Source organism: Echiichthys vipera (genome assembly GCF_963691815.1).
Source record: "Echiichthys vipera genome assembly, chromosome: 2".
Taxonomy (NCBI): Eukaryota; Metazoa; Chordata; class Actinopteri; order Perciformes; family Trachinidae; genus Echiichthys; species Echiichthys vipera.
The window spans coordinates 28,515,596-28,574,350 of record NC_139827.1 but is presented as its reverse complement, the minus strand read 5'-3'; the positions used below and the strand labels follow the sequence as shown (position 1 = coordinate 28,574,350).

At 41.6% G+C, this 58,755-nt stretch overlaps 3 protein-coding genes across 3 annotated transcripts; all 3 read left to right on the top strand.

The window, feature by feature from the left end:
* Window positions 1-7,468: 7,468 nt before the first annotated feature.
* rtn4rl2a (reticulon 4 receptor-like 2 a) lies at window positions 7,469-9,794 on the top strand (the record flags this gene model as incomplete). Its single annotated transcript, XM_083928582.1, is given in 5 exon segments — window positions 7,469-7,556; window positions 7,559-7,666; window positions 8,178-8,404; window positions 8,559-8,792; window positions 8,940-9,794. Coding segments are annotated over 5 exon segments (1,512 nt in total).
* A 25,843-nt stretch (window positions 9,795-35,637) lies between these two features.
* On the top strand, window positions 35,638-38,506 carry LOC310956579 (N-acetylaspartate synthetase-like; the record flags this gene model as incomplete). Its single annotated transcript, XM_083926857.1, has 3 exons — window positions 35,638-35,845; window positions 36,161-36,325; window positions 38,112-38,506. The coding sequence occupies 3 exons, from the start codon at window positions 35,638-35,640 to the stop codon at window positions 38,504-38,506; spliced, it is 768 nt and encodes a 255-aa protein (XP_083782983.1).
* Window positions 38,507-44,955: 6,449 nt separating this feature from the next.
* On the top strand, window positions 44,956-51,316 carry LOC310964587 (uncharacterized protein). Its single transcript, XM_083937773.1, has 7 exons — window positions 44,956-45,103; window positions 45,760-45,865; window positions 47,183-47,281; window positions 47,392-48,186; window positions 48,955-49,097; window positions 49,219-49,328; window positions 49,420-51,316. Exons 2-7 carry the CDS (start codon window positions 45,760-45,762, stop codon window positions 49,556-49,558), a joined length of 1,392 nt encoding a protein of 463 aa, XP_083793899.1. The 5' UTR covers window positions 44,956-45,103; the 3' UTR covers window positions 49,559-51,316.
* Window positions 51,317-58,755: the final 7,439 nt, after the last annotated feature.

The window sequence follows — 58,755 nt, the reverse complement described above, 5'->3', positions numbered from 1 at the left end:
TAACTCTGCCACAGAAATACACCAACAACAAACAAGAAGAGACACTTTTGTCATTGTGTGTGCAACCATGCATGCTTTCAATTTTGTGTCAACAACAACCGCCGAACTCTACTTCTGATTGGCTTACCGTGAAATTTTACTCTACCTCAGCCAATCATCATCATGTATGCAGTTGCCTCGTCCCCCTCACCAAAGAAAAACATTCTTTGGAGCTTGGCTTAGAGATCTAGTTGGTCTGAGGAAAACAGGAGCTAATAATTATAGTAACAGGTCACATTTTTGGCAGTAACAGTAACGGCGTTATAACGATGGGAAGAGTAATCAATTAGATTACTTGTTTCTGAAAAAAGGCCGTTATTCCCATCACGGGAGATGAGTCACTGGTGTGGCAAAATTTTGCCTTCCCCATGAGTTATGTAAACAAACAACAAACGGTAAAGCGTGTGGGCACTGTTATGGTGGTGCATTCAGGTGCTCCTTGCAAACTCTCCTTCACTCCTATTATGGCATAGCCGTCGGTGCTGAAATAAAAGTTTCAATCAAAAATTGAAAAATCAAAAAGTCGAATCGAATTGCAGATTTAGAGAACCGTGACACCGCTAATTACAATATGTTAAAGTTGTTGAGAATTACAGTTTTTCTCTCTTGCGTGAACACATTTCCCCTCTCTGAAGTAAAATTTTAAAAACAGTTCACACACAGAACTAAACTTAAAGTCTCCGAACAAAATGACACATTTTCTTTAGAAAATGCTCTAACACTCACAAGACATTTAACACATGCAACAAAAGCAAATATTTCCATCTAATGACTCAACTCATGGTCAAATTAATATATCCTTTCAATCAATAATCACAGAATAGACAACCAAATACAAAATACAGCTGTCACTATGAACTGGTCCAGCCATAATTTGAGCACTATGCCTGTGTTTGTTATTACTTTACATGATCATAATATACACCAATAAAGGCAAGCAGATCACAACATGAAATGTATTATTTTCTCAAAAGGTGATGTAAGAGATAACAAATCTTGCTAGACTCTGCACCTGCACCCTTACATTTTTTTGTCATGTGCTTGAACACTTTTAAACTTTCTTTGAGATGCCCTGTTGAAATACTGAAAAAAACCCAGACATTTTCTGAGAGTTGTCTTCTTATGTGCAGGCTTTTGTACTGCATCCTTTCCAATAAAGAACTTTACCAGAGATACTGAGTTTGGGTAAAATCAGCATCAGCCAAATCAAGACATTTCTCTCATTTAAAGAAGAAGTATATTGTGTACATGTGTGCATTCCTCTTTATGTCTGTTTCTTTTGGGGATTTTAGCTACCTGCTCTGGACTTTACAGCTCTTTGGTCAATGTGGGTTGTTTTTAAATGTGCTTTAGAAGTAAATTTGTCTAGACTTGACTAAAAATATCCGCCAAAACAAAATCAAAAGTTGAAATCCTCAGAACTTCACATTTAGTCCATTTTTCCCTGACTGATTGCTGCGTGAATAATTGTGCAAAGACTTTCACACAGGTGGATTGGAGATTCATAGTCAGTTGTGAATAGATGTTTTCCTTTTGTTTAGCACAGATAATCCAGTGGAGTTTTGGCTCGTTCTATGAGATCTGTGTTAACTGTTTAGAAAAATGGTGTGAAAATACGTGTATGTGTGAAACCAAAGAAAGAGTGTTCACACATTTGTAAGTGAAGACTTCTGTTGTGCTGAAGAAGTGATAATGGAGATCAAGTGGATCCCACTTTCATTCAAGCATGTCTTAGCAATCGAGAAAAAATGTAACGTGAATTAATCAGCATTTAAATATATATTACAGTATTTTTTTAAATATTGGCATTTTATCAATTTTTATATCTCTTGAAAAGTCATACGAATGCTGTCCATTTCAAATAATTTCAAGTCTAAAGATGGATAAAATCCTGACGGATGTTATCATAAATCAAGCATGACAGGGCTAGAATAAACGGAAATCCATACAAAAATGCTCAACTGTAACCTGCCATTTAAGTACAACTTAAAAATTGTGAAAATAATAACACAAAAGTGATGCACCCTCCCTATATGGCTGTCTAGCTTTTTAGGAACTCAATGACTTGTTGCCTTATAAGAAGAAAAAAACTCATTACATTTCACTGGGGACACTATTGTGCTGCAGACTGTGTGCCTGTGTGTGGAAAGAAAGCAGCAGTATATGGATAAACGGAAGTGGTGACGCCAAGGGACAGAACAAATGAAAGACACTGGTTAAAAAAAAGGAGGGAGCACTGGAAGACAAAGAGAAATGTGATGTAGGAGAGGGGAGGCAAGCAAGATGCTGAAGAACAGCACGAGCATCTTTGTCAGTGACAACGGGACGGACTCTGAAACATGCTGCTGCCTCTGTGAAGGGGTGTGTGCGAGATAGACGGGCTGTGCCAATGAGAAATGTGTTTTATACAACAATGTGACATGTTGAGTCACCTTCCAGAAGTACATGTCCTGGTTTTCTTTGTCTCAGTGTTTATGTGCATGACACTATTCTGTCTTGTGCTGTTTGTCTGTCAAGTATCAGTTCTGAATCACTCTATTACTGCATGCACATCCTACTGTCTGTTGGAAGCCTGTGTGCTCATCCTCTTTCTGTCTTTTGTGTTCACTAATGACATGAACCATGTAAAAGCGACCCTCGCTCACTGAGCGTCTTTATTTAACCAATAGAAGTGCAGGATGCTAATAGAGTAAAGCAAATGTTTTAAAGCCCATGTGAACTGTGCAAAAGGGGGCTGCAGCTCAATACCAGTATAATATTACCTTTATTTAATTGCTTCATCACAGGATAGAGAACAGAGGGATGTGTGTTGTTACCTTGGCAACAGACACACCTCTCCAGTATCCCATCACCCTCACTAACATCCTCTCTCACCTGCTATCAGTGTTGACTGTGTTGACAGTGTTAGTGGTGTTGATGTCACACAGCACCTGTAGCAAAGAATCCACAAGGCTCAAAAAGATCAGCTGACTGAAAGTGCAATCTGTTTATTTCGGGCTATCTCACGCCACACAGAGAAAGATAGCGGCAGCGTGCTGGTCGGTGCAGTGACGCACTCCTCAGTTGGTAACAAGGGATCAAAGCCGGGCAGGGAGTGAACAAAGCGGGGTACAGCAGGATGCAGACAGAGGGACAGATAAAGACGGGCATGCAGATGGAAAGAGAGACGGGCTGGTGGTTGTGCAGGAGAGGGCGTGGGCTGGGGAAGCCTTGGAATGTTTCTGTGTTACACAACCACGACGTAGTGATCATCACACTCATTAAGAAGACAGTGCCTACACTGTACCGCAAACCTGCTGTGTGGGTGAGTGGCACAACGCGCATTGACTGACACTCCTCGATGGCATTTAGACAAATTTGTGCCTTAACACAGCACACAATGACACACACAAACATACTTGCACAACTGGCACTGTGGGTGTGTGTGATGGGGAGTCCTGTGAGGTGCTGGTCCCGGATGGCCAGTGGGCACTAAAGCTCGTCCATAAGTCCAGATAAGGACAGAGCAGGAGGTGTGAGGGAACAGCAACACACACCGAGTAATGGATCCCCTCAATTACTCATTTGTTTATGATGCATGTGGCTCAGTTGGCTCAGCGCAGAATGAAGACACATTGCGTGCGTGTACTGTTGCTTAGTGTGTGTGCATGTGTACACACTTACAGTACATGTGACTATTTCTTCCCTCGTATACTCATCTGTTGATCCGTCTTGTGTGTTAGGCTTCTATGAATGGGATCGCTTCTGTTGTCTGCCTCCTCATGAGTCTCAGCAGTAATCTCCATTTATTTTCAGTGTAAAACATATAAAAAAGGAAATAAGTCTCCAAGGTCGACTGACCTGTTCTCTGGAAGAGTTACTGTGAAAATGTTCCTATATTTCATATAAAGAGCTGCTCGTCTAATGTTTCACGAGCAAAATGTCAGGGCTGTCAAGACGAACTTAGTCGAGTCCAAGTCATGTTCAAGACCAGGCCTGCTCGAGCCTAGTCAAGACACAATAGGCCTTTGCTAATATAGTGATTAAGGAGTTAAGATATATCTAAAAACAAGACAAATCTATATTCTAACTTCAAACTCATCAATGCTTTGAATTTAGGTAACTGATCCTGAATCAGCAGCCAGGAACAACTTCAACCGCTCTCAACAAGGCAGGAGACCAAGACAAGGTCAAGACTTCACAAAAATGGTCTTGAGACCAGATTCAAGAATAGACTCAAATACTACAGCTCTGAAAAAATGCTCTTAAGAAACTATGCTTTAGAAGTTACTGTATTCGTGTAGCACCTTGTAGTATTTCTTAATGGACCTTACAGAGATAGAGCCTACAGGACCAAACTAATTAATGATCATAAGTGTTTCAAACATTAAGCAGAAGGAAAGGGTTAACAAACATGTGCAACATTGGCGAGACCTTGAAAGCTGATGTCTTCCTGAAAGCCTGCGCAAGTAGTGTGTCTCAGAGCGTATTCTAAAGTTTTACACCATACTCAATATATTTTATCTGCCATTCATCATAGTAGTAGTGTTGATCCTTTCCATTGCTAGGCTTTAATCTCTGGGTGCAGCTTCATGTGGTGACTCAAAATTATTGAAAAACACATGCTAAAGTGCCATCCTGGGAGCCAAAACCTGTGCTAAAGTGCCCTTTAGGTGCCAAACGTGTGCTAAAGTGCCCCCTAGGAGCCAAAATGCATGATATAGTGCCCTCTAGGAGCCAAAACATGTGCTAAAGTGCCCCCTAGGAGCCAAAATGCATGATATAGTGCCCTCTAGGAGCCAAACGTGTGCTAAAGTGCCCCCTAGGAGCCAAAATGCATGATATAGTGCCCTCTAGGAGCCAAAACGTGTGCTAAAGTGCCCTTTGGGAGCCAAAATGCATGATATAGTGCCCTGTAGGAGCCAAAACATGTGCTAAAGTGCCCTTTAGGAGCCAAAATGTGTGCTCAAGTGGCCTTTAGGTGCCAAAATGTGTGCTAAAGTGCTCTTTAGGAGCCAAACGTATGCTAAAGTGCCCTTTAGGAGCCAAAACGCGTGCTAAAGTGCCCTCTAGGAGCCAAAATGTGTGCTAAAGTGCTCTTTAGGAGCCAAATGCGTGCTAAAGTGCCCTCTAGGAGCCAAATGTATGCTAAAGTGCCCTTTAGGAGCCAAAACGCTAGCTAAAGTGCCCTTTAGGAGCCAAAACGCGTGCTAAAGTGCCCTCTAGGAGCCAAAATGTGTGCTAAAGTGCCCTTTAGGAGCCAAAACGCGTGCTAAAGTGCCCTCTAGGAGCCAAAATGTGTGCTAAAGTGCTCTTTAGGAGCCAAATGCGTGCTAAAGTGCCCTCTAGGAGCCAAATGTATGCTAAAGTGCCCTTTAGGAGCCAAAACGCTAGCTAAAGTGCCCTTTAGGAGCCAAAACGCGTGCTAAAGTGCCCTCTAGGAGCCAAAATGTGTGCTAAAGTGCCCTTTGGGAGCCAAAGCGTGTGCTAAAGTGCCCTCTTCAGGACACGCTATGTGTGCCCTTTTTTTCGCTTTTTGCCACTGCCCTTCAAAAAGTCTGTGCACGCCACTGTAGAGCAGCGCTAACTTCTGGTCACTGGTTGCAGTAAATACTCTGTAAGAAGTAGAAGACTTGCATTAAAAATGTTAAAAACATGAAAGGCGTTCCTCCCTGTTAAAAGGAAGGTTTTCGCTGACGCTGTGCACAAGATTGCTGGCTATATATATAGATAATGCAACTTGCAGTTGCTCATGGAGGAATTGTTGGGTCACTGTACATTATAAATAAGTCATAGAGAGAGAGAGATAAAGATACTCTATATGTAAAAAGTCCGGAGATAACTTTTGTTAGGATTTCTCATTATAAATAAAATTTAATTGAACTGAAGGACAATGTACTTGAAGTATAAATGCAGAAATGTAATCAATTGAATCTATCAAAATTATTAAAAAACTTAGTAGAAAAGCAGCAAATCTCATATTTGAGAAGCTAGAACCGTGCATGAAAACTGACTTAAACAATTACCCAAATAGTTTGAAACTTATTTTCTGTCAATCGATCAATTGACTAAAAAAACGTTACTGTACTTATTGAAATATTGATGAAATATTAATATGTAAAGTAATCAAATAGATGTAGTGGGGTGTGTCCCTCTGAAGTGCAGCGGAGTAGAGTGCTGTGGGATTGAAATAGTCATCTAAACTACAGGTACCTCTTATTTGTACTTGAGTAAATGTATTTAGTTACATTCCACCACTGACTGGATGATAGACCAATCCATAGATATGTACAGTGATCAGAAAGATGGAAACACCTAAAATGCACTGCAATGCATTTCAATAGCACGGCAAATAATACAATCATATTGTGAGTCATATTTTTGTCATAAAGGTTGTTAAAATTGCAGCGCTGTTGTTTTGCTTTACATTACACTGCACAGGGGCTTCACTCACTACACCTTTAAATTACATTTGATCAACGAAAAGGCAAGTTTTTTTTTCATCACACTATATCATTGCCACAGTTGATAGTATCTTGCTGTCTGGTTGTTTACAATGAGCAGTGACAGCTTGAGGCACAGGCACAGCAAAACACACTCGAAGTGTTGTTCATATTAAGGCATCTGTTGGCTGTCTGGCTACATTACTAGCCCCTCACCTCCATTTATAATCCTAATTAACAATATTTGAACCTGTGCAATAAAAACAAAGAAATAAGCCATAAGAAGTGAGAGGAAATTGGAGTGCCATTCATTTCTACAGAATTTCTTGTTGAAGAGTAAAAAAACACACTTGTATCTGACCACTCTTGCCTTATTTAGTCACTTAAATCTCCATCATCAAGAAAATTATCTCAGGAGCTATAATTGTACAAACAGCATGACTGGAGCATGTCGTATCTAACCTCCACAACATACTAAGCCTACTCAATCATGGTTGTTTTCAGTGAGTCTCTTCTGGCACCGACTTCTCCCTAGTGTTTGAATCATAATTCGGGGGCATCCTCCTTTTCGATGGCAGAACCATCCCAGCCCTTCTCTGTGTCATCTTTCAGTCTGGCTGCAGCGCGCCGGAAGCAGACCATAACGGTCTCTCAGAAAGGCAGCCAGGAAACGAGCCGTGCGCTCTTCTCCTACCCGTTCTCTGCTCCTCCACAGAACCCAGTCATCATCACCGGGCACCGTGCCTTTCCCCCTCCCTTCACTGTTCCTACTTTCACTCTCCCTCCCCCCCTCCCTCCGTCTTGTTCTATGTGCGTCGAGAAAGTCTCCTCCTCTCAGAGCCTGAGCGCACATCTCCAACCAGTCTTTACGCGCGTACAAACTCTCCAAGAGAATCCCCTACGGTCTGCCCCTCCCCTTTCCGTTTCTTGCCGCCCTCACTCATTCATGACCCCGTATCAGTGACGTAGGAGAATCCTCGGCGCCCACTGCCGTAGGCAATAACGGGATGCTTGAGTATATATGGGACACTGGTAGCCATCAACAGGCACACTCTCAGTCGCTCCGACTCGGGAACCAGGGCATCAGCGGAGATAGCAGGCTTTACTTCGCCCTCTTAGGCTAACTCGCTTTGGGCTTTGGTTCAGGATGGACACCTCTTCTATTTCTCGGAGCCGACGATGCTCCATCATGCGCAACTGCAAAAGTAAGTTTGTCTCTGTCTTCTATGGTTTTGGATACACGGACACTACACTGCTTTTTGGTACTTTTTTCTAAGTTTTTAATCTCAGAAAACTCGCAAGCTCGAATATGCATACATGATTTGATGGATGATACATATTCAATAGAAAGCTATGAGGTTTTCTCAGAAAATTACGTTTTTTGGATTCATAACAGTAGTTTATAATAGATTGCATGACAATGTGAAGTGAAATGCATGAAGAACTTTGTATTAACGTTTAGAAGGAGCTGATGTGGTTTGATAGTTTTGCGATAACGCTGTGCTTAATGGTCAGTGCAAGTGTAGTGCTTTGGCGTAAACCTATTGTAGAAACATTGCAAAGTGTGAAAAGTCGAGATGCAATTAGAACTCAAATACTACTGCCATAACCGCAATACACACCCGAACACAGTTTCGCCTCATGTGATGAATGTGATCGGATATCAGCACCACGGACAGCTCCGGCTCACCTCCCTCTCTCCCTTCTCTCCTCCAGGCGGTCTCTCCCTCTGGCTGGTGGTGTGGCTGGTCCTCGGCAAGCCAAGTCCGGCATCGGCGTGCCCGCACCTGTGCGTGTGCTACCCGACGCCCATGACTGTGAGCTGCCAGGCGCAGAACTTTACCGCCGTCCCGGTCGGAGTGCCCTATGAGTCGCAGCGTGTATTCCTCCAGAACAACCGGATCACGGAGCTTAGAGTTGGCTCTTTTGGCTTCGGGACTCAGGTAAGAAGGAGTGTGTTAAACTGCTTTTGCAGCAAGGGAAGGAGAAGTGCGAAGCTGTTTCTTATTATTTAATCTTAGACAATTTCTGTTTTACACATTTAATAACCACCGAGAAAGATAATCACCGTTCAATTCACTTGTTTTCTGGCATCAGGTCCTGTGGCTGTTCGCCAACAACATCACGTGGATTGAGGCAGGGGCCTTCAGTGAGTTGAGGGACTTGGAGGAGTTGGACCTGGGGGACAACCACAACCTCCACAGGCTGGAGGGGGGTGCCTTCCGCGGTCTAGAGAAGCTCCAGAGCCTCCACATGCACCGCTGTCGGCTCTCTGCCCTTCCCCATGACATCTTCCACAAGCTATACAGTCTGCAGTTTCTCTACCTGCAGGTAGGGGCGCTGGAGACACATACAAAAACATGAAGATAACTGACACACACGCAGCTCCCAACACATGGACGGTTACAAATATTAGAATGCCAGTGTGTCTGATCTTTTCATACTAATCCCCTCCACCTTCTTTTATTTTTTCCTCAGGAGAATAATCTTCACTTCCTGCAGGATGACATATTTTCTGACCTCATCAACCTGAGCCAACTTTTCCTGCATGGCAATCGTATCCGCACCCTCTCAGAGAACGTGTTCCGTGGCCTGGTCAATCTGGACCGCCTTCTTCTCCATGACAACCGCATCCGGCAGGTGAACCGCCGCGCCTTCCGCGACCTCGGCCGCCTGACCATGCTGTTCCTCTTCAACAACTCCCTGGCTGAGCTGCCCAGCCAGACCCTGAGAGACACCCAGGGCATCGAGTTCCTCCGCCTCAACGCCAACCCCTGGTCCTGTGGCTGCGAGGCCCGTGCCCTGTGGGAGTGGTTTCGCGAGGCCCGTGTTTCTTCATCCGAGGTGATCTGTGCCTCCCCTTCCACCCGCCGCAACCAGGACCTCCGCTTCCTTCGTGAGATGGACTTCGCCCTCTGCCCCCTGCCCGACCCTGGCTCCATCGCTGGCTCCACCACCACCACCTTCAGCACCAAAACCCGCTGGTGGTTCCACAAGAACAAGCCCCAGTCATCCACAAAAGGTCACTTTGAGAAAGCCTCAGAGACTGTAAAAGCTGGTTTGTATGGAAAAGGCCCCTCCACGACCACTTCAGTAGTAAAGTACGAGTTGGGGGAGGAAGAGCTGGCGCTGCCCAAACTCGACGCAGATGAGTACTGGACAAACTACGGCAACGAGGACTCAGGTGTCACACTGCGGTGCTTCGAGCTTGAATGTCCACCTGAGTTCGACCTGCCTCCATCTTCTTCCTCTCCCTCCTCGCCGTCTTTCCTCACACTACTAGCCCTTTCTGTTTTCAGCCTCTGCCTCAACCTTCACCTGCTTTTCGGCTGAATCAGACTCTTAGCACCCCTTCCCCTTCCAGCCTGTTTTAAAGGCTGTGAGAATACCTGTTAGACTCTACACCCCCTTTGCCCGCTTTGCTGTAAGCCAATCCTCAAGGCACAGCGAGGGAGATAGGGGGACGGTTAGATTCTGAATCTACCACCTACAGGGCTTAACACTTTTCAGGGCTGATAAGAGTTCTCCAGCTGAGGCCACAAATATCTACGATATTCTACAGGTATGGCTTTCTGTGTCTCACCTGTAAGGTGTCACCTTATGATTCCCTGCAATCAGGGCTACGAGGGCTGAGTCCATCACTAATATCAGTGCAATTTGATAGCAGTTGTGAATGATGTTGTCAATTTTGTCACTTCAACTTAGTTAGAACTACTATTGCTATTAGTGCATCCAATTAACTGGCTGCTACGAATACTGCGATTACTGTTAGAATCAGTGCACAGTAATGACAATACTGTAACCACTTAAAGTGTCATGTAAATAGGTATGTATTTTTTGTGACATCAGTGGACCAGTACGATCACTTTCATCTTCATCCAGGAGAGAGGGATAGTGCTTCTACAGGACAGAGCACAGCAAGGCTAAGAGTTTACAAGAGATGACAGAGACGATAAACTGTGAAGCTGGGAGGGAGGGAGGGAGGGGAAACGAAAGAGATGATAAGGAAGGCTGCTAAGGGAAACAACAGGGAGAGGAAGGGAGGTTTCTTTTCCAACAATACAGGACTAGAAAGAGGAAGAGAGGAAAGGAGAGAGGAGGGGCAGAGTGTTCATGCAGCAATAAGAAAAGAGGCAGTGAGAATACAGAGCGACACTGTGAAGGACAGTGCTGGCATTAGAAGCAGCGACCTGCAGGAGGAAAGTAATAAATCCACTCATCCGTATTTGTTCCGTCCATCACTTCATCACACAATTTGCTGTAAACGTGGTGTCGTTTGAGACAACCACAGAGAACGAATGCTTCCTGTCAGGAAGCCAGAACTTTTGGTTTGTGGATGTCTTTCTGTGACATATTGATATACTGTGTAAAGATTGTTGACTTGGATGCAGAAGATCTTGATAAAAAAATACACTGAATATTTCCTGAATCCTGCTTTTCTTTGGGGCAATATTTGCAGAACTTAATTTATTAACTCTCTATTTAAGGAAGGGCTGTAGTCAAAACCAATTTAATTGTTGAGTCAGAGTCAAGACAAAGTCCAGAACAAATCGGGTCCTGATCAAGACCATAATTACCAATAGTGTATTTCCCATGCCAATATAATGATTAAGGAAACAAACTAATAAATGCATATAATTTACTGTAGGCAACATTCTGTACAAGAGCAAGGCATAAGACCAAGACAAGTACAAGACTTAAAAATAAGAGATCTTGATGTACAGACTTGACACTGAACTCAAGTACTACAGCCCTGACTTGAATTTTGTCTACGTGGCTATGTTGTGTTGAAAACAAAAACAAACATGGGATAAAACCCCAATTCAAACCAGAAAAACACCTAGAAGTAGCAGATTGGAGCTGTGTGACTAAACTGAGGTACTCAGGATGGTCCAGGCAGTGAGGGTCATCTGTCTGTGTGTGTGTCTGCTACACGAGGATGAATGAATGGATTCACAAGCTGGCATCTCTGAAAAAGGCAAATACGTCAGAAGCTTTGTCGACTTTCTCGACTGACTCATCGGTGGGCGACACCAGATGGACAGACGAGGTGCAATTGGTTGATTTGTAAATTCACTAAGAGAGCAGTGAGAGCCTGGTGAGAGCAGGGGACACATTAGGACCGACAAACTGATGAAGAAAGGATGTGAAGCAATAGAGGAGAAGCCTCAAAAATCAAACCGACAGGGTTTTTGCTTATGCTGAGAATGCAGAAATAAGGAAAAGGAATGTTCGGAGCAAGCAGCGGAAGAAAGAGACCAGTAGGAGGAAGTTACCAAATATAGACATCCACTCTCTCTGTCAGTAGTCTTTATTAATCCCTCAATCTTTAAAGCCTGTAACCTTGCAGGAAGCCAGATAGTGTAGGCGTGCTGATGTATAGCAACTCCCTTTCTTTTTTCCTTTTCTTTGTACACTGTTTTCCTAAAGCATCCTTAATGGAAGGAGAAGGTCCCAATCTCCAATAGAGGTGATGAGGGCAAGGCTGAGATGCAGTAGGTGTGAAAGAGTAGGAGGTAATGTTAGAGACGTACACACACACACACACACACACACACACACACACACACACACACACACACACACACACACACACACACACACACACACACACACACACACACACACACACACACACACACACACACACACACACACACACACACACACACACACACACACACACACACACACACACACACACACACACACCTTCAGCAGTAACCTCACAGTCTTTCTTTTTCTTATTTTTCTCAGTGAAATATTTGGTGTCATTTCGCTGTTAAGTCTCTTATTGAGTCTTGTGGATGAGGTCAAACTGAGCCGGGGTGCTCTTCAGTGGCCATGACAGGGAGGTCACTGTCAGACGACCAAAGTGCCAGTTATACCATTTGTTTCCTTGTTCATTTTGTCTGTGTGCATGTTCTATGTTTTGTACTTGATAAAGAAGTAATAATTCTATATGACAGATCGGCTTGTTATTTATTTTTACTGTCAAAGAAAATACTATTTATTGAAAGATGCAGCATAAAGAAAGAATAAATTCATACTTGTTTTAACAAAATGTGTTTGCGTGGGCGCTTCATTTTATATCTTGGCAATTGTCCAGTTAAACAACCAAAACACACACAAACACACACACACACACTGACACACAGACAAGGACACACAGACACACTTGCCATTGTGTAAGTCCTCCCGGCAGTTGTCCAGCTTTCTCAACTGTGCTGAGAAAAACAGAGAAATGGAAGCGCGGAGATGAAGCAGTGTATATTTCATTACTCATCACCAACATTTCAAGCACAGTGACCCTGTAAGGTACATTGATCTAACGACATACAGGGAATAACACCTGCGCATAGAATGTTCTGATAGCATGCAATCAATAAAGGACCAACTAATTAAACAATAAATAATAGACATATGAAAAAATAAATAAAAAGATGCAATATATACTGTAATTTGCAAGTGAATGAGAAAGAGAATTGAAGAGCAGGATTCTCCAGGCAGTATATTACAGAAAATAATTATGGCAAGGTAAATATACACTTTTTTTCTATGAATCTATCAATAAAAAACACTTAAAACTGATAATTTACACTGAATTATGCACATGAACCACCATTAAAGGATAGGTTAACATTGTACTTGTATGTATATGTACAGTATATCACAAAGGATGGTCATTCCTCCTGCCCCCACTGGAAGTCAAGAGATCACTTGTTACATTAAAATTAAAATGTATGTCATAAGGGACAGAATTAACTAGACTCATTCTATGCAAAAATGTAGGGCTGCCCCCAACTAAGGATTTTCTTAGTCGACCAGTGGTCGTCACTTCATTTTGAAAAGACATGGCTCCAAATGTTTTTTTTTTTTCCTGCAACCAGTCGACCAATGGAATTTTGGTTGGCTAATTATTTTTTGGTCGACCAGTGCTTGGTCGACTATTTGGGGGCAGCCCTACAAAAATGCATTCAAAAGTTTATCTGAAGCTAAATGGGAGTTAGTCAAGTCAAGAAATTTTTGAGAAATTTAAATCAGGCTTACAACCTCACCATAGTACTGTTGTGGAAATAGATTCTTCAATAAAGATCAACAAACAGATCAGCTTTTTCTCCGTGGTTTATTTTGCCAAAGCATTTTCCTCTGCAGACAAAAATACGTTCATCCCCACATCCTCACAAGTTAGAGTCTAGTAGGGAATGACGATTTGCCAAATCTCGCACAGTCTTTTAGGGAGAGGGACAGGACGCGCTAAGCCTTGGTTGGCTGACGTCTTTAGACCAAACAAAAACATGCCTTAGACATTACAATTCTGAACATTCTGAACCTCTCTCCTCACAAGGTCTCTAACACAGGGTACAGATGCACAAATATGCCAATATATCATCATGAGTTAGTTATTTGCATTATCCATTAAGAATGAGAGACAGAGGAGACACTGAACTGTGTCTGACCTGACAAAACTATGATTATGAATTACAAATATCCAAAATTCCCACAACAGTACAGAAACAGCTCTTATTAGAGTGTTAAATGACATAAGGTTGAACGCTGACTCAGGCAAGGTGTCGGTTCTGGTCCTGTTGTTGTGCTGCCTTTGACTCTGTGGATCACAGTAAACTGCTGAAAAGGTTGGAAACCTGGGCAGGACTCAGCGGGACAGTCCTAAAATGGTTCAGGTCCTACTTGGAGGAGCGGAGTTATTTTGTGACCATTGGTATCAATCCGATCGAGTGGCTATGACATGTGGAGTTCCTCAGGGGTCAGTCCTTGGACCCCTTCTGTGCAACTTATTTATGGGTTAAATGCTGCAGAATTCTAACTATCATATTAATGCAGATGACACACAGATATATCGTGCGCTGTCTCCAGATGACTGCAGTTCAATAGAGTCATTATGTCGATGTTCTACAATAGACTCGACTACTGTAGCGGTCTTCTGACAGGACTCACCCAAAAAGTATCAAACAGCTGCAGCTCGAGTTTGAACCAGAACAAAGAGATCAGATCACATCACCCCAGTTCTTAAGACCTCCCAGTCAGCTACAGAATAGATTTTAAAATTCTGCTACTGGTTTACAAATCACTGAATGGTTTTGGTCCAGAATACATGAATGACATGTTAGTAGAGTATAAACCCAGTCGAGCTCTGAGATCTACTGACTCAGTTCAGATAGTGGTGTGGAATTCAAACTAGACATGGTGAAGCAGCATTAAGCTGTGATGCTGCAAACTACTGGAACAAACTACCAGCAGATCTGAAATCAGCCCCAACTGTGAGCACATTTAAAATCCAGGTTCAAAACATTTCTTTTCATGTGCTTATAGCCGAGTTCATTTCTCCCACATTTTGGCTCACATTCTTGCTGGAACATGTATGTTTGTTTGGTTTTAAAAGCCTTTCTTAATGATTTTTCACAGTAGAAACTGCGACTATACTTTACATTTTAAAGTCAGTCCCCAGCTGCATTGACTGGGGGATCAGGGATGGTAGCGCTGCAACGCTACAACAGAGTTTTTCAGACAGAGGGTGAATACAGGTGCAGCAGCCATGTATGAGAAAAGTAAAACAAGAATGAACCTGAAAATGAGCATCATCTGTGACCTTTAAAGCCCTGAAAAATGACATTTAAACAAGAGTCTACAACAATGCTAGCAGTTTAATGAGATTCAGGTACAGTAACGCCTTTAGCTAAACGTTAACATCAACATGCTCACAATGACGATACTAACATGCTGATATTTGGCAGGTGTAATGTTTAGGCTACCATGTACAGCACCATAGGGGTTATAATTCAACTTGTGCTTGAATGTGGGCACAAAGTTACAAAACAGTCCATCCAATGAGTTGTTGAGATGTTTCAGTCTGGATAGACCGACTTTGTCATCTAATAGAGCCATGCTGCTAGCATGGCTAAAAACTCAAGTTGTATTTCCAAAAAACAATTTCCAGGTCAATTTGATTAATCCCTAAACCTCACTGTGGACTGTTTTTATAGGAACTACTTACAGTATTAAGTAGAAAGAAATTCCAATGAAAACTGTTCATATTATCCAAGTAACCAAGATACAAGATGCTAATGTATGTTTGAAATGTAACTTTTTACCTCCATTCCAAATGCGTATCTCCAAATCCCACCACATAAAACCCAAACTATCAATGTGGCTCAGTACACTAAGATTGGAGAGAAAACAGTTGTTTTTGGTCTTTCACTAGAGAGCATCCTCTGATGTATGTAAGCAACCCTAATGAACGCAACTATTACTTTAGCTAAATAGTTGGTTTCGTCAATTTGTAGCAGTGAGCAGAATTTGAGTCTGTTGTTGTCATGGGAACTTTTCATCATACATAGAGTAATTAGGCCTGCTTAGTTGGCTTAGGAAAATACATATTTTGCACATTCACAGTTTAGAAGGAGAGGCAGAAATCTTCAATAAACATTTTTTATTCAATTATGGGACCAGCTTCTTACTCATGTGCACTTTGTTCAACAGTCTGTCTCTACCAGACTTCACTCTGAGAAACAGACTACAAAGAAAAGTGAAAGCTGTTGATACAAAAGTCACAGACTCACACTGCAAACACACACACAGATCACACCGTGTGGCACGGAGCTCACTCGGAGAAACCACAGCTTGTCATGTCTATATATGGATAGAACAAACACATCACACAGCTCGATCTTCTCATTCCAATTGGTCTCCAAGCTTTTGTGTTGAGGAAAAATTCCATGACGCACCTTCTTCACCGAGTACATTCAAAGCGTGTGGATTCCATTGGATGGCGTTCATGTCACTCGACCCGCCAGGCACAGTCGGGGGCGGGGATGCGAACATATCTGTGAGAGCTACAGTATGTTGAATGGATGAATATTAATGATTCCCAGTTTATTTATGAGAAGGGAGCGCAGCAGAGATGGGGAGGAGGCTGGTTTCTGCGAGAGTGTTCAAGTACGTGCGTCACTACTTTGTCACAACTTCATTCCACCTCCTGGGCCCTCGTCTCTCTCTCTTTCTTTCTTTCCTTCTATCACACACAAACACATACATTTATTCACAAGCATGCAAACAATTTCTCACTCTTTCATGCATATACACAATTTTCATGTTATTCACCCCTTTTATGTGTTTTTCAGGAGTTGAATTAATGCATACTCCTATATAACAAATCTGACATTTTTTCTCTCACCAGGTCGTTGTATTCTCGCTTTCACACATACGCTCTTTCGCTAAGGTGACGTTGACGTCATATCCTCTGCTCTTCTCCTTACATCTCTACACTTTCTTTCGAATATGTAACTTGCAACATGAGCTGACAGGCGCCTCTAATTCATGGATTTTCTCTCACTCATTCACAGAGTTAATTAGAAATGTGTCACTTCCATTCTCCGATTTGTCTGCGTGTGTATTTGGCCGACCACTGTTAACTGTGTCTAGGACTTTATTTTTTACTTGTGTTTTCTTTTCTCGCCATTAGTGCATGCATACTTTTCATTTTTTATCTATTTCTTGATTTTCACAGCTGGTAGGAATCTAAATCTTTGCCATATCAAAGTGATGAGAACAAAGGTTGGGTGCTTTGTCAAGCCACACGAGAGAAAGACTTTTGATCTGGTGTGCAGCTATGAAACACTGTGATCGTTAGTGGTGGAATGCATGCTACATCTAAATTATGCAGATTAATGAATACGGATGCTAAGCTCTGATTCAATAAATAGCAGAGAGAGCAGAAGGGGAGGAGAATGCCGGATGAATGTGCGTGAGAGACGAGCTGGGTGTCAGGTTTTATCCCAACACTGTATAGCCGGCAAGCCATGATTACCTTAAAAGCAACAACTGTACAATAAAACTCAAAGCAGGCATTGGCAAGAATTGCTTTAAACACAGACTATCAAATACATTTTTGAGGACATTGCAAGGTTAACTGCATGCCTAACTGTACACAATCTCAACAGTCTCATCACTATTATTAGTAAATCATATAATTCTCGCACAAAGTCAGCATTGGGGCATGTAGCCAAGAACTACACATTACACCTTTAATGAAGCTCATAATTTTTTTACACGTTATCTCTGTGGTAATGATGCTGTGTATGATAGTTTTTATGCAACCAGCTACAGATGCACGTGCATGATCATGTCAAACAATATAGAAGGTACCTCCTGTAGAGAGCACAGGCAGTTACTCAGTAGTGTGGGTGCAACAAACAGACCCACACTACTGAGCAAGTGCTAAAAAAAGTGAAACGCCACTGACGCCAATATGGGCTGGAAAACGGAGCTCTGTTGACAGAATGAGCTGAAAATGAGAATTTGTGTGAATTAGAGGGAGACAGAAAGACATCAACAGAAGAGGTGTGACGGTTGAGTCATGTACTTGGATCTGCTCGCAGCCGAGAACATTTGGAAGGCTTAAGTTTGCACACACACACACACACACACACACACACACACACACACACACACACACACACACACACACACACACACACACACACACACACACACACACACACACACACACACACACACACACACACACACACACACACACACACACACACGTGCAAACACACCCTCGTTGGCAGCATTTGGCGTTGCTGGTATGCCTTGAGAGAGGCCCACTGGGAGACAGACGCTCTTCATCGCATCACACAAGTGGGATCCGTGCACATCCATGCCTACACACACACACACACACAAAAGATGCTCTCTTACGCGCATAAGTCTCACAACATTTCCCCCAACCAGGTGGCCCCAAAATATCTGCATGTTTTCCAAGACATTTGCATTTCACTGTATATCTATTTTTCAGGGGAGATGAGCAAGTCATAAACCCTGCTTTCATCCAGTTCCCTCTGCAATTATATTTTTTACAAAATTCTACCCTTTCACAGGTCACAAGTATTGATCTACTCACAGAGGTCTGTGAATACCAAATACGCATATACAGACATGTCCCCGCACAAACACACAGCAAACAGATGGACACATTTGCATACTGACGTCTCAGATGAATTCTGACATCATCTGCCTGGTAGTCATTTAAAGTGAAATGATAAAAAGAATAGGAGGAGGATAGCAAATGGCTAAAGTAAAAAAAAAATAAAAGCAGAGAAAATGCAGAAGAGAGAAAGACTGAAGGGAAGTGAGCAGTATATCATTCAGTGCGTTTACATGCAGTTTAAAAATCTAATTATATGCGGGTTAAGGGCATACTAGGGTTTCTCAAACACCATGTAAACACCATACCCATGTTCTCATACCCCGGTTAACATACCTAGATAACTCCTTTAGTATCCGGAGTTCTTATGCATGTAAATGGTTCACCCAGGTTTATTATCGCATTTCTTGTCTGCGTATGTGCCAGGGTTAGATCTCTCCCCTACCAACACTGCAGCTTTTGACCTGGAAATAGAATAAACCAGGAAGTAGTGGCGCTGAAACAAAGTGAAAAAAACAACAATAGACTGTTACCTTTAAACTAAGGGAGGACTTTGCCATGGCAAGAAACATCACTACCAAGAAGACACGTTTCTGTCGTAATTCTGTCCAAAAGTCGGCCATTTCCCCCGTTTGTGATTTTGACAAAGGGGAACCCGAAAAAAATCTGTATTTGGCCAGCTGTATGTTGGCGGAGCGCCACCTACTGTACCGGAGGTCGAGTTAATCCCATAATTTTCCCATTCAACTCCCTCTCATGTATACGTGGGGAACTTCAATAATCCGATTATTCCCTTAACCGGGATAAGGCCATTTTCAGGTTACTGATGTAAACACACTGAGTGAGGGTCAAGACACGGCAGTGATCATAAGTAGTAGTTTGCACATTTTACTATTCAAGTAATCAACATGAAAGGCATTTAGTCTGACCTTTGCTCCTTCTCTTGAGTTTTTCACTGCATGCTCTCTTCACACACTCAATTATCCCTCTTTCATTATCATGTCATGCTGAACTCATACAGTGAGTGTGATATAGTAAGTCAGCTTGTCAGCCCGGTCTCATAAAAATTATGTTCCCATATAAAAAAAGGGTTCCAGGGGAAATTTTTTTCCCAGATTATGTGTGTCTTTGACATATCATAAATCTTATCAAAGTCTGCATATAGAGGAGGTCAGTGTTGGAGGATGCGTCCCACAAACAAAAGACTTTCACCCAGGAGACCTCTGTGTTTTAAAGCTGGATGGAATTTTTTTGTGCATTACATCAAAGAATAGATCAAAATTAAGAACCAGAACTAATTTTATAATCATGAGAGAAATATAACAGTTCTATCAGTTTCAACAGAAATCTCTTTTGAGATAATCACATCTAAAAATCTCTTCTTTAGGCCTCTGAAACAGGCGGATGTGCCTACAATGGAGAAAATTGTGGTATCCCTTCCTCTTTTATTTGGGAAGTGACCCTTGTCTTGTGTACTTCTCTGAGTCCCTCTGTTCAGGGTAACCAATGTTTAAGCCTTAATATAATTTAAACAGATAAGTTATATAAAAACCCTTGTCATGAATGGAGAAATTTGCTTTAAAGGCCGATTTTGTACCAGGCTGTAAACATGTATATTTTTGCTGTCAAGTTGGGCATTTTAACGTGGGGGCCTATGGGGATTGACTCACTTTTGGAGCCACTCGCAAGAAGAAGCTGTAGTTTTGATACTTTCAAATTCAACTTCAAATGTATTTATGTCCCCATAGAGCAATTTGTTATACAGCAATTACAAAAACACATTAATACGTAGGCTTCATTCTTCTGCCCTAGAGGTTGAAGCTTAAGGCAAAAGTACTGTAAAACCCCCTGAAGCATTTCTAGAACATGAAAAATGCCTTGCTTGTTTAAAGTATTTGATTTACCATATTAATATAAGACGTGCTTATTTAAAAAAAAAAAAAGTCTGAAAGAGTAGGGTCGTCTTATTTTCAGGGTCTAGATTCAAAGACCAAGTAAGTGCTTCTATAGACACACTAAGTCAGAGTGTGAGCGTTACATATCAATATACAGTCACAATGACGCAAAATGCAAAAAATGCAAAAATCTGCAAAATGAGTGTTCCTTGTTAAGACGAACCATCAATCACAGCACAGTTTACAGCAGCATTGTTTACAGAGCAAACTAACGTTAGCTTACAATGACAACTAGTGACAGGGGCCTGAAACATGGAGACCCAGTGATCGTCCTGAAAAAAGTGTCTCGAAAGTTAGCCAACAACTGAGGAGTTATGACGCCAATTTTAAGATAATGGTGATTAATGCAGCAGAGTCATCAAACAACTATCAAGCAGCAAAGAAATACGGTGTCATAGGGCGCACTCACACTGTCCATAGACCTCAGAGTTTTTGTGCGTCTTGTCCAACTCAACCTCCTCATCACACCAACGTGAACCTTTCGCCGCCATTGTTTTAAATGTCTGCACATGGTCCGTCCTTCTTTTTTCCAATGTCTAAACAGGCGCACATACAATTACGTCAGAAACGCCATAGGCGTCGTGCTCGTGTTCGTACATGTGCGCACGCTCATGCTCGTACATGTGCAAACGTGCTTTACAAAAGCCCACCTCTCCCAAACAGGCTGTGACCGGCAAGCATACTGCGCCTAGGCGACAGTGTGAGTGTGCCCATAGAATGCAATGTTCGAAGATCCAAAAATCCAAAAAAGATTAAAAATGAAAAATGTAATGATTCAGAGAAAATCCTACCTGGCCCTCAAATCGCCTGCTACCAAGCGAGTGACAGGAGAGTGTGTACGTAAATGAAAAGAGAAATAAGGGAATGCCCATTACAAGAGCCATTATTAAGCTGAAGGCTTTGAAAATCGCCAGAGTTAAAAACACTGACCACCAACTTCAAAGCTAGCCTTGGCTGATGTAGAATGATGCACCATAATGGACTGTCATTGCGACGCAGGACAAGTCTTGCCCAGTGCTTGCCCTAGAATTCTGAGAGAAGTTGGATCAGATGGGCAATGCTGATCAAACATGAGACCATACCAAAAGAGGCAATGCCAGCTGGCATTATCGTATGTGCCCAGGAAAATGGCTGGATCGAGGCAGAGCTTGTAGTGGACTGGCTTAAGGTAGTGCGGGGCAGATGGTGTTGGGGACTCAGAAAGATAAAGAACATGTTGGTTTTGGATGCATTCCACGGATATTTGATTGAGCCAGTCAAAGCTGAAGTACGGGAGGTCCATGACAACCTAGTGATTATACCAGGGGGAATTACAAGCCAGCTACAAGTGTTGGACGTACTCGTCAAAAAGCCGTTCAAGGATAATCTGCGCAAGAGAAAGACAGAGTGGTTCCTGTTTGGTCAACACTCACTCACACCGTCAGAAGCTGCAGTACGTCTGCTCTGTGTATGGAACGTGCCAGTATGGGATGCCGTTTCCTCAGAGAGCATCATCAACGGATTTACGGATGAAATGATACATATCAAATGCCCTGGATGGCAGCGAGGATGACGTTCTGTGGGAGGAGCTGGTTGAACCAGAGCATGAGAGTGAGGACAGCAAGATAATATAAAAATATGTATTTATTAAAACAAGATTTGGTCTTTTTCTAAAAGTCTTTTTCCAAAAATGATTTGATTTCATTTACAATGGTCTGACAATCAATCTGATAGAAATTGTTCTGTCATTCTAATCTGATCATTCTATTGGCTTGATCTGAGTTGATTCAGGAAGCAGTTACGTGAAGTTGAAAGTTAGGTTACAGATACAGGCAGAGGGAGAGAGATTGTGGAACAATTAAGCATGGCTCACGACAGGCCGTGGTACATTGGGATTATAACACAGCTAAGGGGCTTTCGGCCTGATGTGAAGCTATTGCTTTTATAAAACAGTTACCACGTACGGTACTGTTAAATTGATGGATAGATTCCTATTTAAACAGTATCAATTATAAAAAAAATGTTTTACCCATAAAGCCTTATTCTAACAAAGGAATAGGCCCTCCTGGCTGGCGGTTGGTATGAAACGTAGCCTACTACCAGGACTTAATTTAATCAAATACATTGGACACTAAACTGCTTTGCTAGCTCAACCTGGTTGTAACTAAGATATTTACTGGAAAAACATAAATTACTTTTCCATGGACAGATTTAAACAGAGACAATTTTTAATTCAATTCAATTCAATTTTATTTATAGTGCCAAATCATAACAAAAGACACTTTACAGAGTAGGTAAAGACCACACTCCCCGTTGAGTCAGCCAGTCAACTTAGACAGGGAGTAATTATATATGTGTTTATATGTGTTTGTTAGCCTACTCAGGTTAACGTTTGCTTGTAAAGATTGTGGAAATTTTCAAACTGAATAAACACCACACATATAAACACTAAACTGATTTGCTAGCTCAATGTTATTATAACTAAGATACAGTATCTGCTTAAAAAATATCCACGGCAAGATTTAGCTTCTACGTCCGTGAGCATGTAAAAGATAGCACTGTCACCACCTTGTCACACATGTTAAAGTTCCTCTTCACATCTGAATAAAAGCATGTGACATCACCTTCACCGAAGCCCTGTCCCACTTCAAACCAGTTTGAAGAGGGCAGATGAAAACACTAATACATAACAAAAAGGGCTAAAATGAGCCACGGTTCTTGTTTTGTAGTAACAAGCTGATTGAAGAAATTATTTTCAAGGCATTTAATATAATATAGCTCCCAGCTGGCCTTGGATTGAGAAGGACAAACTGCAGATTTCTGCAAAAGGGCAACGATGAGATAGGAAATGAATTGACAAGTTATTGTGAAGGACAAATAATTGACCACTTCCTCCCAAAGTAGTGGTTTGGAACTGATATAACACACACATGAGGATTTAATGATTTTGAGGCTGCGATTATTTGTCCCAGAGAAAATCCGGTTGGCTAATGTTAATAACTGCCAGAGGCTAAAAAGCTCATAGAAAATATTTCTGGAAATTAAGGGGGCGGGCATGCCTGATCTCTCTATCTCACATAATCATAATACAGCCCCAAAAAAATTAGTCCTCCTACCCGCAGTTCCCACAGTGTCCTCATTTCCCTTTGTGCCTCACTGATTAAAACTGTCACAGACACCGCATCACAAGCTTTAACCAAAACAACTCCATGAAGATCACTGTCCACTTTTTTCTCTCTGTCATCAAGTCCACGTTTTTCAAGCTCACATGGAGCCTCTCCGCCTGTTTTCTCCTAATCACTCTCTTGTATCCTGCAGAACAGAATAAAACTGTGAACATCTTCCTACCTCTTGGTCCCTTTCTCTATCTATAACTCCTTCATTTCTTACTCACTCTTTTCTTCCTCCTCTGTCATCCTCGGGTACGTTGTGCTCTGTTCTGTTCGACCATTGATGACTGGTCGTGTCACTGACGTGTCACCTCAGTCAGAAGTCATTTCTATTCATCTTTCTACTATGCTGTTGTTTCTTTATTTTTCTAAGGCCTCAGTATTTCATAGAAATTACATTGGATAGAAAAGGCATTGCCAATCAAATCATTGCAGCAGAATGGTCAAGGTAAAGGTCATTTTATGTGTACAGTAAAAACGTCCATATAAACAGACTTGCGGCATGCCGTGGAGGTGAGGTTATGTGAGTAGCAACAGTCAAAGCATTGTATACGTTAAGAGAGCCAGCCGCTAAATTACTCACATTTAACAATTTAATGCTTCATCCACACACTCCTGACACTGCATAGAAAAGCACATTACTATCGCCAGATGAGGGACACGTTTGTTTGGCTTGTTTTCTGTGACCAATTCACAGACAACACTTTTTTTTTACTAGGTGGGGAATTGTTACACTGGGAAGATAAAATATAGCTGTATGTATGGTCGGGACAAGTAGCCAAGTATATGCTCTTTGCTTAGGGTATCGGTAAAAGGCAATATATTAAAAAAAAACTAGGGCTTTGACTCTGCTCATTTTTGGATTAGATATGAGTTAGGCACTGCCAAGCTGGTGATGACCTGAGGTTCCTAGGGGGGGACATCACAGAGACTACATCAACATTTTATACAGTCTACGGTGAACACCTTAAAACATCAATTTTTATCAAGGAAACACTCTCTCCTTTTTGATATTGGGTGACTTCTTATCGAATCCACTGGTAAAAAATATGACTAATGTTCACCAGGAAGCAGGAGAAGCAACAGCAAACACAACTTTACCAGAGGCATGGCGGGGGAACAGGGAAGTGATGGTTTAGGACAGAGGCCTCCACACTGTAGCCCACTCAGCACAAATCTGAACAGCCTGGGCCACCCTGGGATACGACTCAGTGCAGCACTTGCTAACAAACATAACAAGGACAGTTGTTTCCCTGCAGTGTAGGTGAGAAAACTGTCTCTACCATGTAAAGGCAATGATCCTGGCATTCATCAAGTTCTCTCTTCTGCTTTCCAGTCAGAGCAGAGAAATTAACATAAAGGACTGAAGACTTGAACAGCTGCGGAGTTCACTACCTTCTGAATCGCTTTGGGATACAGCTTTGTTTGTTTTGTTTTGAAATTTGATCACACGGACACTTGAACAAGGGTCAGGGTCTATATTTCTACATTGCTTCAGCAGTATTGAAAACCTAAATGGCCAAACACAGGCCCTCTGAACAGTCTGGATCAGGAGGACACTGCACCCAATTTTGAGATTTGCCAAACTGTTCTGGAACAATTTTTTTAATATCTAAAGTTGTGGTTCGCACAGTCAGTATTTTTTCATTATGATCCTCTGTAAGAAGGGTTTATGGATGGCAGTGCACAGCTTGCATGGTTCACACTTTAGTGCATAAAGAAAATGTTCTGTTGTATAATGGCTTTACTAAGTTTACTCACCAGCTATATGAGGTTAAAAAACAGCTATCACCCATGCCACTGAAACACTAAGATAAACGAACAAGAAAGATATCTGGATAGGTTTGGGGGATCACCAGATACAGATGATGCATGTGAGTCAGAGGTTTAAATGATATCACAGACCGACAAGACAGATCTTCAATCGGAGCTGGGAATTAAGTGATGATGAAAAACTAAAATTATTTTACTGGTGAGAACCAAAAGATGATTTAACAACTAACAGGAAACTCTTTCCATGAATCCCAGGTGCTACCAGTAATTTCACATTGACCAAGATATTACTCCTGCATCATGAATCAGCCAATCAGGGAAGATACTGCTAAGACCTCACCTATTGATAGGGCAGTCTGCTACATGCAGCTGTAAAATTGTTTTAGTGTGGTTTAAAAGGAAAAAATACACCCATTTACATTCTTGCTGTAAATTCAGATTAGCTTAGTTTAGCACAAAATTTGCTGCAACATTTTGTTGATACCATTTGTTGCACAGATTTTTGTCATTATGTCTTCATGGCAGCCCTCCTCTTTCCTCTTGTATCTATTTGTCTCCCCATTTGTCTTTTCCTGCATGTGTCTCCCCTCTGTGTGTGTGTGTGTGTGTCTGTGAGCTGGGGTCGTGGCTATTCCTGGCAGGCTGCACCAGGTGGATCCAATCTTCACTAATCATCACCTCTACTGTATAAGAAGACTGACCTGAGACTGGTTGCCAGATCATTTCATCAGCAAAAGTGGTAGTGAGCTGTGTCCCAAGGCTACATCGTCATGCATCATTTGTAATTGCTCTTTCGCTATAGCTTCCTGCTATCCTGCTTACCTGCATGTGCTTTCCCTGTGGCCTTCACTTTCCTCCTCGCTAAATTGTTTGCTACCTGGAGGACGCCATTGCAACATGGAGAGAAGCCCCATCTGGAATTGAGAATTTTCACAGACACTGGACACGCTCAGGAGAGCACTACACCACTCTCTAAGCCCTCACTCCTTTTCCCCTCATGCACCGTGAACTTTGTATATAGTATTTTACTTTAAATCCCTTAAACTTGACTCTGTGTTTGTGTCTTCATTTGGGTCCCATTTTTACCGGTATCCGTTTTTTAAAAATTTGTTACACACTTAAATGTCGTTTTTTTTTTTTAATTGATTTTAAAAAAGGTCAAAATACCACATTAAGACACCCAGACTTGAGAAACACCATAGAAAAATTCATGCTGTGATTTGGGTTTTCTGTGACTGGATGGTGAGCAATTGTGCTGTGTAAACTTACTTACTTACTGTCAATATATCTAGGAAAGCCATCCGTCCTCAGAATGCCCTAGGTCTAGTTTGTGGTTGTGAAGATTGATGAGGCTGAAGTTTCAAAAAGTGCTCTCACTACAATGAAATGGATCCTATGCGGACTAACATCATCACACATGAATACAGTTCAGCTAATCGAATCCACATGAGTCTCAGCTTTCCAGTCCGACCCAATTTATGCAACTCCAAGACTGATTAGAAACCCAAGTATGCAGAAATTTTCAAATACATCATTTCAAAATAACACATTTTTACTTTATGAGAAAGTTTGCATGTTTTTGCCCCAGACTACATGAAATGAAGTCTGTAGAAGTGAAACCTGCGGGCACCCAAAGAGACAATTTTTTCAGATTTCTTTGAAGTCAGAGGTCATGGGACCCCTTTGAAAATGGCCATGCCAGTTTTTCCCTCACCCCAATTTTGCCTAACTTTGGAAAATTATTTAGCCCACTATCCTGACAAGCTATGGTTGGTACAATTGGATTCCTTAAGTCACCTAGTTTCATTCATTCATTCATTCATCTTCAACCGCTTATCCCTGTCGGGGTCGACTGGATCCCAGCTGACATCGGGCGTGAGGCAGGGTACACCCTGGACAGGACGCCAGTCTATCACAGGACCTAGTTTCATATTTATATCAATATCTTCATTTTATCTTTAAAACCTGCTAGAGTCTCAGAAGGACAAAAAGTTGGTAGGGTCGGACCGGTGCAAGTCAAGGGGTTAAAAATGGATTGCCGGGACAATATCTGTTGTTTCTTAGCAATAGATTTTTAAAGTATTTTGATTGATACGTGCTGCTAAAGAGAGTGATATGATTAAATAAAGGCAAAGACTATTTCTCCCTGGTACAAATATCAATGTTTACTAATTTTACATGTGTGTCAGTATCCAACAATGCTATTTTTACCCATTCTTTTCTTTTTTTTGGTCAACCCTTACCAAGTAGCTTTGTTGCCTAAATCTAACCAAACCACGAAATAATAAGAAGTCAACAAAAATATTTAAGTCATGTCGCAACTGCATTCAAACCATGGTCTATTGGCTGAAAGTTGACCACCACAATACGACACTTTTTGAAAAAAACCCTGAAAAGTCAGAGGCCAGAGCGGAAGTACAGAATTCTCTTTATTGTCATATTTCATTATACTATAATGAAATTTTGTATGGCTTCTCCTGTACACATATCAAACAATAAATAAAATCAAAATAGAATACAAAGACAAAGTCACTAGGCAGCAGCTGGACAGCAGTTAAAACAAAACGCTTTTAAAAGTGTTTAAAATGTATATTTACAAAAATATTCAGTTTACTATAAGTTATTAGTGCAAATCCGTGTCAGTCAGTTAGGAGGTGGGTGGGTGTGCAATCAGGAGGGTGGGGGGTGGCCTCTGGCAGAGGCCACAGCTCTGGGGTAAGAACTGTTCCTCATCCTGCTGGTGTTGGATCTAAGTGACCTGAACCGTTTACCGAAAGGCAGTGGCTCAAACAGAGTGTTTCCAGGGAGTGTGTGATCCCTGAGTATGTTGCTGGCTTTCTTTCTCAGCCTGCTGGCATATATGGTGTCAAGGTTAGGGAGCTCCAGTCCGATGCTAGGCTGCTTTCACCACCCTGTGCAGGTCCTAAACTAAATTATAATTCATTTGAAAGTCTTGCTCTTTGTCTTTCACATTCAACCTGGAAAACTGTGCAGCCAATTATACTTGTTATAGTGTACCGTGCTCCTGGTCTGTACTCTGAATTTCTATTTGAATTCTCAGAGTTTTTGTCAAATTAAGTCCTTAAATCTGATAAAGTAATCATTGTAGGAGATTTTAATATTCATGTGGAGGTTGATGTTAATAATAGTCTTAGTACTGCTCTTATCTCTCTATTAGATTCGATTGGTTTTAGTCAGTGTACATAAACCTACTCACTATTTCAATCACACCCTCGACCTTGTTATGGCTTAATAGTTTTTCCACACAATCCTATTTTATCAGACCACTATTTAATAACTTTAACCAAAAGTTTCTAACTACATTTAAGGAAGTCATTCCACCAGCATGTAATTTAATGCCTTATCCTAATATTCATGATTCCTGTACTAACTTTAATTTCTCTGAAATTGATCACCTTGTTGACAGTGTTGCAGGCTCACTACAAACAACACTCGACTCTGTTGCTCCTTTAAAAAAGAAGATAATGAAACAGAGGAAGTTAGCTCCATGGTATAACTCACAAACCTGTGAATTAAAACAAGTATCGCACAAATTAGAAAATAAATGGCCTGTGAATGTTCTCATTTGTCCAGGTCATCGTTATCCCCAAAGCAATTTCAGTCAAAAGCAACTGGACTTGGTTATTTGTCTAGGAAGACGTTTCACCTCTCATCCAAGAGGCTTCATCAGTTCATGTACGCATCTGACCAGACTGGGACTGGTCCAACTATCTGGTGTGGAGATCCAGGTATTTAACCTCCCACAAGGCCGATGATGTCACTGGAACCATTTGTGCTCAAAGTGCCAACGTCATTGGAGTGACAGTCGTTGGTGGGAAGTTGGTTTCAACTTTGTTAGTGCTCTATTGAGTCTAAACGAAAGTCGTTGGAGTCACAGGAGGCCATTTGTCAACAGTTGTTCTATGAGGTTAGATTGTTGAATCTCCTGGTAAGGGATGAAAGAGCTGCATTGTAAATTGGAGATAAGTGGTGTCTCAGAGCTCCTCCTCTGTTTAGTGATGGCTTCTCTACTTTTACATAGATGGATGGCTTCTCTACTTTTACATAGATGGCTTCTTTTAGTCCTCTTTCAAACCATCTGTCCTCTCTGTCCAGGAGGTGGACATTGTTGACATCAAAGGAGTGGGCTTTCTCCTTGAGATGTAAGTGGACAGCGGAGTCCAGGCCGGAGGAGTTAGCTCTCCTGTGTTGGGCCATGCGTTTATGCAGTGGTTGTTTTGTTTCTCCAATGTAGAGATCTTTGCATTCCTCCTTGCATTGGACAGCATACACCAGATTGCTTTTGTGGGTGTGTGGTGTTCTGTCCTTGGGATGTACTAGTCTTTGTCTGAGTGTGTTACTGGGTTTGAAATACACAGGGATGCAGTGTTTGTTGAAGATCCTCCTGAGTTTCTCTGATACGTCAGTCTGGTGGTTTTCTTTCTGGAAGGAGCTGCCGCTTTCACAAAGGTCCAGCTGGGGTGACCACAAGTTGTAAGGTGCCTCACAGGTGCTTGCGTTCCCCATGGGCCTCTGAGCTGGTGGGAGTCAAACACTAGATATTGATCTGTGTGAGTGGGTTTTCTGTATACCCCAATGTGGAGGCTCCCGTGATTCTCCATATGCACATCACAGTCTAAGAAGGACAAACTGTTGTCCTTAACTTCTTTTCTGGTGAACTTGATGGTTCTCTCCACTGAGTTTATATGTTCGGTAAAAGTTTGCACCTCTTTGGATTTGCTTTGAACCCATGTGTCGTCCACATGTCGTTGGTTCGGATTGGTTCATTCACATTGGTTCAGATATGTGGACAACACATGGGTCTGTCTGTATCATTCATGTCTCATCAATGCATGTTACTAAGTCAACTTCATATTTACCACCATAAATTGTCATTGTCATGTTCTGTCACCCTGGCTGTGCCTTTCTTGCTGTTCGCTGTATTAACTGCCATAACATGTAAGTCATATTCACCTTACTTTAGCTATCACTATAGTCACTGTTACTTTTGTGGTTGCTTGCATCTCTGGAAGTGTGTCTCTGTCTGTCTGTCTGTCTTTGTCTCTCTCTCTGTCCATCTGTCCGTCTTTTCTCTCTTTCTCTCTTCTTTTCTTCCTCCCCAACCGGTCAAGACAGATGGCCACACAAGGAAGGTTTTTGTTGCCACCGTACTCAATGGGAGAATTGTTGGGTCTATCTCATCAACTCATCTCATCTTCAACTGCTTATCCGGGGTCGGGTCGCGGGGGCAGCAGCTTTAGCAGGGGACCCCAAACTTCCCTTTCCCGGGCCACATTAACCAGCTCTAACTGGGGGATCCCGAGGCGTTCCCAGGCCAGTGTGGAGATATAATCTCTCCACCTAGTCCAGTGTGTGGTCTTTAACTACTCTGTAAAGTGTCCTGAGATAACTTTTGTTATGATTTGGCACTGTAATTAAAATTAATTGAATTGAATTGAATTGGAGGTCCAGACCAGCTTGTCTGATATGTTGACTCAGAGGAAGGACAAGGTTGTTGTCCCAACACCACTCAGTCAAATATTTCACCTCATGCCTGTATGCTGTTTCCTCATTGTCTGAAATCAGTCCGAACCACCGTTGTGTCATCTGCAAAACTTATTATGGAGTTTGTATTTTGGATGGGGGTACAGTCACTGGTGTATAGTGTAAAAAGAACTGGGCTCAGCACACAACCCTGCGGGGTTCCTGTGTTCAGGATGAGTGTGGAGGAGGTTCGGTTGCCTGTTCTCAAGTGTTGTGGTCTGTCTCTGAAAAAGCTCATGATCCATGAGCACAGCACAGAACCCAGGCCCAGAGTGTTCAGTTTGTCTACCAGTTTGTGTGGAATTACTGTATTAAATGCAGAGCTGAAGTCCAAGTCCACATCCTCACATACCTGTTTGGTGTCTTTAAGAGCCTACTCACACTGTCCTACTCACAGAGGTGTTCACCAACCTATTCAACCTCTCACTGCAACAGGCCTCTGTTCCCACGTGTCTCAAATCTTCCACCATCATTCAAGTCCCCAAAAAGTCCTCTGTGAACTGCTTAAATGATTACCGTCATGAAGTGCTACCATTGCCATGAAGTGCTTTTTACAAAGTTGGTGCTCTCTCACAACAAAGCCATCATTCCACCAGACCTGGTTTGCACACAGAGCAAACAGCTTCACAGAGGAGGCCATTACAATAGCTCTCCACACAGCCCTGGAACACTTAGGGCCTACTCACACTGTCCTTCTGGCCGGGGCCAAAACCGTCTTTTCAGCTAAAGCCTAGTACCTTTAAGCAGTGTGAGTGCACCCGCTTCGCGCACAACTGCGGCCAGCTTGAAAGAGGTGGGCTTTAGCGGAGCCGTTTGCACATGTACGAGCACGAGCGTGCGCACGTGTACGAGCACGAGCACGAGCCCTACGGCGGTAGCGTTATGTCCGCCTGTTCGGACATGTAAATAGAAGGACGGACCATGCGCGGACATTTAACAACAACAACAATGGAGGTGAAAGGTTCACGTTGGTGTGGTGCGGAGGTGGAGTGTTTACTGCAGATTTGGTCGGATGAAAATATTCAAAAACAGTCGACAAGACGCACAAAAACTCAGAGGTCTACGGAAAGATTTGTAAACAAAGCCACACACGCGATCAATGCGTGTGACGTGTTACGGCGTGATGGTGTATGGACAGCAAGAAGCATTGGCCGGCCCTGGCAGTGTGAGTACAAACGGGGCTGGGGCGCGGGGGGGAGAGGGAGGGGGGACAAGAGCCTACTCACACTGTCCTCCCGGACCGCGACCCGGACTTTAGGGTACTTGTGAGTTTTTGTGCGTCTTGTCGACTGTTTTTGAATATTTTCATCCGACCAAATGGTGGAAGATTTGAGACACGTGGGAACAGAGGCCTGTTGCAGTGAGAGGTTGAATAGGTTGGTGAACACCTCTGTGAGCTGCTCCGCACATGTGTTCAGCAACCTGCCTGCCACTCCATCTGGGCCTGCTGCTTTATGTGGGTTGATCTTCAGAGTGGTTCTCACCTGGTGTGGATGTAGCACCAGCGTTGCTTCTCCAGCTGAACGGATGATGGGTGGGGCAGACTCTGCCCTGTGGGTGTCAAAGCGACCAAAGAAGTTGTTGAGGACATTTCAGTGTCATCACTGGGCAGTAGGGTGTTCGTTTTATAGTCTGTCAATGCCCTGATGTCTTTCCACATACAGAGAAGTGTTGCTATGGAGATGATACACAGCCTCGTCTTGTCGTATTGGTCTGAACGGGCATGTTTCAGAATGTCCTGCACGTTGCAAGTAGTTGCAAGTAGTTGCAAGTTTCAACTTGTTGCGTTGCGAATCTTTGGTGAACTGAACTTTAAATAAATTAGAATAACAATGACAGAGGTGGCTCTAATCAAACTATAGGAAAAGTGAGTGTTAGTGAGTGGGAGACAGCATGTGCTCATACTGTAGTATGTGCAAAAGAGAATGAGAGATGGAAATGGCGAGAACGTGTGTGGGTGTACTTGTACTTGTGGTTCTGTATTTTTGAGGGAAAATTTAAAAAGCTATTTAAGGTTTGCCTCGTTAGTGAGATTTAGTTTGACATTACATTGACATTACCGATGTAGCTTCATGTTTATTATTTTTGCTTTTTTTTGTTGGGTGCAGATGCACAAGTCTGTCAAAGCAGATGTGCTGTATGTTTCTCATTTGTATGTAAAAGTGATAGTAAGGGGTCTTGTAACTTTTTCCTAGCCTTTCACAGCTAGAGATTAAGGTAATGATCCATGAAAACATTTGATGGCCCTTCCAGTTATTGTCTCTAACTCTCGTTTCAGGCTTTCATTCTTCCTCCTCTTCAACATTTGTGTCAGCATCATTTCACATGCTTCACAACCAAAAGGCGTCATCCAATGTTAAATATAGAACCCAACTGATCCCACCCTCATGTCACATTTGGCATGCTTGGTCTTGTCTGATGTACGCTGATTCTTTTTGATCTCAACAGGCCTTTGAGATTTCTCAGACTAGAACTGAATTACTCCCCGTTTCTTTGCCTCCTCCCAGCCCATCTCCTTCTGCCCTCACCGCTGGGCCGTGGTCTGTTCTCATTCTGTGGAAATTATATGAAATTTATTTCATGACATATATATCCCATTGTAGAGCTCATGGATAAACTGTTTCTTTTGTGGCTCAGTCTTAAGCCTCGAGCCAACAGGAAAGGGGTTGGTGTTTGGGTAAGTTCTTCAAAGCCTGCTTCTATTATTTGCCTGTGTAATTCTTTAAGCTTTTACAGTTTAGTGGTGGATTAAGAATTCCCCTGAACCATTTGTTGAGGTTCAGGTGAGATAATGAAGGCATTATTGCATAAGTTTCTCAGTCTGTATGTTAAAGTGGCTCACAATCAGTATTGGGCAAGTTATACAGTAGTCGCCTATGTACTAATCTGCATTTTCTTCTGTAGATAGAGTGAATATACTTCTATTTTTACTGCTCTAAAACCATAGCGGCTTTGCACTAAACAGTGTGGGACACTACTTTGGAGAAAAGTTAAAGGAATATGTAGAATCTTCATCATTAAAAGCTATATATATTATTAAAAATAATACAACCATTGAGCGTTTTGAGGGGTACAGAAGGAAAGTATTGCTTTTCCATAAAAAAAATATATAACGTCTGAAATAATATTTACATTTTTTTGACGGTTTTGACAATGACTTTCTGTCATATTCTGTTTACATTGTACGAGACAGTAGCGGCCGGCATTGCAGGTTGCCAGGGTTGTCTCTTGTTCAGCGGCATAGCTACAGTAGGATGGCACTGGGTAAAATGGAGTTTGCCAATCCTGCAGCTGCTTCGGAGGCTCAGTGAAAGGGATGTTATTTGTCCCAGCAGCTGAGTGACTGAAGACGGGCAAAAACCAGAGTCAATAAAGGCCAAGCATTCACTCCATGGACTGAGATAAAGGAGTTCAACGGCATTAAAACGCACACGAAAATGGCTAAGTTTCTCCTTGATCGATAAGCTAACTTTAATTTTCATTTTTGTTGTTGTTGCAACTACAATATTGAAACACTAGATGGTGGTGTTCTTCTCATTCTCCATATTCAACCTTTAAATACAAACTAAATACAAAAAAACATTCATTAAATAATAGAAACAGTGAGACTAAGTGAAAGATGTGATCACTTACACAATACATATTAGCTTTGAAACATTACTTATTACTCAACATCAAAAGTAATTCATTTAAATTTGCTTGGGCAATTCATTTCTTTTTCTCAGTATCGCTTTCAAAGGTGAGTGAAAGCACTTTGAGTAATAAAACATCAGCTCAAGAATACTAGTACATGGTGCGTACTCGTTTTCAACGACACTGTACGGCCGCAGCCACCGATTCTTGGTTTGGCAGGTTTGTTGTGTTGCTACAATATTTCAGAACCACCTTACTTTAATCTCTTTCCTGTGTTCCAGGTTTACATGGGAATACAAAATGAATCCACACTTCTGCTTTCAGGTTTGAAGCAGTGGTTAAACGCTGCTGCTACCCAATCCAGTCTCCATATTGTTATGGTTTGGTCTAGTGTAACCCCCGTCCGTACAGCGCAAATCACACGAGGGTGTCGCCCACAGCGCCCCCACTAGCCAGGGGCTTAAGTTGATTCAGCAATCCTCTGAATCAATTAATTTAATTGCAGGGGAAATAATTGCAATGCATTGCCGAATCGATATTTTTACCCACTCTTATAAGAAAAATTTGAAGTTAGCAGAAGGGACATTGTTTCCCTCAAGACTAACCACTTCCCCACACCTCCAGCTCCTGCATCAAGGGAAATGTTGCGAAAAAGTAATTCAAATTGGCTGTGTTTTCGTCAACAGGTTTACAGCGAATAAACTAGCTGTCAGTAAACAGAATAGAAGAAGTAGAAGTTGCTAACCGGAAAAACAAAACAAGTTGTCTTGGCCATCTTACCACATATGTGCTTACATTACCCACAATACAACTCCACCGCTGACAATTCGTTCATAATTTGTTTGCTAAGTTGACTTCTTTCTAACTACACACCCAAAATTTCTGAATTGTTAGTTTTAGTAGTATTCCACAAGACCTTTAAACAGACTTTGATGTGTAAAATTGGGGCAGTTCTCTTTCACTGAGACCTTCTCTTCTGTTCACATATGGAAGCTGATAAGAAGGGTGTGAGTGGCCATCCCCAGTAGTGTCAGGGTTCTTATCTATGACAGGGGCCCTCATTGAGCTCTAAAAACTATTGCTTGATTTGTGCTCAACACACGAACAAGCAAGTTGGACCTCAGCACCTGCGTCCTCTGCATCAAAATCAAATAATTTTTGAAAAGTTTGATATGGAGGAAAAAACAAGGAGAAAGAAGGACCAAAATCATCTCAAGGGACCCAAATCACAAACTATAGTTGTCCGTGAGTATGAGCTGGCAGACAAACCAGAGGTACAGCGAATCTTTTATGAAGGGCTGATGGAGATGGTAACTGACACCGCCTTTAGAGGCTTAAGACATCATCCTGAGAGTCTCCTGCTCTATACTGCTATGACAGGTAACATTACTGCATAAATGACTGATATTACTTCTGCAGTTTGGAAAACAAAGTTAGGTTGTCCTGTAATTTCAAGCCCTTTGACTAGGACTCTGGAGACAGTTTTCTGTGAGATTGTTTTTGTTACAAAAACATGCTTTTTTCTGGCTGTTAATTCTTGTTTTTTATTTTTATTTTAATGGAATTTATGATGTAATGCTTGAAAACCCCTCTGTAAACTAGATATATGTTCCGTAACCATGGAGAAAGTAAAAAATGCTTAAACTTTATGGTATGTCACATTTATACATATTGTCCATATCTCTGCCCTGACAGTTGTATGTTATGTCACTACCATTTGTTGGTGGGTGATAGGACTCCTCCCTGCATTTGTGCTGTGTGGGCGCTGCTTCTACAGCAGACGTGTAATCCATGGTTACCTGGAGAACGCCATGAACACAGACATGGGAGACATCGAAGGGTTTTACATGAAATCACCAGGTATATATTGTGTGTATATTGCATAATTTAACTTTCACCTATATGTGCTGATGAATGATGTGCTCTTACTATTTCTGACATGCAGTGATGGTGCATATAGTAGAACTGAGTAAAGTGAAATTCTTACAATTTACATTTTATCAAATAAAGACTTTAGGGAAAAGGATTTCTGCAGCAGATTTTTTTCTTTTTGTTAATTATTAATATGAGAAGATGGAAGTGTTTCTTAGTCAAAAGTCTTTCACAAAGGTGCAAAAACTAAACACAGTGTAGATTTACTTTGTCCATACTGGCTGTTAAATTGGACCAGACAACCTTTGAGCTCCATATATAAAGGATTGTCATTTTATTTCCTTTGGTTTGGTTTATTGACAACGTCTTGATATATTAATGAAAACCTGGGGCCTGGTTATGATAAAAAACATCCTCAGTGATTGTCCTATTTTAAAGGGATACTTTAATTTCTTACTTGATTCCAGGTCTGTGTTGTGGAAATATGGGCATTGTGTTGAGATGAACAGTGTTTGGCCTATCTTTGTGGCGGGAGCGACCATGGAAAGAAGCATTGGCGATCTGATCTTGATCTCAAGTGTTCTGTTCTGCAGGCCAAACACCGTTCATCTGAACACATTGCCCTCATTGCCATGACACAGACCTGGATTCACATCGGAAAAGTATCTCTTTAACTTAAGTCTCAAAGATAGAAAAAATCACATCTTCCTATTATATAATTGATTCCTCTCCTATCTGGACCATAGACTTTATAAAAAATAGACATAGCCTCCATGTCGAGGTCCATTCTCTCAACTTGATCCAATCGTATTTGTCTCTGGGAGTCACCATATTGTCAGACGTTGACTCAACCTCATTTCCTCTTACCAAAAAAGGGCAATGATGTCACGTTTGGGGGAGGGAGATACGTCCACCTGGGTGATGTTTACTGAATTAGCCACATTAGCACCACCGCCCGGGAGCTAGGCTTAGAGAACACATTACTAAATAAACAGGAGTGGGACTCAATGTTGAGATTATTTCCTAGGACCAGGAGTCATTTTTCATAATTTTGTAACGGGAAGGGTTGAAGGTGGGAGGTCAGTCTCTAGACGAGAATCCGGGAGTCAAGGGCAGGCAGCCAGTATTTATGATATATTATTTAAACAGATATAACACAGTACCATGCCCATAGACTGTAAAACGGCCCGAATCCTCTCGGTAGCATCTAGTGTATGTGCTGTCGATAGTACGCTACATTGCAAGTCATGGTGCAAGTACAGCTATTTACTTAGCTGGAGTAACATAGTTAACACAATGTGTTCCTGAACATGTGTTGGTACATTTGATCGAAGAGCAAACTATCTTGTCACTTAAGGCAACTCCACCATAATACGCATGCAAGTGCCCTCTTGGGAGCCAAAATGCGTGGTAAAATGCCCTCTTCAGTGATGAGGATGCACTATATGGGCCCTTTTTTTCCTTTTCGCCCTTGCCCTTCAAAAAGTCTGTGCACAGCACTGTACAAAACTTCTCTATGGAGAGGCTACAAAGCAGAGGTCTGATAATGTGGACACATAGTACAGATCATTGTAGGAGTATGTGCCAGGCTTTCCTTTAGGCTAAGAAATAAAATAATAAAGTCAGGACTGAGGGACTTACAGTAAACCCTTTCTGAAAAGAGTATTAAGATCAGGCAAATACTTGAATGAATTGTGTTTTAAACTTTTTCCCCACTTTATTTTCACATTCTTTATTCATCATGTTTACTTTGTGTCCTTGCCCTCCACCTCAGACTCCTGTATGTGGGTAGCAGAGCTGCAGGGAAAAGTGGTGGGTGTCGTAGCAGCAGTCGGCCAGCAGATATCAGGAGGTGCTGTCGAGTTGCGACGGATGACTGTTGACCGGAGCTGTCGACGGTGTGGAGTCGGTGTGGCGCTGGGACGAAAGGTTCTGGAGTTTGCAGTAACTCGCAGATACTCCTCTGTTGTCTTGGGAACCACATCATACATGCCCGCGGCCCACAAACTCTACCAGCGTCTGGGCTTCCGCTGTGTGGGGGTCACTAATGGGTATGTCACACCTGGTGCGAGACGGTCCTTACTGGAACAAGTTTTCTACAGGGTCCGCCATCATCACTACAGCTTCAATGTGCAAAATAGCAGGATCACTTCAGATGGACAACACTGACTTAGTAGAAGTGCAGAAGACTAAACTGAAGTGAATCTTCAAGACTTAATGCACCAATAAAATTACAGCACCAGTCGCCTGTACAAACGCTTATCTTAATCTTATAGCAACACTGAACCTGTGGAGGCGGAGTTCAGCCTGGCTCTCTTTGATAATAAGAAAGTGTCTTGAAAGTGTCTGTCTTCTACACCAGTCAATTGTACTTTCTTTGAACCATAACGACATTTTTTTCACATTTAACCATGTAGATTTAGTTACTAAAACTTAACCAAACCGTTTTTGTAGAGTTACCAGATCAGAAGCGTAAAAATCCTATTTTATGTAGATTCTGAGGGCACTGACAATAGATATCAGCTTGCTACATCAGAGCATCAGGCAAAATACCTCCTGTTTTGTTGTTAAGTTATGAGGACTTGTTGGAGTTTGTGGTGCTTTAGCATTTGAAATGCTATGTGCTGATAGAAGTCCCATGTGTGTTTAAGAAGCAGTACATTATATTTCAGTACCTTTTAAATGTATTTGATTCCATTTGAAATGCCTTTATGACCCGATATGCTTGACACAATAAATATTCTATATGTATATACAACCCTATCTCCTTAAAGTTACATTCCCATACATAAAACTGCATTCTCAATTGTAATTAGAGAGAAATAAATTCCCAGCAACCGGTTTAAACATGTGAATGGAAACAAAACTAATTAGTTAGGTTTAGACAAAGAAGAAGAAGTTAAAATAAGTAAGTTTGTTAAGTAAATCGAGTTATGTATGTATTTACGTTACATATGTGACATAAACAAGTCAGCGTTGACTTTTTGTTTCCCATGGAACATGAACAGCTGTCTCCTGGGTGAAAGTCCTGTGTTTGGTTAACCATCCTTCCCAACTTCCTCCCAGCACAGACACACTTTGATTAGAAACGTATTTGTGATACGTTAGTTAGATAGTTCTGTTTTGTGGCAGCATAGTCATGTGATTTATATGAGACAGGGCTGAAATATACAGTGTATGTCTTTGGCTGCTGTTCAGCATGTATTTAATGATATCTGTGATTGACTCAGACCCTGTTTGCTTTTACTATGTGTGGTTAGGGTTTTTTTTTCTTTGTGTCTGCTGTGAAGTGGGTAAAGAGATCTTGATCTCAATAGATTACCTGACTAAGTAAAGGCGGGATAAAACATTGTATTTATATAAAGTTAGGGGACTCACAGGAGACAGATTAAAATAGTACAAAATCAAAGCAGCAGAGGCCAAGATATTCTGAACTAACTCCAAAAGTAATTGATTTTCCATAATGCAACTCAATCTCAATATTTCATTAAACCCATCCGCCTCCTAAATAACTGCTTTCTTCAAACCTTGTGTTTCAACAGCAACACTGGCGTTCTGTTCATTTTACAAGGCCAAGCCAAATTTTGAAAGGCTCCCTCCAGAACTACAGAAGATGTTATATAACTGTTTTCACAGGCTGAGCAGCACTGCACTCATGATGAGTAACCTTCTGTCACAGTTCAGCCATCTGCTCCTAGTACTTCCATTCATCCCGCCTCTGCCCCATTCAGCCTGCCAGCCACGCCCACCTCATCAGTCTCACTCTACTCACCTGTGCACACAGCTGCCCCTCATCATGCAAGACTCTCCAGCGGCTTCCCGGAACCGACCTTGCCTTTTACAGATTCCTCTGCTTTGTCTGTCTCCTGGTAATTGGCTCAGCCTTCTCTCCCTGACCAAGATTTCAGTCTCTCCTTGCCTGGTTATATGGTTCCTGGTGACTGCTCCTCATCGGATTGTCTGCCTGTGCTGTCGTCTCCCTGGCACCAAACTTCTGCCTGCCTTGACCAAGCCACCTGCCACTGTGTTGTTGTACTGTTTGCCTGTCTGCCTGAGCTTCAGTAAACTTTTGAACTATCTCTCTTGTTTTGTGCTGCAATTGGGTCCATACATCACCCGTTAGCCCTTCATGCTTAAAATTGATGTCGTGCCCCCTAAAGGAGTGACTAATTTGAAAATGAATCTCTCATTTGAATGACTTCGCTCATATTCAAAAAGCGCTGCAGGCTTTCTATTTGAAGCCTTTACTCTTTTAGCGACCAGTGTAACATTCAAATGGGATTCATGAATTTAAGTTGACAGCCAATCTGTTCTTACCCTCTTGAGTACATTGATGAATCACATTTAATATGCGTGCCAGGCAGTTTGGAATAATCATAGGGAAATGCCCCAATAAACCCATATCAGGGCAACATACTTCAGTGCCGTGTGCTAACCACAAAACAAAAAGCGGCTGTCAAACTCATAAAAGAAAGAACAAGAAACGGAAATACCTAATAAGTAATGCTGAAGAGCAGCAAGTACTGTAGGAAATAACTTTTCTTCTGCAGAGATACAAACTTTAATTAATGAAAACTTCATATTTAATCCACTTTTTAACAAATTAATGACACACGTAAGCCACCCATTCCCAGCTGCACCTTGACTCCACCGCATAGAGCCATGTGCTCCTCCCCACCAGTGGGACAGGTTTGTGTGTGTGATTTTTGCAAAGTATTGGTAAACGCTTAAATGCATATTGTGCATTCGAACAATTTAAGATCAAATATGTGCGTTTAAATGTTTCATGCCAAATACCTATGCATAATGTGGTTATCTCTTTGTGTTTTTTCTCAAGGCTCTTTTCCAGATATTAACTAATCTTGAAAACACTAAGTATGAGATAATAAAAGGGTGTAGCAGTCGCAGCTCTGTCAGGACTCTTACTTCCTCTTAGCTTCTTTTCAGTTGACTTCCTCAGCAGCAACACCCTCAGCAGCTGTAGAAAAGTGTACTCACAGATGTCTGTCTTGTTAAGCACCGTAGCTTATATTGTATTGAGGTACAATGTATTAATCATTTAAATACATAAGGAAATTAATATTCCTACCACCATATATCTGCTCTCAGCTATGACTCATTACAACTAGCATTTTACTATTCAGTTCAGCTAAATTTGGTTCATACTTTTTGTACCTTGGGAATTTTTTTGCCTGCAGCTAGAAAAAGAAACACATGAATATGCAAAAGAACACACTGTGAGAAGGACTGAATGTGGACCACAACAACATCCCGAACATACAGAGCACAGGGAAATGCTTTCGATCATGACCTGCAACGTAGGGGTTCATCTCAAATTTACAGTTTGGTGTATCAGTAGAGTACCTACAGATACATACATGTATCTACAACAAGCTGGACAAGAAGCTGCTGCTGACCTATCACTGGTCAGTGGAGATCGTACTGACATACAGCCTGAGGGCGTGGTAAGCTGGCTCCACAGCTGAAGACAGGAAGGCGGCGCAGAGGGTCATAAACATTGCCAAAAAGATCATCGGCTGCCCTCTGCCCACCCTCGAACAGATGTCCACATCCTGCTGCCTCAGAAAAGCCAAGGTCATCCCTCACACCCAGCTCACCCCATTTGACCTGTGGCCCTCTGGGAGACGCTACAGGTCAATCAGGTACCACAACTGGTAGACTGACTATCAAACGGCCAACACAACCCCGGGTATATTACTATTTCCAAATGGGCATACACTCGGTTCTAGGACTTTCGAGGCTTGGCTGCCCGTTCATACGTTTCAGAGGGGAACGATTTGGCTACCAGGCTAGGGGGTGAAGTGTGTGGGCTCACCTGCTTCTTCGTCGGCCTCCTTTGACGCCCGTCACTTGGTCAGCTCGCTCCCAGCGGTCCGAGACTCTGTTACGTTCGGACTCCATTTGACAGTTCATTTGTGACCTGTAGCACACAGACAAAACTTACACAAAACGTAATCGCACAAAAGAAAGGGAACACGGCAATCTTCTTTCCTCGAGGTACCCAGGGTCACTCTTTTCTGCAACTCTCTCCACACCTGTCCTCGAACGCCCTCTCAATTACTCACGGCCATAAAGGACAGATGTGTGTGCCGTGACACTGACAAACAGGTCAAACAAACTCACACACATACACTTGTACTACCTCATTCCCCTGTAAGTATAATTTCCCCCATAAACATGCCTTGTTGTTTAGGGTTTTGTCAGGTGTTTATATGTATGTATGACTTTAACCATAAGGGACTCAAACCCCCGTCTTCTGGTGCAAAAAAGAGAAAAAGAAAACTCACGGGGGAGAGACCTTCCCACAGATTCCTGGACCTTGGCAGTGAGGGCACATCGTTTGTCGGACGTTAGACCCCACGTCTCGGCTGAATTTGTTGTGAGGATGAGGTAGGAGCTTCGCTCCACTGTGCACAGATTTCGCCATTGGTCCTATCCCGCATGCGCCTCTCACTATCTCAAGGTCCCATCTAGGGTGCCAATTCTAATGGAAGAAGTCCGTCAACGAAGATTAGATACCAAACAGGGTTTGATTTTCCCCGTGGTTTTATTAAGTATTTTTCTGCAGAAGAAGGTTAACTACAGTACATACACCACATAAGCTGGTAGAGAGACAGACCTAGAGCTGAGGGCAGTTCACTTTAAATACAGAAAGGAAAAACATAAGACACAGTCAGCATTCAGCTGGATGATATACAAGGTAAGGCAGTAAAATTACTCAAAACATATCACAGGATTGCTCAGTGACATACAAACAGGGCAATAACTTTAGTTATACTTATCACAGAATAGGACAACAAAGGAGCTAAAGGATATACAGTGAATCAGGCTTATGCAAGGAAGCACAATGTCTCTGTGTCTCCTACAAGAATTACCAGAACCATCCTTTATGTAAAGGCTACAATCCCTTCTGTGTGCACACACACCATGTCTTAGATATGTGACTTCTGTTTCACAGGAATAGGAGTCATGTGTTTATCAGGGTTTTGACCTAATCAGTATTGTAATTATAAATTAATTAATTACAATTTGTGTCGTAAAGAGAATGCTGATTGGCTGTATCATCTACAGCGTGTGATATTAACACAGGAACCTGACTAAGCAGAGTTGCTTACAAGCTATGTACCCATTAGTGTTTGAAATGTTAGCTGCAGCTTGCATAAGAGTGAGATTCATAATGAGCTTTTAAAAATATACATATATTGGTAACTGAGGTTGTATGTAGGGTGACTGGTTGTCCAACTTTATACAGGACTGTGCAGCATTTTTATCCCTTGTCCTGCTTCCCACATATTGAGACAATGTCCCACATTATAAATGGCTCTACTTTTCAAAACCCCAACCACTGTAGGACAGATGCTTTTTTAAAAACTGGCTCTTATCCAGTGCCTATGAGGAAAGCAGAGAAGCCTGTCATCACAAATCGGTATTTAGGTTAAACAGAATATACACAAAATGGATTTATTAGCCCAGTGCAGGTTTCGTGGAAAATACATGCTGGAACAAAACTTGAGAAATTGACCTGACTCAGACATCCACAGCATGAAAACTGCATGCTCAGCATCTTTGTGTTTTGTGAAATCTGTATTTCCTCATATCCGTTCATGTCAACATGTGGTTCATGTTGTGTAATAGACAAATAGTTGATCTGTGTAGATCACACCAACTCAAAGTGCGCCACTTTCTGTGATCTTTAATGCCCTTTTGACCTTAGAGGAGACGAAGGAGAATTACAGACTGATTACACTAATGAATTCATTACATTATATTCATTATAATATGTAAAAAACAAAACAACAGCCCCAGATTAATTATGCTCACCGTTCACAGCTTTGTTAACAGGATGGAGGCAGATGATCAATGTTGTTTGGCCTAGTGAATGAAGCACCATCGTCTTGCATAGTCAGACTCACCTACACAGTGCTGTTTCAGCTGGAGAAGTAGCAATCATTTTTACCTTCATTGCCTGAAAAAGACACTAGGCAGCTGCTCTTTAACCACACAGACCTTTACACACATCGGACTGCTCCGTTATAACTTCTGGTTTCTTAGCTGAGATGGATGACACTATACTAAGTGTTTACACAAGGTAAATTAGCCTAATATATCAGACTTCATATCTTAAACCCGACAGAACACAGACAAAAGCCTGCATGCATGTTTTTTTCAGCTCGGAGTTGTTAAAACAGAGTAGCTAATACTGCTGCATTGTGTGTGTGTGTGTGTGTGTGTGTGTGTGTGTGTGTGTGTGTGTGTGTGTGTGTGGTGTGTGAATTGAAGCAAAGCACAAAGAAGACAATATCAGATAATTTTATGCAATCCAGCACTAAAACTGTAATATAATAACTATTAAAGGCCTCATATTGATATATTTAAATAAATTAATCAGAAAGAATATAAATAAGATTTTATTTTAATCCTTTGACAGCACTAATTTCAATTAAACTTGTCAGGTTCAGTTTTAATATGATTTCTCTAACTGACTATATAGGAAGGATGGAAGCTCTGGCTCCGCCTTCTTACCAACCCTCCATTTCGGCCCCACTGGCCACACGTGTAAGGAAAGCCACACAAGGATTTATAGTGAGTGTGGCACACATTGAGGCATAAGTGCAATGCCTTTGGGGGTTGAAGTTACATGGTTAGGGTTGACAGATAATTAGATTAGCTTTTACTATCAGATTGCTCAAAACATAAATCCGTCATATTTCCATTTTTTGTCCGTCATCATCTCTACAAGCAGAGGTAAGGTTTATTTTGTTCATTTTTAACATTCATGGTTTTTAATGTTTAAATCTGATATTATCACACTACAAAACTACTAAACCTAGAAAAACAACTTTGATAGATAGATAGATAGATAGATAGATAAAAATGTTATTGATCTCCTAGGGCAGGAGTAGGCAATTCCGGTCCTGGAGAGCCACTGTCTCCCTGTTTCTCCCTACCCTAACACACCTGAGTCTAACAATAATCAAACTGTGACAAGCGACCGGAATCGCCTACCCCTGCCCTAAGGGAAATTCAGGGTCGTAGCTTAAAGACATAGAGACATTACACGTAACATACACATACAACATACATAAGAGCTTGGCCTTACATTAGAGCTTGCATAGCCAGTAAACATTATAATTAGTGAGGTAAACGGAGAGGTACAAGACAGTGATACAGAGGGTGGAGATTATGCGGAGGAGTCTATCTCTTTTCTTCTAATAGCACATGTTAATGTGATCAGTAACAGGGAAATAGAAGTTTGGGCACCATGACAATATATGCAGATGTTTCATGCCTGGTAAAGGCAATACAAGGTCTGCTCTATGTACTTAGAGAGAGAAAAATAGTTGGAGCATTTTCGTAAGACTCAGCTCTCAGTTGTTAACACTATTTTTTTTACTGGTAAGATGGCTGTTGAGTACCGTGCCTCTTCAGTGACAAACATGGACATGGACGACAGTAAAGTTGGCTATAAGCAACTTTTAGGAGACGGCAGCAAGTTCCAGTATTCAGGTAATAAACAATAACTAATAACATTCCAAATAATTCTTCTATTCCAATTGTTGGGTGATGTGGCACTATAAACCAGCTCCACAGAGCTTTTATATGTTTTTCTGCTCACTGATTTGGTTTCACAGCCCACAACTTTATCAATGCTCTCATCAGGAATTTTTTTTTAAACTTTTGCCAACGTTACATTTGATACAAAAAAACCTACATTAGCATCTGTTTGGAGTCATGTTTCAGGCAACAGCCAGCAACAAGCAGGTAGAAAAGTCCTTATAAGTTGACTGTATGCTAACCTCCCAGCACCCAGCAGAGAAAGTAGGAGGGTGTTAATTAAAACAGTGGAGCTTTTAGCAGGGAGCTATTTCCGTCAGGAGTTGGTTGAGACCTAAACAGAGCTAAAATCAGAATGTTGGACTTGTTATTGTCATTTCACCAAAAACACAACTCCAAATAAATGCTAATGTTCCGATGCATAAAAAGAGCAACTTAACAAAATGGTTAACAACTTTATGAGGTTAACATGTCCATGTTGTTTACAATAACTGCCCCCACATGCCCAAACTTTTTGTTCCTAACAAAAAATATCTGTAAAAAGAAACTTATTTGATCCTGGCAAAAGTTTTTTTTTTTGTAAGCGGGCAAACTTCTTGATTTTTAGCAGATGGGAAAAAAATTAGGAACTTAAAACGATAATTCTGGCAAAACATTGTTTTCACCTGTTCTCAAGTCATAAACACAGAGGAGAAAACAATTCAGATCAGACGTAAGAAAATGGGTCACCAGATTTATTTTTTCTCACTTGCATCTCTGGGCTTCCACATATGTGAGGGCAATGTTTGCAGATCACAGAACAGGAGGTATCAGGATTTTTCAGATATTTAATTTTTATACTGTGAGATATGATTTTGTCCTTATTAGCCAATTCAAGAAAAAAATCATAAACACAGGGCCCATTGCTGCATGTCGCCCCATCTCTCTCTCCCATTTGACATCAACCTCCAGCTTATCACTGTCGAACTAAAGGCAAGAGAGGCCCAAAAAATCCAACAACATAAAAGATTAAAAAAAAGTCAGACAGGTCACCTGGTTTGTTAAAAATTATTCAAATTATATGGAATTTATGTTGGTAAATGTAGCATGTTCTCAAAACAATTCTCAAAGATAATAAGGCAGCGCTTTTGCCTGAAATTAATGTCTTGTGTAGCCTAGTATTTTGCAACATCACTTAACATACTACAGATGTAGCTGCAGATGAACCATAAGTTTCTTGGAACACTTTGTTAATTTTAAGTTTCTGCTTCTACTCTTGCTATCATTCAGTCAATGCATTGAGAAACAGTCCTTTCAGGGCTGCTACAATTGGTCTTGGAGTGCTGTGCGTTCTCCTATTGGCTGGGGTCATAGGTCAGAGTGTCCACTGTGAGTCTTTCTTTTTTCCTCTGTCAAATATTCACGTTTGAGAAAGTTGCCTGATTTCATGGCGAAATGACAGATTCTACTGTTTTAATCAAATCTCCTATCTTCTGCAGACGGAAAAGTAAAGCAAGGCCATCAGAACAACCTAACAGCCATGAGTAAGGAGAGAGAGAAACTACAGGAGAACCTGAAGACTGTGCAAAATGATAAAAAGTACCTTGAGATCACCCGCAATAAGCTGCAGGAAGCTAACACTTACTTATCTAGACAGAAAGACCAGATACAGAACAATTACAATACACTGGCTGAAGAAAGAAACAAACTAAAAGAAGGCCAAAGTCAGTTACAAGGCAGTAACACTGCTTCCACGAAGGAGATAGAGCAGCTGAAAGCCAATAACGACCAATTGCAGACTGTTAACAATGCCTTGTCTACAGCCAAAGACTTGTTACAAAAACAATATGATTCAGTGGTCAAACGCAAATATGAGATACAGTCCAGTCATGACTCAGTGACCAAAGAGAGGGACAATTTACAGAACAAATTCAATAATGTGACCAGATCAAAAGAGCACCTGCAGAAGAGTTACAATGACTTGATTAAGAAAGTAGAGCATTTGCAGGACAGATACAACTTCACTAACAATGAGAAAGACAAGATATCAAGCCTACACCAAAACCTGACAATGTCAAAAGAAACTCTGCAGGCGACTAACGACCTACTGGTGAAAGCAACTGATGAGTTGTTGGCTAATTACAACTCCTTGGTTCAGGAAAAGAATGAGCTTGAAAGCAGTTGCCAAAATGCAAAGGCAGAGAGAGACCTGTTGAAGGTGAAAAATGACAACCTGACCGCTGAGAGAGACGAGGTGCAGGCGGAGCTTCAGAAACTAAAGGCTATAATTCCAGGTAAGCAGAAAGAAATAAGACAAAAAGTGCATATTAAAGGGATAGTTCAGATGTTTTCAAAGCTAGGTTGTATGGGGGTAATTATCCAAAATCAGTGTGTTACCTACGGCAGATGACAGTCGGCACGTTGATTTAAGTGTACACTATTTAGAATATTTTCAACGCTTTACCTTGTCGTCAAACAACCCTTTCCTTCGGCACTTTTCTCAATCGTAGAACATCGGTACTCCTATGCCTTTTCAGTCTCCCTCTGCAAAAGTTCATCTGTATACTCTTTGTATTTTTCTCTTCCATAAACCTAAACAGCTGATCTGCAGCGTAAAACAGTTGGTGGCACAGTTGTAATTATGCATAGGAATATGGATGTTCTATGGTGTAAAATGTTGTGCCAAAGAAAAGGGTTGTCCGACAGCAAGGTAAAGCACTGAAAACATTCTAAATATAGTGTCCACTTTAGGTGTGCCTATTTAAGGTGGTTAAGCTGCCGCCCCCGTCCACAGAAGTACATTGCTTAGCTAACTGACTACGGACAAGTATCTCATAAAACTTCAAAAAATCCGGACTATCCCATTGAGCATGTTTCATTTTGCAAAATGTCTTCTCACATGGCAAAATGCACTTGGCCTTCTTATCAAAATCATTCTGGAAAAAGCTGAAAGATCTGAAAGCCATGCTATCTGTTAAAAAACAAATCCAAATTCCAAACCTCTTTTACCACAGAAAACCAACTCAAACCAACTTTAAACACTCAATATTTTGCATTTTCAGAAAGGAAGTGCCCCACTGGGTGGAAAAGTTTCAAGTACAGCTGCTACTTCACCTCTGTTGGCAAGACAAACTGGAATCGGAGCAGAGAGTACTGTCAGAGGAAAGGCGCAGACCTGGCAATCATAAAAAGCCAAGAGGAAATGGTTTGTTTAGCTGTGTGCATGTGTCTGTAGCCGCATGCCTGTACATGCAAGTTTCACAATGGACTAATTCACAAATGCGTATTATTCTGTAACCTCTCATTTTTGAATTCTTCTCTTACAGCTCTTCATCAATGGCTTGTATTCAAGTGATAAAGAAGTCTGGATTGGATTAAGTGATGGAGGAATAGAAGGGCAGTGGAAATGGGTAGACGGGACACCGCTGACCACAACGTAAGGAACTAAAACTTATAACTCTTAGAATCTGTAAGCATAGGATAGAGCATTAGATATTCTCATTTTGGAAGCTCTCCTTGTCCTGCAGGTACTGGGGTAAAGACCAGCCCAACAGCTTCAAAGGGAGGGACCAGGACTGTGTGGAGTTCTGGCATCGGGCATCAGGGAGCGGCGATTGGAACGATGAGAACTGCAGCTTAGAACAAAATTATATCTGTGAGATGTAGTTTTCCTAAACAGTAGAGCAATCTAGAGGTTCGGCTAGCTGTGCTGGCCATGATGGTAATGATGATCATTATGTAATATCAGTGTAGTACAAAAAAAATGCATATTAGAGACTGTTGTCATTGAATTGGAAATAATATAAATATCAGACACAGTTTGCTATAAAATCAACATGTGACCAGTTTACAAATTATGACACAGCATTGCTTACAGCTGACTGATGGCCTATCCTGTGATGGGGCAAACTGTCTTGGTAATGTGGAACCATGCTGTAGAAACAATAATAATGTTTCAACTCACCTATAGAGTTTGAGCTTGCTTTAAAATGTGTCTGATCTGCCAACAGCTAAACAAGGGGCAAACATGGTGAAAGGGAGATATGTCTTATTTCACTAATGTTGGCTGTTTGGCGTTCAGTTATGGCTTCTTCTGTGACCAGGAAGGCACAACTCCATTATGTGTACACAAAATCCAATATATATCATATATATACGTGTACTATATCGTATATGGTTTTTATTTAGTATAAATCCTTTATTTATTTTTTTAACTTTCTTTTTTTTATAGTTCAGAATTTTATATATTATCCACTGTGGCTATACCACTGCTGCCCAAGGCACTTACCAAAAAACCTTTATTTTGAAAAACAGTTAGCAAAATTAGAGAACAGTGACCACTCTGTCAGAAGATAAGATTTCAAAAATGTTTTCTTAGGGCCATAGGATTAAAAAATCAATAGAAAGTGTAGAGGCCCTTGTTTTGAATGACTTCAGCACATCTGCGCCCACAGGACATCACTAGTTTTTCACACTGCTCTGGTTTGATCTTGGTCCATTGTTCTTCAGTCTCTTCCACAGTTCGGTAACTGTAGTGAGTTTCAGACATTATTTTGTTGCCATGGATTTTCCAGGGATTCTCTAAGGGGTTTAGATCTGGACATTTCCTTGTTTCAATATTCTTAGCTTCAAGGAACTGCGTTACCTGTTTTTAGTGTGACAGGGACATTGTCTCGTATGAAAATTGCCGCTGATTGGGAGACAGTTGCAGTAAAGGTATTGCATGTTGCTGAAGGAGGTTCACATAAACATTACATTCACCCTGCCATGTAGCTGTACAAGAGGCCCAACTCCTGCTGCAGAAAACATCCCCCAAACCATGACACTTCCTCCTCCAGATTTAACTGACTTCTTTACACACTTTGGGTTCAGTCTTTCCCCGGTCCTACACCGACCATAATGTTTACAATCAGACACAAATAAATTGAACGTTTTCTCATCACTGAAGTCGCTCTGGACCAGTTCTCCTCTGTCCACAAAACATGCTCCTCAGCAAAGACAAGTCTAGCCATTTTATTATTTTGCTGATGAGAGGTTTGGTCACTGCAGAGTGGGCTTTCAGTCCAAATTGTCTTAAACGACAAGACACTGTGTGCCGAAGCAGATCCTTACCCTGTTCAGCACTGAAATGGCGAGCAGCTCCATGCTAGTACAGCAGTGGATATTCTGTCAAATTCTGAACAATGAAAAATAACAGTATTTCTGAGTAATTTAAGAATTAATACTTTGTTCTCTAATTTTGATCTCCACTGTACATATCATGCAATCTGTGTTTGAACTATTCCAATGAACGTGAGGGAAAAGGCTGCTTACATTGCAATTAAAATGTGTTTTTGCTTATTTTATATTCTTATAAACACATTTCATGTATTGATTCATGTAAACACATAAAACGAATGATTTGGAATAAAATAATTTACCTTGTGCCACTTGTTTATTGAATCACACTCAGAGTTCATCAATATGATCCCGTAATTTGGACACTACACCTAAAGCTATAAATATTAGGAGGATTGTTGGGTATCAATATCTTGTTATGTGTTGGCTTTCTAGGAACAATATCATCTGTTGTGTATGACATTGTGGAATTACCGCCTTGTGGTTCTCTGCCTCTGCCAACCAGTCAAGTTACAGATAACATCCATCTGTCCAGACTTACATAATATATGTAGTGTAGACTTTAAAGGAACTGAATAAAATGTATAAGTAAGTGTAAGTGTATTTTTTGCACTGATGCTTTAAACATTTGCTCAACCCGGAAGCACAGAAGAGCTGTACAATCACCACAGTTTCTAGATTAGAGTCACCATTTCTGTATCCCATTAAATGTCTCCTCGCCGTTCCTGAATTAAGGCGTTAAATAATGGACAGAAACATTATGATGTCACAGTCAAGTTGATCTTTTGGATATAAAATGTCATCACATCATCATTTTATGTTATTTAACATTTGTTTAAAATGTTATGATCATTAAAGTAAGAATTTAAACATATTCGTGAGGTCACAGTGACCTTGACCTTTGACCTCCAAAAAATCCTCAATAATTAATACCCAACTCATAAACATCTACAGCATTGCACAATAAACAAAAAGGATGAGTAAGTCTGTCACATTGCTGCCTGAATCTCCTGCACCATTTGGCCCAGAAGTTTCATAGCCAGAAATCCTACTCATTCCTTCAGACCGCCTTCACATTAGCTGAAGAGTGTGCTCGCACATCTTGATCAGGGCTGTAGGCGTTCCTCCTAATTTCTTCCTCCTTAGCTTCTTTTGTGCACTAAGGATTCAACAATACAACTAGCTCATGGTTCAATACTTACCTTGGTTCTTGGATAAAGGTTTTGGTTCTGTTTCGGTACACATTTTGTGCATAAGGAGAAAATCTTGTTTTATTTATATATTTATATACCGATGCCAAAATAAAATACCCTGTAATCGGATATTTACTCGGCCGTTTCCCGATCCACAGCACATGAACGCATGCTGTGTTCAAATGGAAAAATGGAATAATAAAATATGAAAGACATAAAATTTTATTACAAAACAAAAAAAAACTTAATTCCAAAGGGCATTTGAATCAAGGATGGCGTACTGTACTGTTCAATATTATATTGAGAACCTTGGCATCCCTAGTGTGCACAGTAGTTTATTAAAAACACTACTTATAATGAACATTTGCTCATACCAACCAAATGTTCTAACATAATTACAATAAATATAATCTATTAAATTATAAATAAGATTATCAGCACATTTAATTAAAGAACAAGGAACCGTCGGTGGTTTGTTTTGCTTTGCTGTTGGCATGATTTAAATGAAATCAATGCCCCATTCAACTCTGTTTTCACACATGGGCTCACTCAGAGATTCCCTTATTTGTACTGGGGAGCTTGCAGGTTAGACCCAATTTGATGCCCGGTCACACTGAATCTGTTATTTGCATTCATATACAGCCCCACCAGTTAATGTCTGGATAATTTCAGGTTTGCAGTGCATGTGGGAATGGGGCTTAATCTGTTATAAGCTATCATTCCTTCACTCCTTCTTACATTCTGTCTGTCTTTGACTGATTAATGCTCTGTGACTATTACTGGCAATTCCTCTGGGACTCGTGTTAGTCTGATAAATGATTGTATTTGAATCTGCATCTCTATGTCAATTTAATGAAACAAATGCATAGAATACATGAATGTACCTTAGAAAAAAACATGATGGCCTATTGAGTTCAAAGCAACTGGAAATCTGTGTTTTTTAAAATTTTAAATGTATTTTATATTTAATGCATTGCAGATTTAGCCATTTTTCTCTTCTACTGTACAGGCAATAAATTATAGTCAGGTATAGGTAATAGGGGTCACAACTAACAGAACCTGAGTGCATACAAACATTTTAAGTGTAGCATCACGTTATACTATAGTTCAGGATGTTGGCTGATCAGTACCATAGTCTGTATAAAACATGGATGTAGTCTCAGTGACATCACCAATAGGTTTCTAAAGAGCCATTGTGAAGCTCACTTAACTTTAATCCTTAATATAATTCAAATGGGCAAGTTATATGAAAATTCCCACCCTATAAATTGGTCATAATAGGGGGGTTTAGCTATAGAACAGTTTTTTATTAAAAAAAAAAAAAGGATGTAAACGGGGTGGGCATTTTAACATGGGGGTCTATAGGGGTTGACTCACTTTTGGAGCTAGCCTAAATTGACCATTTGCGGAACTGCTGTTTCTGGTATGCCTGCGTTGGCTTCATTTTTCAGCACAGGAGGTTGCCATGCTTGGTTCCAGCTCACTCTAATGCCATGCACAACTTGCTGTGCTGATTTGTCGAGCCGTGTTTATTGACACAGAGGTCCTTGCTTGACTGAATTAGGCAGAACCACCAAAGGTATCCTGTCCTTATGACCCAACAGCAGACAGCAGTCTTTGTGACCGAAATATGAAGCTTGGCTTGTGTGGCTTGGTCCTTATGATTATTCAGTGGTCCAACAATGGTGAATGTCAAGGGCTGACCCCTTACTTTACTTTATGGAAAACGAACAAAAAGATTTTTTCTTCCCGAAAAATGACATAATTTTTCCCAGATTTTGTACTATGTGGACTCAAATAGACACTGAAGGTCAGCAACCGAATACACACACACACACACACACACACACACACACACACACACACACACACACACACACACACACACACACACACACACACACACACAAACACACTTTTCCTCTAAGTGTGTGTATTCATCCGTCTGTCTATCTCAAATCTCTACTCCTCCACCCACTCAAACAGGTAGGTGGTGAGTTCTCAGTTTGGCCATACTACTGTGTGGGAGCAGCTCCATGTGCACTGACATGACTCCTCAGAAAGGTAAAATAATGTCTCTGCTGCCTCACATACTTCTCACACTTTAACACACAACCTGTGGTCAGTGATTCTCTGACCACAGGTTGACACAATAATGTTTGGATAATTAAGGTCTTACTGCCATTAACTGAGAAATGTGTCATTCACTTAGGGCGTGATCACACTGTCCTCCCGGACCACGACCCGGACTTTAGGGTACTTGTCCCCCCTCCCTCTCCCCCCCGCGCCCCAGCCCCGTTTGTACTCACACTACCTGGGCCTCGGCCAATGCTTCTTGCTGTCCATACGCCTTCAAGCCGTAACACGTCACACGCATTGATCGCGTGTGTGTGGCTTTGTTTACAAATCTTTCCGTAGACCTCGGAGTTTTTGTGCGTCTTGTCGACTGTTTTTGAATATTTTCATCCGACCAAATCTGCAGTAAACACAACGTGAACCTTTCACCACCATTGTTGTTGTTGTTAAATGTCCGCGCATGGTCCGTCCTTCTATTTACATGTCCGAACAGGCGGACATAACGCTACTGCCGTAGGGCTCGTGCTCGTGCTCGTACACGTGCGCACGCTCGTGCTCGTACATGTGCAAACGGCTCCGCTAAAGCCCACCTCTTTCAAGCGGGCCGTGGCGGCCCAGCTGGCCCCAGTTGAGCGCGGAGCGGGTGCGCTCACACTACTTAAAGGTACTAGACTTTAGCTGAAAAAACGGTTTTGGCCGCGGCCAAAAGGACAGTGTGATCACGCTCTTAGAAATTCCAACTGTGCTAACAGTGTGTTTGACATACAGTACTGTGCCAAGGCTTTACATTGCAGTCTACCCTATGTTATGTTCCTGTAATGTTCCCTCTTGATCAAAAATTTAAAGGAAGGGAATTTGTCACACTCATATACAAAATAATTATTTTTTTTATATAACAGTCAAAACAAACAACAACAACAACAAAGTTTGTTGCCAACCATGACAATAATGAAGCACAAGTAGGGCAATCAAGGCAAAGAAACAACATATATAAAACAAAAACCAATATAACCACAATAATAATATAGAAAAACATTTCCTGTGTGGCCAGCAGTGTCCTCCCAATGGCCAGCAGAGCTAGGCTGCTTAAACGGCCTTGGCCCAGCTGGAGATGCGCCAGGCTACTTGTGACCGCCTGTGAGTCTGAGTGATCGTGACGGGGGGAGAAGCTCCGTGGCTGCCTCTGCTCGTTGGGGAAAGAAACCGCAGAGTGATAGAACAGAGTCGCCAAACACAACTCTAGTCGTTTTTAACAAAGACAAAGTCACTGGGGATCGGTAAAGTTTCTGGATCAGTTCAGAACAACGGAATGAAAAACTTGGAAAATGCTCCGCTGGATGTTTATTCTACAAGCTCGAAGTCAGTAGAAGCTGAGCGTCCGACTGTGTAAAGCGCTGTGGATGAATGAGGAGGAAATTGCGCCGGTTACCTGTGATAAGTAGCTGATTCTGTACATTCATTTAGTCAATGAAATGTACACACAGCAGTACATATTTCACCACTTTTTTAAAAATGCTTTTGGTGACATTGTGAGGAAGCTGAGCTTCCCTTGCAGTCTTAGAGCAATCACCACTGCTTTAGACATATTCAGTGCTGGGAGGTCATTCAGAATTAGAGAGCAAATAGTTAGGTATAAATACATATATCAAATTGGAATATTAGTTCACAGGCGGCCACTGCCAAAACATATGAAGAAAAGTGCCCTGGGCCTTCCACGAGCAAAGTTTACAGAGAGGATCATTAATAATTTTCATGTGATGAAGTTTAACCGGGGTAAGGTATGTTTGTGCAAGAAATTTAACTGAATTTGTTGATGATCTGGGTTGTGAATTGCGGACCAGGCAACATCTCAATCAAAATCCTGTCTAATACCCGGGCAATCTCATTTCCAAACCCCCTCTGCATTGGAAGTGCATCCGCAGCTGCTACCAACAGGGACTGGTACAGTTTGGATATCCTACCCTTACTAGGTCTAGCCTGCTTTGTAAATATTTCTAAAACTGGATGATTTGGTAAACTGTGCTGCCCCGGAACACCATACGCTTTGACTGCCAACGAATGCAGTTCAAAATACAACTGCATGGTTGGGGTCTCGATTTCCAGGGTAGGAAAGGACCCTACAGAAAAATAAAGTGTTTTTCTTTACCTTATGCTCGATCTGGTCTGTTATTGTGTCTAACCAACTTTAAGTCAAGGAGAAATCTCGCTCTGAAATCTTATGGTGACTTGTCTACATATAGTGGCAGTGGAAACGTGAGTCAGTTGGAGGGAAGAGTTTGTCGTGTGAAAACACTATAATGTCATCTGTGAGTACAAAAAGCATAGCTTATAGAGGCCTCATGACAGCTTCTTGATTCTTGACTGGACCAAGCAAAATGTAAAGAAAACATTTTATTTCTCTGTGGGGTCCTTTCCATAATGTTGTCAGACATTATGAATGTCCTGGTATCTGGGACAGGTGCTCCGGGACTGTGCAGGACTGTACCACCATGTTTAACTAGTCACTGTCCCAGGGTGCCCTCCCTCCCTGTATCAAGTCCTCAACCCTCATTCTAATCCCAAAAAAGACTTCCATCAGCAGCCTTAATGACTACCGTCCAGTAACACGAGAAACTGGTACATACACACATCATTTCAAATCTCCCACCCAGGTTTGACCCTCACCAGTTTGCCTACAGAACCAACAGGAGCGCAGTGGATGCTATCGCCACAGCTGCTTTGTCCCACCTGCAGCGGCAGGGGAGCAATGCGCGGCTCCTATTTGTGGACTTCAGCTCAGCATTTAACACCGTAATCCCCAACAGACTTATGACCAAACTTTTAGAACTGGGAATATCCAACTCCGTCTGCCTTTGGATCGAGGACTTCCTGTCGGACCGCTCCCAGAGGGTGAAGGTAGGCCCCCGCATCTCCACAGCCCTTAACCTAAACATTGGCTTGCCTCAGGGCTGTGTGCTGAGCCCCCTACTATTCATGATTCAAGATTCAAGATTCAAGAAGCTTTATTTATCCCGAGGGAAATTATTTTGCAACAGTTTCAATACAAAGGCGGAAAAGGATCAGAGTAACAATAAGCATAAAAACATAAATCAAATCAAAATAAAGCTAACGTAAAATAAATCAAGCAATGAACCAAGTGTGACAGAGTGCAACAGACGTCGTGGTTAAGCGTAGGTATATACAGTATACAACAATACGCAGCGTGCAGTTTAGCAGCAGATTGAAATAAAATAAGTACAAACTAGATAAGTGAGAAGGAGCGATAAGTTATAAGTGTTAAAAATGTTAAAAATGTAGCAGTATGTCCTACAGAACTAAGTGACAGTATGGCACAGTGGAGTGTAGCAGCATTTCGTACTTAAGTAAGTTACAGTAAACCACAGTGAAATGTAGCAGAATGTCCTAAAGCACAGTAAGTATATCAGCAGATAGTTACAGTAAACCATTAATAAATAAATAAAGTGATGTAGTGGTGGTATAAAGTGACAGTGTAGTATAGCAGCATTACTTACTGAAGTAAGTGACAGTACAACTGAATAAAGTACAACTGAATAAAGTGGTGCAGTGATGGTATAAAGTGACAAAGTGACATTTTCAGGATACAGTGTCTCCACTGTTCCTAACCTGACTGGGGGGGAGATGAATTATAAAGTTTGATGGCCGCCGGAAGAAAAGACTTCCTCCGGCGTTCAGTATTACACCGGGGGAGAATGAGTCTATGGCTGAATGCGCTTCTGCTGGAGGTCAGCAGCTGGTGGAGAGGGTGAGAGTTATTGTCCAGGATGCTGTGCAGTTTAGACAGCATCCGCCTCTCAGACACCGCCACCAAAGAGTCCAGTTTGACCCCCAGGACGGAGCCAGCCTTCCTGATGATCTTACTGATCCTCTTTGCGTCTGCTGCCCTAAGTCTGCTGCCCCAGCACACAACAGCAAAGAAGATTGCACTGGCTACCACTGACTGGTAGAACATCCTCAGCATGGTGTTACAAACATTGAATGACCGGAGCCTCCTCAGGAAATAGAGACGACTCTGGCCCTTCTTGTAGACAGCCTCAGTGTTCTTGGAAAAGTCCAGTTTGTTGTCCAGGTGTACTCCAAGATATTTGTAATCCTGGACAACATCCACAGTCACGCCGTTGATGGAGATGGGTGTGGGGGCAGATTTACTCCTGCGGAAATCCACCACTAGCTCCTTAGTCTTGGTGGCGTTTAGAATCAGGTGATTAGCTGCACACCAGTCGACAAAGGAGTCCACAACGCCCCTGTACTCCTCCTCCTTCCCCTCACTGACACAGCCAACAATTGCAGAATCGTCAGAAAACTTCTGCAGGTGGCAGGACTCAGAGAGGAACTGAAAGTCTGAGGTGTACAGGGTGAACAGAAATGGGGAAAGAACAGTACCCTGTGGAGCTCCAGTGCTGCAGACCACGGTGTCAGACACTCCGTCCTGCAGTCTGACATACTGTGGTCGACCCG

What these genes read in the sequence shown, in the direction of transcription:
- LOC310964587 (XM_083937773.1), top strand. Translation starts at nt 45,760, where the DNA reads ATGGCTGTTGAGTACCGTGCCTCTTCAGTGACAAACATGGACATGGAC. An exon ending in ACTAAAGGCTATAATTCCAG is followed by an intron (nt 48,187 to 48,954) that starts GTAAGCAGAAAG and finishes TTGCATTTTCAG; the next exon opens with AAAGGAAGTGCCCCACTGGG. An exon ending in TAAAAAGCCAAGAGGAAATG is followed by an intron (nt 49,098 to 49,218) that starts GTTTGTTTAGCT and finishes CTTCTCTTACAG; the next exon opens with CTCTTCATCAATGGCTTGTA.